The following is a 66,585-nucleotide window of genomic DNA, read 5'->3' on the forward strand; positions in this document are numbered from 1 at the left end:
GGTTCAGGGAGTGTGTCAGTGTTTACGGCGGGGGTGTTTCAGGGAGTGTGTCAGTCTTTACAGGGGGGGGTCAGGGAGTGTGTCAGTGTTTACAGGGTGGGGTGAGAGAGTGTGTCAGTGTTTACAGGGGGGTTCAGGGAGTGTGTCAGTGTTTACAGGGGGGGGTGTTTCAGGGAGTGTGTCAGTCTTTACAGGGGGGGGTCAGGGAGTGTGTCAGTGTTTACGGGGGGTTTCAGCAAGTTTATCAGTGTTTACAGGGGGGGGGGTTCAGGGAGTGTGTCAGTGTTTACAGGGGGTTTCAGGGAGTGTGTCAGTGTTTACATGGGGGGGGTGTTTCAGGGAGCGTGTCAGTCTTTACAGGGGGGGGACAGGGAGTGTGTCAGTGTTTACGGGGGGGGGGGGTTCAGGGAGTGTGCCAGTGTTTACAGGGGGGGTTCAGGGAGTGTGCCAGTGTTTACAGGGGGGGTTAGGGAGTGTGTCAGTGTTTACAGAGGGGATTTCAGGGAGTGAGTCAGTGTTTCCAGGGGGCTTCAGGGAGTGTGTCAGTGTTTACAGGGGGGGTTAGGGAGAGTGTCAGTGTTTACAGGGGGGTTCAGAGAGTGTGTCAGTGTTTACAGGGGGGGTTAGGGAGTGTGTCAGTGTTTACAGGGGGGGGGGTTCACGGAGTGTGTCAGTGTTTACAGGGTTGGTTTCAGGGAGTGTGCCAGTGTTTACAGGGGGGGTTAGGGAGTGTGTCAGTGTTTACAGGGGGGGTTAGGGAGTGTGTCAGTGTTTACAGAGGGGATTTCAGGGAGTGAGTCAGTGTTTACAGGAGGGGTTCAGGGAGTGTGTCAGTGTTTAAATGGGGGGTCAGGGAGAGTGTCAGTGTTTACAAGGGGGTTTCAGGGAGTGTGTCAGTGTTTACAGGGGGGGTTAGGGAGTGTGTCAGTGTTCACAGGGGGGGGGTTCAGGGAGTGTGTCAGTGTTTACAGGGGTGTTTTCACGGAGTGTGCCAGTGTTTACAGGGGGGGTTCAGGGAGTGTGTCAGTGTTTACAGGGGTGGTCTCAGGGAGTGTGCCAGTGTTTACAGGGGGGGTTAGGGACTGTGTCAGTGTTTACAGGGAGGGTTCAGGGAGTGTGTCAGTGTTTACAGGGGTGGTTTCAGGGAGTGAGTCAGTGTTTACAGGGGGGGTTCAGGGAGAGTGTCAGTGTTAACAGGGGGGGGTTTCAGGGAGTGTGTCAGTGTTTACAGGGGGAGGTTTCAGGGAGTGTGTCAGTGTTTACAGGGGTGGTTTCAGGGAATGTGCCAGTGTTTGCAGGGGGGGGGGGTTAGGGAGTGTGTCAGTGTTTACAGGGGGGTTCAGAGAGTGTGTCCGTGTTTACAGGGTGGGTTAGGGAGTGTGTCAGTGTTTACAGGGGGGGTTTAGGGAGTGTGTCAGTGTTTACAGGGGGGGGTTCAGGGAGTGTGTCAGTGTTTACAGGGGTGGTTTCAGGGAGTGAGTCAGTGTTTACAGGGGGGGTTCAGGGAGAGTGTCAGTGTTAACAGGGGGGTTTCAGGGAGTGTGTCAGTGTTTACAGGGGTGGTCAGGGAGTGTGTCAGTGTTTACAGGGGTGGTTTCAGGGAGTGTGTCAGTGTTTACAGGGGGGTTTCAGGGAGTATGTCAGTGTTTACAGGGGGTTTCAGGGAGAGTGTCAGTGTTAACAGGGGGGGTTTCAGGGAGTGTGTCAGTGTTTACAGGGGGGGTTCAGGGAGTGTGTCAGTGTTTACAGGGGGGTTTCAGGGAGTGTGTCAGTGTTTACAGGGGGTTTCAGGGAGGGTGTCAGTGTTAACAGGGGGGGTTCCAGGGAGTGTGTCAGTGTTTACAGGGGGTTTCAGGGAGTGTGTCAGTGTTTTCAGGGGGGTTTCAGGGAGAGTGTCAGTGTTAACAGGGGGTTTCAGGTTGTGTGTCAGTGTTTACAGGGGGGGTTTCAGGGAGTGTGTCAGTGTTTACAGGGGGTTCAGGGAGTGTGTCAGTGTTTACAGGGGGTTCAGGGAGTGTGTCAGTGTTTACAGGGGGGGTTAGGGAGTGTGTCTGTGTTTACAGGGGGGTTTCAGGGAGTGTGTCAGTGTTTACAGGGGGGGTTAGCGAGTGTGTCTGTGTTTAAAGGGGAGGTTAGGGAGTGTGTCTGTGTTTACAGGGGGGGTTGAGGGAGAGTGTCAGTGTTTACAGGGGGGGTTAGGGAGTGTATCTGTGTTTACACGGGGGTTTCAGGGAGTGTGTCAGTGTTTACAGGGGGGGGTTGAGTGAGTGTGTCAGTGTTTACAGGGGGGTTAGAGAGTGTGTCTGTGTTTACAGGGGGGTTTCAGGGAGTGTGTCAGTGTTTACAGGGGGGGTTTCAGGCAGTGTGTCAGTGATTATAGGGTGGTTTCAGGGAGTGTGTCAGTGTTTACAGGGGGGGTTGAGGGAGAGTGTCACTGTTTACAGGGGGGGTTAGGGAGTGTGTCTGTGTTTACAGGGGGGGTTGAGGGAGAGTGTCAGTGTTTACAGGGAGGGTTAGGGAGTTTGTCTGTTTTTACAGGGGGGGTTGAGGGCGAGTGTCAGTGTTTACAGGATGGTTAGGGAGTGTGTCTGTGTTTACAGGGGGGGTTGAGGGAGAGTGTCAGTGTTTACAGGGGGGTTAGGGAGTGAGTCTGTGTTTACACGGGGGTTTCAGGGAGTGTGTCAGTGTTTACAGGGGGGTTCAGTGAGTGTGTCAGTGTTTACAGGGGGGTTAGAGAGTGTGTCTGTGTTTACAGGGGGGTTTCAGGGAGTGTGTCAGTGTTTACAGGGGGGGTTTCAGGCAGTGTGTCAGTGATTATAGGGTGGTTTCAGGGAGTGTGTCAGTGTTTACAGGGGGGTTCAGGGTGTGTGTCAGTGTTTACGGGGGGGTTCAGGGAGTGTGTCAGTGTTTACAGGGGGGGTTTCAGGCAGGGTGTCAGTGATTACAGGGTGGTTTCAGGGAGTGTGTCAGTGTTTACAGGGGGGTTCAGGGAGTGTGTCAGTGTTTACGGGGGGGGTTCAGGGTGTGTGTCGCTGTTTACAGGGGGGGTTTCAGGGAGTGTGTCAGTGTTTACAGGGGGTTTCAGGTAGTGTGTCAGTGATTACGGGGGGGTTCAGGGAGTGTGTCAGTGTTTACAGGGTGGTTCAGGGAGTGTGTCAGTGTATACGGGGGGGTTCAGGGAATGTGTCAGTGTTTACAGGGGGGGTCAGAGAGTGTGTCAGTGTTTACAGGGGGGTTCAGGGAGTGTGTCAGTGTTTACGGGGGGGGGGGTTTCAGGGAGTGTGTCAGTCTTCAAGGGGGGGGGTTCAGGGAGTGTGTCAGTGTTTAGAGGGGGTGTTCAGGGAGTGTGTCAGTGTTTACAGGGGGGTTCAGGGAGTTTGTCAGTGTTTACAGGGGGTGTTTCAGGGAGTGTGCCAGTGTTTACAGGGGGGGGTTAGGGAGTGTGTCACTGTTTACAGGGTGTTCAGGGAGTGTGTCAGTGTTTACAGGGGGGTTTCAGGGAGAGTGCCAGTGTTTACAGTGAGGGATTCAGGGAGTGTGTCAGTGTTTACAGGGGGGTTCAGGGAGAGTGCCAGTGTTTACAGGGGGGGGGGGGGTCAGGGAGTGTGTCAGTGTTTACAGGGGGTGGGGGTCAGAGAGTGTGTCAGTGTTTACAGGGGGGTTCAGGGTGTGTGTCAGTGTTTATAGGGGGGGTGTCAGGGAGTGTGTCAGTGTTTACGGTGGTCTGTCAGGGAGTGTGTCAGTGTTTACAGGGGGGGTCAGGGTGTGTGTCAGTGTTTACAGGGGGGTTCAGGGAGTGTGTCAGTGTTTACAGGGGGGATTCAGTGAGTGTGTCAGTGTTTACAGGGGGGGTTCAGGGAGTGTGTCAGTGTTTACAGGGGTGGTTTCAGGGAGTGAGTCAGTGTTTACAGGGGGGGTTCAGGGAGAGTGTCAGTGTTAACAGGGGGGGGTTTCAGGGAGTGTGTCAGTGTTTACAGGGGGGGGTTTCAGGGAGTGTGTCAGTGTTTACAGGGGTGGTTTCAGGGAATGTGCCAGTGTTTGCAGGGGGGGGGGTTAGGGAGTGTGTCAGTGTTTACAGGGGGGTTCAGAGAGTGTGTCCGTGTTTACAGGGTGGGTTAGGGAGTGTGTCAGTGTTAACAGGGGGGGGTTTCAAGGAGTGTGTCAGTGTTTACAGGGGGGGGGGTTTCAGGGAGTGTGTCAGTGTTTACAGGGGTGGTTTCAGGGAATGTGCCAGTGTTTGCAGGGGGGGGGGGTTAGGGAGTGTGTCAGTGTTTACAGGGGGGTTCAGAGAGTGTGCCAGTGTTTACAGGGGGGGTTCAGGGAGTGTGTCAGTGTTTACAGGGGTGGTCTCAGGGAGTGTGCCAGTGTTTACAGGGGGGGTTAGGGACTGTGTCAGTGTTTACAGGGGGGGTTCAGGGAGTGTGTCAGTGTTTACAGGGGTGGTTTCAGGGAGTGAGTCAGTGTTTACAGGGGGGGTTCAGGGAGAGTGTCAGTGTTAACAGGGGGGGTTTCAGGGAGTGTGTCAGTGTTTACAGGGGGGGGTTTCAGGGAGTGTGTCAGTGTTTACAGGGGTGGTTTCAGGGAATGTGCCAGTGTTTGCAGGGGGGGGGGTTAGGGAGTGTGTCAGTGTTTACAGGGGGGTTCAGAGAGTGTGTCCGTGTTTACAGGGTGGGTTAGGGAGTGTGTCAGTGTTTACAGGGGGGGTTTAGGGAGTGTGTCAGTGTTTACAGGGGGGGGTTCAGGGAGTGTGTCAGTGTTTACAGGGGTGGTTTCAGGGAGTGAGTCAGTGTTTACAGGGGGGGTTCAGGGAGAGTGTCAGTGTTAACAGGGGGGTTTCAGGGAGTGTGTCAGTGTTTACAGGGGTGGTCAGGGAGTGTGTCAGTGTTTACAGGGGTGGTTTCAGGGAGTGTGTCAGTGTTTACAGGGGGGTTTCAGGGAGTATGTCAGTGTTTACAGGGGGTTTCAGGGAGAGTGTCAGTGTTAACAGGGGGGGTTTCAGGGAGTGTGTCAGTGTTTACAGGGGGGGTTCAGGGAGTGTGTCAGTGTTTACAGGGGGGTTTCAGGGAGTGTGTCAGTGTTTACAGGGGGTTTCAGGGAGGGTGTCAGTGTTAACAGGGGGGGTTCCAGGGAGTGTGTCAGTGTTTACAGGGGGTTTCAGGGAGTGTGTCAGTGTTTTCAGGGGGGTTTCAGGGAGAGTGTCAGTGTTAACAGGGGGTTTCAGTTTGTGTGTCAGTGTTTACAGGGGGGGTTTCAGGGAGTGTGTCAGTGTTTCCAGGGGGTGGGTTTCAGGGAGTGTGTCAGTGTTTATGTGGGTTTCAGGGAGTGTGTCAGTGTTTACAGGGGGTTTCAGGGAGTGTGTCAGTGTTTATAGGCGGGGGGGGGGGGGGGTTTCAGGGAGTGTGTCAGTGTTTACAGGGTGGGCTGTTTCAGGGAGTGTGTCAGTGTTTACAGGGGGGGTTAGGAGTGTGCCAGTGTTTACAGGGGGGGTCAGGGAGTGTTCCAGTGTTTACAGGGGGGGTTAAGGAGTGTGTCAGTGTTTACAGGGGTGGTTAGGGAGTGTGTCAGTGTTTACAGGGGGGGGGTCAGGTAGTGTGTCAGTGTTTACAGGGGGGGGGGGGTTCAGGCAGTGTGTCAGTGTTTACAGGGGGGGTTCAGGGAGAGTGCCAGTGTTTACAGGGGGGTGGTCAGGGAGTGTGTCAGTGTTTACAGGGGGTTTCAGGTAAAGTGCCAGTGTTTACAGGGGGGGGTCAGGGAGTGTGTCAGTGTTTACAGGGGGGGGGGGGTCAGTGAGTGTGTCAGTGTTTACAGGGGGGTTCAGGGAGTGTGTCAGTGTTTACAGGGGGGGGGCTGTTTCAGGGAGTGTGTCAGTCTTTACAGGGGGGGGGTCAGCGAGTGTGTCAGTGTTTACGGGGGGTTCAGGGAGTGTGCCAGTGTTTACAGGGGGGGTTCAGGATGTGTGTCAGTGTTTACAGGGGGGGTTCAGGGAGTGTGTCAGTGTTTACAGGGGGGTTCAGGGAGTGTGTCAGTGTTTACGGGGGGATGTTTCAGGGAGTGTGTCAGTCTTTACAGGGGGCATCAGGGAGGGTGTCAGTGTTTAAAGGGGGGGCCAGGGAGAGTGTCAGTGTTTACAGGGGGGTTCAGGGAGTGTGTCATTGTTTACGGCAGGGGTGTTTCAGGGAGTGTGTCAGTCCTTACAGGGGGGGTCAGGGAGTGTGTCAGTGTTTACAGGGGGGGGGGGTCAGTGAGTGTGTCAGTGTTTACAGGGGGTTTCAGGGAGTGTGTCAGTGTTTACAGGGGCGGGGTGTTTCAGGGAGTGTGTCAGTCTTTACAGGGGGGGGTCAGCGAGTGTGTCAGTGTTTACGGGGGGGGTTCAGGGAGTGTGTCAGTGTTTACAGGGGGGGTTCAGGATGTGTGTCAGTGTTTACAGGGGGGGTTCAGGGAGTGTGTCAGTGTTTACAGGGGGTTTCAGGGAGTGTGTCAGTGTTTACATGGGAGGTTCAGGGAGTGTGTCAGTGTTTATAGGGGGGTTCAGGGAGTGTGTCAGTGTTTAAAGGGGTGGTCAGGGAGAGTGTCAGTGTTTACAGGGGGGTTCAGGGAGTGTGTCAGTGTTTACGGCGGGGGTGTTTCAGGGAGTGTGTCAGTCTTTACAGGGGGGGGTCAGGGAGTGTGTCAGTGTTTACAGGGTGGGGTCAGAGAGTGTGTCAGTGTTTACAGGGGGGTTCAGGGAGTGTGTCAGTGTTTACAGGGGGGGGTGTTTCAGGGAGTGTGTCAGTCTTTACAGGGGGTGGTCAGGGAGTGTGTCAGTGTTTACAGGGGGGGGTGTCAGAGTGTGTGTCAGTGTTTACGGGGGGTTTCAGCAAGTTTATCAGTGTTTACAGGGGGGGGGGGGTTCAGGGAGTGTGTCAGTGTTTACAGGGGGTTTCAGGGAGTGTGTCAGTGTTTACATGGGGGGGGTTCAGGGAGAGTGTCAGTGTTAACAGGGGGGGGTTTCAGGGAGTGTGTCAGTGTTTACAGGGGGGGGTTTCAGGGAGTGTGTCAGTGTTTACAGGGGTGGTTTCAGGGAATGTGCCAGTGTTTGCAGGGGGGGGGGTTAGGGAGTGTGTCAGTGTTTACAGGGGGGTTCAGAGAGTGTGTCCGTGTTTACAGGGTGGGTTAGGGAGTGTGTCAGTGTTAACAGGGGGGGGTTTCAAGGAGTGTGTCAGTGTTTACAGGGGGGGGGGTTTCAGGGAGTGTGTCAGTGTTTACAGGGGTGGTTTCAGGGAATGTGCCAGTGTTTGCAGGGGGGGGGGGTTAGGGAGTGTGTCAGTGTTTACAGGGGGGTTCAGAGAGTGTGCCAGTGTTTACAGGGGGGGTTCAGGGAGTGTGTCAGTGTTTACAGGGGTGGTCTCAGGGAGTGTGCCAGTGTTTACAGGGGGGGTTAGGGACTGTGTCAGTGTTTACAGGGGGGGTTCAGGGAGTGTGTCAGTGTTTACAGGGGTGGTTTCAGGGAGTGAGTCAGTGTTTACAGGGGGGGTTCAGGGAGAGTGTCAGTGTTAACAGGGGGGGTTTCAGGGAGTGTGTCAGTGTTTACAGGGGGGGGTTTCAGGGAGTGTGTCAGTGTTTACAGGGGTGGTTTCAGGGAATGTGCCAGTGTTTGCAGGGGGGGGGGTTAGGGAGTGTGTCAGTGTTTACAGGGGGGTTCAGAGAGTGTGTCCGTGTTTACAGGGTGGGTTAGGGAGTGTGTCAGTGTTTACAGGGGGGGTTTAGGGAGTGTGTCAGTGTTTACAGGGGGGGGTTCAGGGAGTGTGTCAGTGTTTACAGGGGTGGTTTCAGGGAGTGAGTCAGTGTTTACAGGGGGGGTTCAGGGAGAGTGTCAGTGTTAACAGGGGGGTTTCAGGGAGTGTGTCAGTGTTTACAGGGGTGGTCAGGGAGTGTGTCAGTGTTTACAGGGGTGGTTTCAGGGAGTGTGTCAGTGTTTACAGGGGGGTTTCAGGGAGTATGTCAGTGTTTACAGGGGGTTTCAGGGAGAGTGTCAGTGTTAACAGGGGGGGTTTCAGGGAGTGTGTCAGTGTTTACAGGGGGGGTTCAGGGAGTGTGTCAGTGTTTACAGGGGGGTTTCAGGGAGTGTGTCAGTGTTTACAGGGGGTTTCAGGGAGGGTGTCAGTGTTAACAGGGGGGGTTCCAGGGAGTGTGTCAGTGTTTACAGGGGGTTTCAGGGAGTGTGTCAGTGTTTTCAGGGGGGTTTCAGGGAGAGTGTCAGTGTTAACAGGGGGTTTCAGTTTGTGTGTCAGTGTTTACAGGGGGGGTTTCAGGGAGTGTGTCAGTGTTTCCAGGGGGTGGGTTTCAGGGAGTGTGTCAGTGTTTATGTGGGTTTCAGGGAGTGTGTCAGTGTTTACAGGGGGTTTCAGGGAGTGTGTCAGTGTTTATAGGCGGGGGGGGGGGGGGGGTTTCAGGGAGTGTGTCAGTGTTTACAGGGTGGGCTGTTTCAGGGAGTGTGTCAGTGTTTACAGGGGGGGTTAGGAGTGTGCCAGTGTTTACAGGGGGGGTCAGGGAGTGTTCCAGTGTTTACAGGGGGGGTTAAGGAGTGTGTCAGTGTTTACAGGGGTGGTTAGGGAGTGTGTCAGTGTTTACAGGGGGGGGGTCAGGTAGTGTGTCAGTGTTTACAGGGGGGGGGGGTTCAGGCAGTGTGTCAGTGTTTACAGGGGGGGTTCAGGGAGAGTGCCAGTGTTTACAGGGGGGTGGTCAGGGAGTGTGTCAGTGTTTACAGGGGGTTTCAGGTAAAGTGCCAGTGTTTACAGGGGGGGGTCAGGGAGTGTGTCAGTGTTTACAGGGGGGGGGGGTCAGTGAGTGTGTCAGTGTTTACAGGGGGGTTCAGGGAGTGTGTCAGTGTTTACAGGGGGGGGGCTGTTTCAGGGAGTGTGTCAGTCTTTACAGGGGGGGGGTCAGCGAGTGTGTCAGTGTTTACGGGGGGTTCAGGGAGTGTGCCAGTGTTTACAGGGGGGGTTCAGGATGTGTGTCAGTGTTTACAGGGGGGGTTCAGGGAGTGTGTCAGTGTTTACAGGGGGGTTCAGGGAGTGTGTCAGTGTTTACGGGGGGATGTTTCAGGGAGTGTGTCAGTCTTTACAGGGGGCATCAGGGAGGGTGTCAGTGTTTAAAGGGGGGGCCAGGGAGAGTGTCAGTGTTTACAGGGGGGTTCAGGGAGTGTGTCATTGTTTACGGCAGGGGTGTTTCAGGGAGTGTGTCAGTCCTTACAGGGGGGGTCAGGGAGTGTGTCAGTGTTTACAGGGGGGGGGGTCAGTGAGTGTGTCAGTGTTTACAGGGGGTTTCAGGGAGTGTGTCAGTGTTTACAGGGGCGGGGTGTTTCAGGGAGTGTGTCAGTCTTTACAGGGGGGGGTCAGCGAGTGTGTCAGTGTTTACGGGGGGGGTTCAGGGAGTGTGTCAGTGTTTACAGGGGGGGTTCAGGATGTGTGTCAGTGTTTACAGGGGGGGTTCAGGGAGTGTGTCAGTGTTTACAGGGGGTTTCAGGGAGTGTGTCAGTGTTTACATGGGAGGTTCAGGGAGTGTGTCAGTGTTTATAGGGGGGTTCAGGGAGTGTGTCAGTGTTTAAAGGGGTGGTCAGGGAGAGTGTCAGTGTTTACAGGGGGGTTCAGGGAGTGTGTCAGTGTTTACGGCGGGGGTGTTTCAGGGAGTGTGTCAGTCTTTACAGGGGGGGGTCAGGGAGTGTGTCAGTGTTTACAGGGTGGGGTCAGAGAGTGTGTCAGTGTTTACAGGGGGGTTCAGGGAGTGTGTCAGTGTTTACAGGGGGGGGTGTTTCAGGGAGTGTGTCAGTCTTTACAGGGGGTGGTCAGGGAGTGTGTCAGTGTTTACAGGGGGGGGTGTCAGAGAGTGTGTCAGTGTTTACGGGGGGTTTCAGCAAGTTTATCAGTGTTTACAGGGGGGGGGGGTTCAGGGAGTGTGTCAGTGTTTACAGGGGGTTTCAGGGAGTGTGTCAGTGTTTACATGGGGGGGGTGTTTCAGGGAGCGTGTCAGTCTTTACAGGGGGGGGGACAGGTAGTGTGTCAGTGTTTACGGGGGGGGCTTCAGGGAGTGCGCCAGTGTTTACAGGGGGGGTTCAGGGAGTGTGCCAGTGTTTACAGGGGGGGTTAGATATTGTGTCAGTGTTTACAGGGGGGGTTAGGGAGTGTGTCAGTGTTTACAGAGGGGATTTCAGGGAGTGAGTCAGTGTTTCCAGGGGGCTTCAGGGAGTGTGTCAGTGTTTACAGGGGGGGTTAGGGAGAGTGTCAGTGTTTACAGGGGGGGGGGGGGGTTCACGGAGTGTGTCAGTGTTTACAGGGTTGGTTTCAGGGAGTGTGCCAGTGTTTACAGGGGGGGTTAGGGAGTGTGTCAGTGTTTACAGGGGGGGTTAGGGAGTGTGTCAGTGTTTACAGAGGGGATTTCAGGGAGTGAGTCAGTGTTTACAGGAGGGGTTCAGGGAGTGTGTCAGTGTTTAAATGGGGGGTCAGGGAGAGTGTCAGTGTTTACAAGGGGGTTTCAGGGAGTGTGTCAGTGTTTACAGGGGGGGTTAGGGAGTGTGTCAGTGTTCACAGGGGGGGGGTTCAGGGAGTGTGTCAGTGTTTACAGGGGTGGTTTCACGGAGTGTGCCAGTGTTTACAGGGGGGGTTCAGGGAGTGTGTCAGTGTTTACAGGGGTGGTCTCAGGGAGTGTGCCAGTGTTTACAGGGGGGGTTAGGGACTGTGTCAGTGTTTACAGGGGGGGTTCAGGGAGTGTGTCAGTGTTTACAGGGGTGGTTTCAGGGAGTGTGTCAGTGTTTACAGGGGTGGTTTCAGGGAATGTGCCAGTGTTTGCAGGGGGGGGGGGTTAGGGAGTGTGTCAGTGTTTACAGGGGGGTTCAGAGAGTGTGTCCGTGTTTACAGGGTGGGTTAGGGAGTGTGTCAGTGTTAACAGGGGGGGTTTCAGGGAGTGTGTCAGTGTTTACAGGGGGGGTTCAGGGAGTGTGTCAGTGTTTACAGGGGGGTTTCAGGGAGTGTGTCAGTGTTTACAGGGGGTTTCAGGGAGGGTGTCAGTGTTAACAGGGGGGGTTCCAGGGAGTGTGTCAGTGTTTTCAGGGGGTTTCAGGGAGTGTGTCAGTGTTTTCAGGGGGGTTTCAGGGAGAGTGTCAGTGTTTACAGGGGGTTCAGGGAGTGTGTCAGTGTTTACAGGGGGTTCAGGGAGTGTGTCAGTGTTTACAGGGGGGGTTAGGGAGTGTGTCTGTGTTTACAGGGGGGTTTCAGGATGTGTGTCAGTGTTTACAGGGGGGGTTAGCGAGTGTGTCTGTGTTTAAAGGGGAGGTTAGGGAGTGTGTCTGTGTTTACAGGGGGGGTTGAGGGAGAGTGTCAGTGTTTACAGGGGGGGTTAGGGAGTGTATCTGTGTTTACAAGGGGGTTTCAGGGAGTGTGTCAGTGTTTACAGGGGGGGGGTTCAGGGAGTGTGTCAGTGTTTCGAGGGGGTGTTCAGGGAGTGTGTCAGTGTTTACAGGGGGGTTCAGGGAGTTTGTCAGTGTTTACAGGGGGTGTTTCAGGGAGTGTGCCAGTGTTTACAGGGGGGGGGGGTTAGGGAGTGTGTCAGTGTTTACAGGGTGTTCAGGGAGTGTGTCAGTGTTTACAGGGGGGTTTCAGGGAGAGTGCCAGTGTTTACAGGGGGGGGGTCAGGGAGTGTGTCAGTGTTTACAGGGGGTGGGGGTCAGAGAGTGTGTCAGTGTTTACAGGGGGGTTCAGGGTGTGTGTCAGTGTTTATAGGGGGGGGGGGTCAGGGAGTGTGTCAGTGTTTACGGTGGTCTGTCAGGGAGTGTGTCAGTGTTTACAGGGGGGGTCAGGGAGTGTGTCAGTGTTTACAGGCGGGATTCAGTGAGTGTGTCAGTGTTTACAGGGGGGGTTCAGGGAGTGTGTCAGTGTTTACAGGGGTGGTTTCAGGGAGTGAGTCAGTGTTTACAGGGGGGGTTCAGGGAGAGTGTCAGTGTTAACAGGGGGGGGTTTCAGGGAGTGTGTCAGTGTTTACAGGGGGGTGTTTCAAGGAGTGTGTCAGTGTTTACAGGGGTGGTTTCAGGGAATGTGCCAGTGTTTGCAGGGGGGGGGTTAGGGAGAGTGTCAGTGTTTACAGGGGGGTTCAGAGAGTGTGTCCGTGTTTACAGGGTGGGTTAGGGAGTGTGTCAGTGTTTACAGGGGGGGTTTAGGGAGTGTGTCAGTGTTTACAGGGGGGGGTTCAGGGAGTGTGTCAGTGTTTACAGGGGTGGTTTCAGGGAGTGAGTCAGTGTTAACAGGGGGGTTTCAGGGAGTGTGTCAGTGTTTACAGGGGTGGTCAGGGAGTGTGTCAGTGTTTACAGGGGTGGTTTCAGGGAGTGTGTCAGTGTTTACAAGGGGGTTTCAGGGAGTATGTCAGTGTTTACAGGGGGTTTCAGGGAGAGTGTCAGTGTTAACAGGGGGGTTTCAGGGAGTGTGTCAGTGTTTACAGGGGTGGTCAGGGAGTGTGTCAGTGTTTACAGGGGTGGTTTCAGGGAGTGTGTCAGTGTTTACAAGGGGGTTTCAGGGAGTATGTCAGTGTTTACAGGGGGTTTCAGGGAGAGTGTCAGTGTTAACAGGGGGGGTTTCAGGGAGTGTGTCAGTGTTTACAGGGGGGGTTCAGGGAGTGTGTCAGTGTTTACAGGGGGGTTTCAGGGAGTGTGTCAGTGTTTACAGGGGGTTTCAGGGAGGGTGTCAGTGTTAACAGGGGGGGTTCCAGGGAGTGTGTCAGTGTTTACAGGGGGTTTCAGGGAGTGTGTCAGTGTTTTCAGGGGGGTTTCAGGGAGAGTGTCAGTGTTAACAGGGGGTTTCAGGTTGTGTGTCAGTGTTTACAGGGGGGGTTTCAGGGAGTGTGTCAGTGTTTACAGGGGGTTCAGGGAGTGTGTCAGTGTTTACAGGGGGTTCAGGGAGTGTGTCAGTGTTTACAGGGGGTGTTAGGGAGTGTCTCTGTGTTAACAGGGGGGTTTCAGGGAGTGTGTCAGTGTTTACAGGGGGGGTTAGCGAGTGTGTCTGTGTTTAAAGGGGAGGTTAGGGAGTGTGTCTGTGTTTACAGGGGGGGTTGAGGGAGAGTGTCAGTGTTTACAGGGGGGGTTAGGGAGTGTATCTGTGTTTACAAGGGGGTTTCAGGGAGTGTGTCAGTGTTTACAGGGGGGGTTGAGTGAGTGTGTCAGTGTTTACAGGGGGGTTAGAGAGTGTGTCTGTGTTTACAGGGGGGTTTCAGGGAGTGTGTCAGTGTTTACAGGGGGGGTTTCAGGCAGTGTGTCAGTGATTATAGGGTGGTTTCAGGGAGTGTGTCAGTGTTTACAGGGGGGGATGAGGGAGAGTGTCACTGTTTACAGGGGGGGTTAGGGAGTGTGTCTGTGTTTACAGGGGGGGTTGAGGGAGAGTGTCAGTGTTTACAGGGAGGGTTAGGGAGTTTGTCTGTTTTTACAGGGGGGGTTGAGGGAGAGTGTCAGTGTTTACAGGGGGGGTTAGGGAGTGTGTCTGTGTTTACAGGGGGGGTTGAGGGAGAGTGTCAGTGTTTACAGGGGGGTTAGGGAGTGAGTCTGTGTTTACACGGGGGTTTCAGGGAGTGTGTCAGTGTTTACAGGGGGGGTTCAGTGAGTGTGTCAGTGTTTACAGGGGGGTTAGAGAGTGTGTCTGTGTTTACAGGGGGGTTTCAGGGAGTGTGTCAGTGGTTACAGGGGGGGTTTCAGGCAGTGTGTCAGTGATTATAGGGTGGTTTCAGGGAGTGTGTCAGTGTTTACAGGGGGGGATGAGGGAGAGTGTCACTGTTTACAGGGGGGGTTAGGGAGTGTGTCTGTGTTTACAGGGGGGGTTGAGGGAGAGTGTCAGTGTTTACAGGGAGGGTCAGGGAGTTTGTCTGTTTTTACAGGGGGGGTTGAGGGAGAGTGTCAGTGTTTACAGGGGGGGTTAGGGAGTGTGTCTGTGTTTACAGGGGGGGTTGAGGGAGAGTGTCAGTGTTTACAGGGGGGTTAGGGAGTGAGTCTGTGTTTACACGGGGGTTTCAGGGAGTGTGTCAGTGTTTACAGGGGGGTTTCAGGGAGTGTGTCAGTGTTTACAGGGGGGGTTTCAGGCAGTGTGTCAGTGATTATAGGGTGGTTTCAGGGAGTGTGTCAGTGTTTACAGGGGGGTTCAGGGTGTGTGTCAGTGTTTACGGGGGGGTTCAGGGAGTGTGTCAGTGTTTACAGGGGGGGTTTCAGGCAGGGTGTCAGTGATTACAGGGTGGTTTCAGGGAGTGTGTCAGTGTTTACAGGGGGGTTCAGGGAGTGTGTCAGTGTTTACGGGGGGGGTTCAGGGTGTGTGTCGCTGTTTACAGGGGGGGTTTCAGGGAGTGTGTCAGTGTTTACAGGGGGTTTCAGGTAGTGTGTCAGTGATTACGGGGGGGTTCAGGGAGTGTGTCAGTGTTTACAGGGTGGTTCAGGGAGTGTGTCAGTGTATACGGGGGGTTCAGGGAATGTGTCAGTGTTTACAGGGGGGGTCAGAGAGTGTGTCAGTGTTTACAGGGGGGTTCAGGGAGTGTGTCAGTGTTTACAGGGGGGGGGTTACAGGGAGTGTGTCAGTCTTCAGGGGGGGGGTTCAGGGAGTGTGTCAGTGTTTACGGGGGGGTTCAGGGAGTGTGTCAGTGTTTACAGGGGGGGTTTCAGGCAGGGTGTCAGTGATTACAGGGTGGTTTCAGGGAGTGTGTCAGTGTTTACAGGGGGGTTCAGGGAGTGTGTCAATGTTTACGGGGGGGGGGGGGGTTCAGGGTGTGTGTCGCTGTTTACAGGGGGGGTTTCAGGGAGTGTGTCAGTGTTTACAGGGTGTTTCAGGTAGTGTGTCAGTGATTACGGGGGGGTTCAGGGAGTGTGTCAGTGTTTACAGGGGGGGTCAGGGAGTTTGTCAGTGTTTACAGGGGGTGTTTCAGGGAGTGTGCCAGTGTTTACAGGGGGGGGGTTAGGGAGTGTGTCAGTGTTTACAGGGTGTTCAGGGAGTGTGTCAGTGTTTACAGGGGGGTTTCAGGGAGAGTGCCAGTGTTTACAGTGAGGGATTCAGGGAGTCTGTCAGTGTTTACAGGGGGGTTCAGGGAGAGTGCCAGTGTTTACAGGGGGGGGGGGGGTCAGGGAGTGTGTCAGTGTTTACAGGGGGTGGGGGTCAGAGAGTGTGTCAGTGTTTACAGGGGGGTTCAGGGTGTGTGTCAGTGTTTACAGGGGGTTTCAGGGAGTGTGTCAGTGTTTTCAGGGGGGTTTCAGGGAGAGTGTCAGTGTTTACAGGGGGTTCAGGGAGTGTGTCAGTGTTTACAGGGGGTTCAGGGAGTGTGTCAGTGTTTACAGGGGGGGTTAGGGAGTGTGTCTGTGTTTACAGGGGGGTTTCAGGATGTGTGTCAGTGTTTACAGGGGGGGTTAGCGAGTGTGTCTGTGTTTAAAGGGGAGGTTAGGGAGTGTGTCTGTGTTTACAGGGGGGGTTGAGGGAGAGTGTCAGTGTTTACAGGGGGGGTTAGGGAGTGTATCTGTGTTTACAAGGGGGTTTCAGGGAGTGTGTCAGTGTTTACAGGGGGGGGTTCAGGGAGTGTGTCAGTGTTTCGAGGGGGTGTTCAGGGAGTGTGTCAGTGTTTACAGGGGGGTTCAGGGAGTTTGTCAGTGTTTACAGGGGGTGTTTCAGGGAGTGTGCCAGTGTTTACAGGGGGGGGGGGGTTAGGGAGTGTGTCAGTGTTTACAGGTTGTTCAGGGAGTGTGTCAGTGTTTACAGGGGGGTTTCAGGGAGAGTGCCAGTGTTTACAGGGGGGGGGGGTCAGGGAGTGTGTCAGTGTTTACAGGGGGTGGGGGTCAGAGAGTGTGTCAGTGTTTACAGGGGGGTTCAGGGTGTGTGTCAGTGTTTATAGGGGGGGGGGTCAGGGAGTGTGTCAGTGTTTACGGTGGTCTGTCAGGGAGTGTGTCAGTGTTTACAGGGGGGGTCAGGGAGTGTGTCAGTGTTTACAGGGGGGATTCAGTGAGTGTGTCAGTGTTTACAGGGGGGGTTCAGGGAGTGTGTCAGTGTTTACAGGGGTGGTTTCAGGGAGTGAGTCAGTGTTTACAGGGGGGGTTCAGGGAGAGTGTCAGTGTTAACAGGGGGGGGTTTCAGGGAGTGTGTCAGTGTTTACAGGGGGGGGTTTCAAGGAGTGTGTCAGTGTTTACAGGGGTGGTTTCAGGGAATGTGCCAGTGTTTGCAGGGGGGGGGTTAGGGAGAGTGTCAGTGTTTACAGGGGGGTTCAGAGAGTGTGTCCGTGTTTACAGGGTGGGTTAGGGAGTGTGTCAGTGTTTACAGGGGGGGTTTAGGGAGTGTGTCAGTGTTTACAGGGGGGGGTTCAGGGAGTGTGTCAGTGTTTACAGGGGTGGTTTCAGGGAGTGAGTCAGTGTTTACAGGGGGGGTTCAGGGAGAGTGTCAGTGTTAACAGGGGGGTTTCAGGGAGTGTGTCAGTGTTTACAGGGGTGGTCAGGGAGTGTGTCAGTGTTTACAGGGGTGGTTTCAGGGAGTGTGTCAGTGTTTACAAGGGGGTTTCAGGGAGTATGTCAGTGTTTACAGGGGGTTTCAGGGAGAGTGTCAGTGTTAACAGGGGGGGTTTCAGGGAGTGTGTCAGTGTTTACAGGGGGGGTTCAGGGAGTGTGTCAGTGTTTACAGGGGGGTTTCAGGGAGTGTGTCAGTGTTTACAGGGGGTTTCAGGGAGGGTGTCAGTGTTAACAGGGGGGGTTCCAGGGAGTGTGTCAGTGTTTACAGGGGGTTTCAGGGAGTGTGTCAGTGTTTTCAGGGGGGTTTCAGGGAGAGTGTCAGTGTTAACAGGGGGTTTCAGGTTGTGTGTCAGTGTTTACAGGGGGGGTTTCAGGGAGTGTGTCAGTGTTTACAGGGGGTTCAGGGAGTGTGTCAGTGTTTACAGGGGGTTCAGGGAGTGTGTCAGTGTTTACAGGGGGGGTTAGGGAGTGTGTCTGTGTTAACAGGGGGGTTTCAGGGAGTGTGTCAGTGTTTACAGGGGGGGTTAGCGAGTGTGTCTGTGTTTAAAGGGGAGGTTAGGGAGTGTGTCTGTGTTTACAGGGGGGGTTGAGGGAGAGTGTCAGTGTTTACAGGGGGGGTTAGGGAGTGTATCTGTGTTTACAAGGGGGTTTCAGGGAGTGTGTCAGTGTTTACAGGGGGGGTTGAGTGAGTGTGTCAGTGTTTACAGGGGGGTTAGAGAGTGTGTCTGTGTTTACAGGGGGGTTTCAGGGAGTGTGTCAGTGTTTACAGGGGGGGTTTCAGGCAGTGTGTCAGTGATTATAGGGTGGTTTCAGGGAGTGTGTCAGTGTTTACAGGGGGGGATGAGGGAGAGTGTCACTGTTTACAGGGGGGGTTAGGGAGTGTGTCTGTGTTTACAGGGGGGGTTGAGGGAGAGTGTCAGTGTTTACAGGGAGGGTTAGGGAGTTTGTCTGTTTTTACAGGGGGGGTTGAGGGAGAGTGTCAGTGTTTACAGGGGGGGTTAGGGAGTGTGTCTGTGTTTACAGGGGGGGTTGAGGGAGAGTGTCAGTGTTTACAGGGGGGTTAGGGAGTGAGTCTGTGTTTACACGGGGGTTTCAGGGAGTGTGTCAGTGTTTACAGGGGGGGTTCAGTGAGTGTGTCAGTGTTTACAGGGGGGTTAGAGAGTGTGTCTGTGTTTACAGGGGGGTTTCAGGGAGTGTGTCAGTGTTTACAGGGGGGGTTTCAGGCAGTGTGTCAGTGATTATAGGGTGGTTTCAGGGAGTGTGTCAGTGTTTACAGGGGGGTTCAGGGTGTGTGTCAGTGTTTACGGGGGGGTTCAGGGAGTGTGTCAGTGTTTACAGGGGGGGTTTCAGGCAGGGTGTCAGTGATTACAGGGTGGTTTCAGGGAGTGTGTCAGTGTTTACAGGGGGGTTCAGGGAGTGTGTCAATGTTTACGGGGGGGGGGTTCAGGGTGTGTGTCGCTGTTTACAGGGGGGGTTTCAGGGAGTGTGTCAGTGTTTACAGGGGGTTTCAGGTAGTGTGTCAGTGATTACGGGGGGGTTCAGGGAGTGTGTCAGTGTTTACAGGGTGGTTCAGGGAGTGTGTCAGTGTATACGGGGGGTTCAGGGAATGTGTCAGTGTTTACAGGGGGGGTCAGAGAGTGTGTCAGTGTTTACAGGGGGGTTCAGGGAGTGTGTCAGTGTTTACAGGGGGGGGGTTACAGGGAGTGTGTCAGTCTTCAAGGGGGGGGGGGGTTCAGGGAGTGTGTCAGTGTTTACGGGGGAGTTCAGGGAGTGTGTCAGTGTTTACAGGGGGGGTTTCAGGCAGGGTGTCAGTGATTACAGGGTGGTTTCAGGGAGTGTGTCAGTGTTTACAGGGGGGTTCAGGGAGTGTGTCAATGTTTACGGGGGGGGGGGTTCAGGGTGTGTGTCGCTGTTTACAGGGGGGGTTTCAGGGAGTGTGTCAGTGTTTACAGGGGGTTTCAGGTAGTGTGTCAGTGATTACGGGGGGGTTCAGGGAGTGTGTCAGTGTTTACAGGGGGGGTCAGGGAGTTTGTCAGTGTTTACAGGGGGTGTTTCAGGGAGTGTGCCAGTGTTTACAGGGGGGGGGTTAGGGAGTGTGTCAGTGTTTACAGGGTGTTCAGGGAGTGTGTCAGTGTTTACAGGGGGGTTTCAGGGAGAGTGCCAGTGTTTACAGTGAGGGATTCAGGGAGTCTGTCAGTGTTTACAGGGGGGTTCAGGGAGAGTGCCAGTGTTTACAGGGGGGGGGGGGGGGTCAGGGAGTGTGTCAGTGTTTACAGGGGGTGGGGGTCAGAGAGTGTGTCAGTGTTTACAGGGGGGTTCAGGGTGTGTGTCAGTGTTTATAGGGGGGGGGGGTCAGGGAGTGTGTCAGTGTTTACGGTGGTCTGTCAGGGAGTGTGTCAGTGTTTACAGGGGGGGTCAGGGAGTGTGTCAGTGTTTACAGGGGGGTTCAGGGAGTGTGTCAGTGTTTACAGGGGGGATTCAGTGAGTGTGTCAGTGTTTACAGGGGGGGTTCAGGGAGAGTGCCAGTGTTTACAGGGGGGGGTCAGTGAGTGTGTCAGTGTTTACAGGGGGGGTTCAGGGAGAGTGCCAGTGTTTACTGGGGGGGGGTCAGGGAGTGTGTCAGTGTTTACAGGGGGGTGGGTCAGAGAGTGTGTCAGTGTTTACAGGAGGGTTCAGGGAGTGTGTCAGTGTTTACAGGGGGGGGGTGTTTCAGGGAGTGTGTCAGTCTTTACAGGGAAGGGGGGGTCAGGGAGTGTGTCAGTGTTTACAGGGGGGGTTCATGGAGTGTATCAGTGTTTACAGGGGGGGTTCAGGGAGTGTGTCAGTGTTTACAGGGGGGGTCAGAGAGTGTGTCAGTGTTTACAGGGGGGTTCAGGGAGTGTGTCAGTGTTTACAGGGGGGGTTTCAGGGAGTGTGTCAGTCTTCACGGGGGGGGGGTTCAGGGAGTGTGTCAGTGTTTAGAGGAGGTGTTCAGGGAGTGTGTCAGTGTTTACAGGGGGGTTCAGGGAGTTTGTCAGTGTTTACAGGGGGTGTTTCAGGGAGTGTGCCAGTGTTTACAGGGGGGGGTTAGGGAGTGTGTCAGTGTTTACAGGGTGTTCAGGGAGTGTGTCAGTGTTTACAGGGGGGTTTCAGGGAGAGTGCCAGTGTTTACAGTGAGGGATTCAGGGAGTGTGTCAGTGTTTACAGGGGGGTTCAGGGAGAGTGCCAGTGTTTACAGGGGGGGGGTCAGGGAGTGTGTCAGTGTTTACAGGGGGTGGGGGTCAGAGAGTGTGTCAGTGTTTACAGGGGGGTTCAGGGTGTGTGTCAGTGTTTATAGGGGGGCGGGTCAGGGAGTGTGTCAGTGTTTACGGTGGTCTGTCAGGGAGTGTGTCAGTGTTTACAGGGGGGTCAGGGAGTGTGTCAGTGTTTACAGGGGGGTTCAGGGAGTGTGTCAGTGTTTACAGGGGGGATTCAGTGAGTGTGTCAGTGTTTACAGGGGGGGTTCAGGGAGAGTGCCAGTGTTTACAGGGGGGGGTCAGTGAGTGTGTCAGTGTTTACAGGGGGGGTTCAGGGAGAGTGCCAGTGTTTACTGGGGGGGGGGTCAGGGAGTGTGTCAGTGTTTACAGGGGGGTGGGTCAGAAAGTGTGTCAGTGTTTACAGGGGGGTTCAGGGAGTGTGTCAGTGTTTACAGGGGGGGGTGTTTCAGGGAGTGTGTCAGTCTTTACAGGGAAGGGGGGGTCAGGGAGTGTGTCAGTGTTTACAGGGGGGGTTCATGGAGTGTATCAGTGTTTACAGGGGGGGTTCAGGGTGTGTGTCAGTGTTTACAGGGGGGGTTCAGGGAGTGTGTCAGTGTTTACAGGGTGTGTTTCAGTGAGTGTGCCAGTGTTTACAGGGGGGTTAAGGAGTGTGTCAGTGTTTACAGGGGGTTCAGGGAGTGTGTCAGTGTTTACAGGGTGGTTTCAGGGAGAGTGCCACTGTTTACAGTGGGGGATTCAGGGAGTGTGTCAGTGTTTACAGGGGGGTTTCAGGGAGAGTGCCAGTGTTTACAGGGGGGGTCAGGGAGTGTGTCAGTGTTTACGGGGGGGGGTTCAGGGAGAGTGCCAGTGTTTACAGGGGGGGTCAGGGAGTGTGTCAGTGTTTACAGGGGGGTTCAGGGAGTGTGTCAGTGTTTACAGGGGGGTTCAGGGAGTGTGTCAGTGTTTGCAGGGGGGGTCAGGGAGTGTGTCAGTGTTTACAGGGAGGGTTTCAGCGAGTGTGTCAGTGTTTACAGGGGGGGTCACGGAGTGTTTCAGAGTTTTCAGGGGGGGTGTTCAGTGGGTGTGTCAGTGTTTATGGGGGGATTCAAGGAGTGTGTCAGTGTTTACAGGGGGGGTTTCAGGGAGTGTGTCAGTGTTTACATGGGGGCTTCAGGGAGTGTGTCAGTGTTTAAAAGGGGGTTTCAGGGAGTGTGTCAGTGTTTACATGGGGGGTTCAGGGAGTGGGTCAGTGTTTAAAAGGGGGTTTCAGGGAGTGTGTCAGTGTTTACGGGGGGGTTCAGGGAGTGTGTCAGTGTTTATAGAGGGGGTTTCAGGCCGTGTGTCAGTTTTTAGAGGAGTGGTTTCAGGAGTGTGTCAGTGTTTACAGGGGGTTCAGGGAGTGTGTCAGTGTTTACATGGGGGGGGGGTTCAGGGAGTGTGTCGGTGTTTACAGGGGAAGTTCAGGGAGTGTGTCAGTGTTTACAGGGGGGGGGTTAACTGAGTGTGTCTGTGTTTACAGGGGGGTCTCAGGAAGTGTGTCAGTGTTTACAGGTGGTGTTTCAGGGAGTGTGTCAGTGTTTACAGGGGGGCTCAGGGAGTGTGTCAGTGTTTACAAGGGGGGGTTTCAGGGAGTGGGTCAGTGTTTACAGGGGGGGTTCATGGAGTTTGTCAGTGTTTACAGGGTTGGTTTCAGGGAGTGTGTCAGTGTTTACAGGGGGGGCTTTACGGAGTGTGTCAGTGTTTGCAGGGGGGGTTTCAGGCAGTGTGTCAGTGTTTATGGGTGTTTCAGTGTGTGTGTCAGTGTTTACAGGGGGTGGGTTTCAGGGAGTGTGTCAGTGTTTATGTGGGTTTCAGGGAGTGTGTCAGTGTTTACAGGGGGTTTCAGGGAGTGTGTCAGTGTTTATAGGGGGGGGGGTTTCAGGGAGTGTGTCAGTGTTTACAGGGTGGGCTGTTTCAGGGAGTGTGTCAGTGTTTACAGGGGGGGTTAGGGAGTGTGCCAGTGTTTACAGGGGGGGTCAGGGAGTGTTCCAGTGTTTACAGGGGGGGTTAGGGAGTGTGTCAGTGTTTACAGGGGGGGTTAGGGAGTGTGTCAGTGTTTACAGGGGGGGGTCAGGGAGTGTGTCAGTGTTTACAGGGGAGGGGGGTTCAGGGAGTGTGTCAGTGTCTACAAGGGGGGTTCAGGGAGAGTGCCAGTGTTTACAGGGGGGGGGTCAGGGAGTGTGTCAGTGTTTACAGGGGGTTTCAGGGAAAGTGCCAGTGTTGACAGGGGAGGGTCAGGGAGTGTGTCAGTGTTTACAAGGGGGGGTCAGTGAGTGTGTCAGTGTTTACAGGGGGGTTCAGGGAGTGTGTCAGTGTTTACAGGGGGGGGGTGTTTCAGGGAGTGTGTCAGTCTTTACAGAGGGGGGGTCAGCGAGTGTGTCAGTGTTTACGGGGGGGGGTTCAGCGAGTGTGTCAGTGTTTACAGGGGGGGTTCAGGATGTGTGTCAGTGTTTACAGGGGGGTTCAGGGAGTGTGTCAGTGTTTACAGGGGGTTTCAGGGAGTGTGTCAGTCTTTACATGGGAGGTTCAGGGAGTGTGTCAGTGTTTACAGGGGGGTTCAGGGAGTGTGTCAGTGTTTACGGGGGGGACGTTTCAGGGAGTGTGTCAGTCTTTACAGGGGGCGTCAGGGAGGAAGTCAGTGTTTAAAGGGGGGGTCAGGGAGAGTGTCAGTGTTTACAGGGGGGTTCAGGGAGTGTGTCAGTGTTTACGGCGGGGGTGTTTCAGGGAGTGTGTCAGTCTTTACAGGGGGTGTCAGCGAGTGTGTCAGTGTTTACGGGGGGGGGTTTAGGGAGTGTGTCAGTGTTTACAGGGGGGGTTCAGGATGTGTGTCAGTGTTTACAGGGGGGGTTCAGGGAGTGTGTCAGTGTTTACAGGGGGTTTCAGGGAGTGTGTCAGTGTTTACATGGGAGGTTCAGGGAGTGTGTCAGTGTTTACGGGGGTGGGTGTTTCAGGGAGTGTGTCAGTCTTTACAGGGGGGTTCAGGGAGTGTGTCAGTGTTTACGGCGGGGGTGTTTCAGGGAGTGTGTCAGTCTTTACAGGGGGCTCAGGGAGTGTGTCAGTGTTTACAGCGTGGGGTCAGAGAGTGTGTCAGTGTTTACAGGGGTGTTCAGGGAGTGTGTCAGTGTTTACAGGGGGGGTGTTTCAGGGAGTGTGTCAGTCTTTACAGGGGGGGTTCAGGGAGTGTGTCAGTGTTTACAGGGGGGTTCAGGGAGTGTGTCAGTGTTTACAGGGAGGTTCAGGGAGTGTGTCAGTGTTTGCAGGGGGGGTCAGGGAGTGTGTCAGTGTTGACAGGGAGGGTTTCAGCGAGTGTGTCAGTGTTTACAGGGGGGGTCACGGAGTGTTTCAGAGTTTTCAGGGGGGTGTTCAGTGGGTGTGTCAGTGTTTATGGGGGGATTCAGGGAGTGTGTCAGTGTTTACAGGGGGGGTTTCAGGGAGTGTGTCAGTGTTTACATGGGGAGTTCAGGGAGTGTGTCAGTGTTTAAAAGGGGGTTTCAGGGAGTGTGTCAGTGTTTACATGGGGGGTTCAGGGAGTGGGTCAGTGTTTAAAAGGGGGTTTCAGGGAGTGTGTCAGTGTTTACGGGGGGGTTCAGGGAGTGTGTCAGTGTTTATAGAGGGGGTTTCAGGCCGTGTGTCAGTTTTTACAGGAGTGGTTTCAGGAGTGTGTCAGTGTTTACAGGGGGTTCAGGGAGTGTGTCAGTGTTTACATGGGGGGGGTTCAGGGAGTGTGTCGGTGTTTACAGGGGAAGTTCAGGGAGTGTGTCAGTGTTTACAGGGGGGGGTTCACCGAGTGTGTCTGTGTTTACAGGGGGGTCTCAGGGAGTGTGTCAGTGTTTACAGGTGGTGTTTCAGGGAGTGTGTCAGTGTTTACAGGGGGGCTCAGGGAGTGTGTCAGTGTTTACAAGGAGGGGTTTCAGGGAGTGGGTCAGTGTTTACAGGGGGGTTCATGGAGTTTGTCAGTGTTTACAGGGTTGGTTTCAGGGAGTGTGTCAGTGTTTACAGGGGGGGCTTCACGGAGTGTGTCAGTGTTTACAGGGGGGGTTTCAGGCAGTGTGTCAGTGTTTATGGGTGTTTCAGTGAGTGTGTCAGTGTTTACAGGGGGTGGGTTTCAGGGAGTGTGTCAGTGTTTATGTGGGTTTCAGGGAGTGTGTCAGTGTTTACAGGGGGTTTCAGGGAGTGTGTCAGTGTTTATAGGGGGGGGGGTTTCAGGGAGTGTGTCAGTGTTTACAGGGTGGGCTGTTTCAGGGAGTGTGTCAGTGTTTACAGGGGGCGTTAGGGAGTGTGCCAGTGTTTACAGGGGGGGTCAGGGAGTGTTCCAGTGTTTACAGGGGGGGTTAGGGAGTGTGTCAGTGTTTACAGGGGGGGTTAGGGAGTGTGTCAGTGTTTACAGGGGGGGGTCAGTGAGTGTGTCAGTGTTTACAGGGGGTGGGGTTCAGGGAGTGTGTTAGTGTTTACAAGGGGGGTTCAGTGAGAGTGCCAGTGTTTACAGGGGGGGGGGGTCAGGGAGTGTGTCAGTGTTTACAGGGGGTTTCAGGGAAAGTGCCATTGTTTACAGGGGGGGTCAGGGAGTCTGTCAGTGTTTACAAGGGGGGGGTCAGTGAGTGTGTCAGTGTTTACAGGGGGGTTCAGGGAGTGTGTCAGTGTTTACAGGGGGGGGTGTTTCAGGGAGTGTGTCAGTCTTTACAGAGGGGGGTCAGCGAGTGTGTCAGTGTTTACGGGGGGGGGTTCAGCGAGTGTGTCAGTGTTTACAGGGGGGGTTCAGGATGTGTGTCAGTGTTTACAGGGGGGGTTCAGGGAGTGTGTCAGTGTTTACAGGGGGTTTCAGGGAGTGTGTCAGTGTTTACATGGGAGGTTCAGGGAGTGTGTCAGTGTTTACAGGGGGGTTCAGGGAGTGTGTCAGTGTTTACGGCGGGGGTGTTTCAGGGAGTGTGTCAGTCTTTACAGGGGGCGTCAGGGAGGGTGTCAGTGTTTAAAGGGGGGGTCAGGGAGAGTGTCAGTGTTTACAGGGGGGTTCAGGGAGTGTGTCAGTGTTTACTGCGGGGGTGTTTCAGGGAGTGTGTCAGTCTTTACAGGGGGGGTCAGCGAGTGTGTCAGTGTTTACGGGGGGGGTTTAGGGAGTGTGTCAGTGTTTACAGGGGGGGTTCAGGATGTGTGTCAGTGTTTACAGGGGGGGTTCAGGGAGTGTGTCAGTGTTTACAGGGGGTTTCAGGGAGTGTGTCAGTGTTTACATGGGAGGTTCAGGGAGTGTGTTAGTGTTTACGGGGGGGGTGTTTCAGGGAGTGTGTCAGTCTTTACGGGGGGCGTCACGGAGGGTGTCAGTGTTTAAAAGGGGGTTTCAGGGAGTGTGTCAGTGTTTACATGGGGGGTTCAGGGAGTGTGTCAGTGTTTAAAAGGGGGTTTCAGGGAGTGTGTCAGTGTTTACGGGGGGGTTCAGGGAGTGTGTCAGTGTTTATAGAGGGGGTTTCAGGCCGTGTGTCAGTTTTTACAGGAGTGGTTTCAGGAGTGTGTCAGTGTTTACAGGGGGTTCAGGGAGTGTGTCAGTGTTTACATGGGGGGGGTTCAGGGAGTGTGTCGGTGTTTACAGGGGAAGTTCAGGGAGTGTGTCAGTGTTTACAGGGGGGGGGTTAACCGACTGTGTCTGTGTTTACAGGGGGGTCTCAGGAAGTGTGTCAGTATTTACAGGTGGTGTTTCAGGGAGTATTTCAGTGTTTACAGGGGGGCTCAGCGAGTATCTCAGTGTTTACAAGGGGGGGTTTCAGGGAGTGGGTCAGTGTTTACAGGGGGGTTCATGGAGTTTGTCAGTGTTTACAGGGTTGGTTTCAGGGAGTGTGTCAGTGTTTACAGGGGGGGCTTCACGGAGTGTGTCAGTGTTTACAGGGGGGGTTTCAGGCAGTGTGTCAGTGTTTATGGGTGTTTCAGTGAGTGTGTCAGTGTTTACAGGGGGTGGGTTTCAGGGAGTGTGTCAGTGTTTATGTGGGTTTCAGGGAGTGTGTCAGTGTTTACAGGGGGTTTCAGGGAGTGTGTCAGTGTTTATAGGGGGGCGGGTTTCAGGGAGTGTGTCAGTGTTTACAGGGTGGGCTGTTTCAGGGAGTGTGTCAGTGTTTACAGGGGGGGTTAGGGAGTGTGCCAGTGTTTACAGGGGGGGTCAGGGAGTGTTCCAGTGTTTACAGGGGGGGTTAGGGAGTGTGTCAGTGTTTACAGGGGGGGTTAGGGAGTGTGTCAGTGTTTACAGGGGGGGGTCAGGGAGTGTGTCAGTGTTTACAGGGGGGGTTTCAGGGAGTGTGTCAGTGTCTACAAGGGGGGTTCAGGGAGAGTGCCAGTGTTTACAGGGGGGGGGGGTCAGGGAGTGTGTCAGTGTTTACAGGGGGTTTCAGGGAAAGTGCGAGTGTTTACAGGGGGGGTCAGGGAGTCTGTCAGTGTTTACAAGGGGGGGTCAGTGAGTGTGTCAGTGTTTACAGGGGGGTTCAGGGAGTGTGTCAGTGTTTACAGGGGGGGGGGTGTTTCAGGGAGTGTGTCAGTCTTTACAGAGGGGGGGTCAGCGAGTGTGTCAGTGTTTACGGGGGGGGGTCAGCGAGTGTGTCAGTGTTTACAGGGGGGGTTCAGTATGTGTGTCAGTGTTTACAGGGGGGGTTCAGGGAGTGTGTCAGTGTTTACAGGGGGTTTCAGGGAGTGTGTCAGTGTTTACATGGGAGGTTCAGGGAGTGTGTCAGTGTTTACAGGGGGGTTCAGGGAGTGTGTCAATTTTTACGGGGGGGATGTTTCAGGGAGTGTGTCAGTCTTTACAGGGGGCGTCAGGGAGGGTGTCAGTGTTTAAAGGGGGGGTCAGGGAGAGTGTCAGTATTTACAGGGGGGTTCAGGGAGTGTGTCAGTGTTTACGGCGGGGGTGTTTCAGGGAGTGTGTCAGTCTTTACAGGGGGGGTCAGCGAGTGTGTCTGTGTTTACGGGGGGGGTTTAGGGAGTGTGTCAGTGTTTACAGGGGGGGTTCAGAATGTGTGTCAGTGTTTATGGGGGGATTCAGGGAGTGTGTCAGTGTTTACGGGGGGGGTTTCAGGGAGTGTGTCAGTGTTTACATGGGGGGTTCAGGGAGTGTGTCAGTGTTTAAAAGGGGGTTTCAGGGAGTGTGTCAGTGTTTACATGGGGGGTTCAGGGAGTGTGTCAGTGTTTAAAAGGGGGTTTCAGGGAGTGTGTCAGTGTTTACGGGGGGGTTCAGGGAGTGTGTCAGTGTTTATAGAGGGGGTTTCAGGCCGTGTGTCAGTTTTTACAGGAGTGGTTTCAGGAGTGTGTCAGTGTTTACAGGGGGTTCAGGGAGTGTGTCAGTGTTTACATGGGGGGGTTCAGGGAGTGTGTCGGTGTTTACAAGGAAGTTCAGGGAGTGTGTCAGTGTTTACAGGGGGGGGGGGGTTCACCGAGTGTGTGTGTGTTTACAGGGGGGTCTCAGGGAGTGTGTCAGTGTTTACAGGTGGTGTTTCAGGGAGTGTGTCAGTGTTTACAGGGGGGCTCAGGGAGTGTGTCAGTGTTTACAAGGGGGGGTTTCAGGGAGAGGGTCAGTGTTTACAGGGGGGTTCATGGAGTTTGTCAGTGTTTACAGGGTTGGTTTCAAGGAGTGTGTCAGTGTTTACAGGGGGGGCTTCACGGAGTGTGTCAGTGTTTACAGGGGGGGTTTCAGGCAGTGTGTCAGTGTTTATGGGTGTTTCAGTGAGTGTGTCAGTGTTTACAGGGGGTGGGTTTCAGGGAGTGTGTCAGTGTTTATGTGGGTTTCAGGGAGTGTGTCAGTGTTTACAGGGGGTTTCAGGGAGTGTGTCAGTGTTTATAGGGGGGGGGTTTCAGGGAGTGTGTCAGTGTTTACAGGGTGGGCTGTTTCAGGGAGTGTGTCAGTGTTTACAGGGGGGGTTAGGGAGTGTGCCAGTGTTTACAGGGGGGGTCAGGGAGTGTTCCAGTGTTTACAGGGGGGGTTAGGGAGTGTGTCAGTGTTTACAGGGGGGGTTAGGGAGTGTGTCAGTGTTTACAGGGGGGGGTCAGGGAGTGTGTCAGTGTTTACAGGGGGGGGGGTTCAGGGAGTGTGTCAGTGTTTACAAGGGGGGTTCAGTGAGAGTGCCAGTGTTTACAGGGGGGGGGGTCAGGGAGTGTGTCAGTGTTTACAGGGGGTTTCAGGGAAAGTGCCATTGTTTACAGGGGGGGGTCAGGGAGTCTGTCAGTGTTTACAAGGGGGGGGTCAGTGAGTGTGTCAGTGTTTACAGGGGGGTTCAGGGAGTGTGTCAGTGTTTACAGGGGGGGGGTGTTTCAGGGAGTGTGTCAGTCTTTACAGAGGGGGGGTCAGCGAGTGTGTCAGTGTTTACGGGGGGGGGGGTTCAGCGAGTGTGTCAGTGTTTACAGGGGGGGTTCAGGATGTGTGTCAGTGTTTACAGGGGGGGTTCAGTGAGTGTGTCAGTGTTTACAGGGGGTTTCAGGGAGTGTGTCAGTGTTTACAGGGGGGTTCAGGGAGTGTGTCAGTGTTTACGGCGGGGGTGTTTCAGGGAGTGTGTCAGTCTTTAAAGGGGGGGTCAGCGAGTGTGTCAGTGTTTACGGGGGGGGTTTTAGGGAGTGTGTCAGTGTTTACAGGGGGGGTTCAGGATGTGTGTCAGTGTTTACAGGGGGGGTTCAGGGAGTGTGTCAGTGTTTACAGGGGGTTTCAGCGAGTGTGTCAGTGTTTACATGGGAGGTTCAGGGAGTGTGTCAGTGTTTACGGGGGGGGTGTTTCAGGGAGTGTGTCAGTCTTTACAGGGGGCGTCAGGGAGGGTGTCAGTGTTTAAAGGGGTGGTCAGGGAGAGTGTGAGTTTTACAGGGGGGTTCAGGGAGTGTGTCAGTGTTTACGGCGGGGGTGTTTCAGGGAGTGTGTCAGTCTTTACAGGGGGGGGTCAGGGAGTGTGTCAGTGTTTACAGGGTGGGGTCAGAGAGTGTGTCAGTGTTTACAGGGGTGTTCAGGGAGTGTGTCAGTGTTTACAGGGGGGGTGTTTCAGGGAGTGTGTCAGTCTTTACAGGGGGGGTTCAGGGAGTGTGTCAGTGTTTACAGGGGGGTTCAGGGAGTGTGTCAGTGTTTACAGGGGGGTTCAGGGAGTGTGTCAGTGTTTGCAGGGGGGGTCAGGGAGTGTGTCAGTGTTTACAGAGAGGGTTTCAGCGAGTGTGTCAGTGTTTACAGGGGGGGTCACGGAGTGTTTCAGAGTTTTCAGGGGGGTGTTCAGTGGGTGTGTCAGTGTTTATGGGGGGATTCAGGGAGTGTGTCAGTGTTTACGGGGGGGGTTTCAGGGAGTGTGTCAGTGTTTACATGGGGGGTTCAGGGAGTGTGTCAGTGTTTAAAAGGGGGTTTCAGGGAGTGTGTCAGTGTTTACATGGGGGGTTCAGGGAGTGTGTCAGTGTTTAAAAGGGGGTTTCAGGGAGTGTGTCAGTGTTTACGGGGGGGTTCAGGGAGTGTGTCAGTGTTTATAGAGGGGGTTTCAGGCCGTGTGTCAGTTTTTACAGGAGTGGTTTCAGGAGTGTGTCAGTGTTTACAGGGGGTTCAGGGAGTGTGTCAGTGTTTACATGGGGGGGGTTCAGGGAGTGTGTCGGTGTTTACAGGGGAAGTTCAGGGAGTGTGTCAGTGTTTACAGGGGGGGGGGTTCACCGAGTGTGTCTGTGTTTACAGGGGGGTCTCAGGGAATGTGTCAGTGTTTACAGGTGGTGTTTCAGGGAGTGTGCCAGTGTTTACAGGGGGGCTCAGGGAGTGTCAGTGTTTACAAGGGGGGGTTTCAGGGAGAGGGTCAGTGTTTACAGGGGGGTTCATGGAGTTTGTCAGTGTTTACAGGGTTGGTTTCAGGGAGTGTGTCAGTGTTTACAGGGGGGGCTTCACGGAGTGTGTCAGTGTTTACAGGGGGGGTTTCAGGCAGTGTGTCAGTGTTTATGGGTGTTTCAGTGAGTGTGTCAGTGTTTACAGGGGGTGGATTTCAGGGAGTGTGTCAGTGTTTATGTGGGTTCCAGGGAGTGTGTCAGTGTTTACAGGGGGTTTCAGGGAGTGTGTCAGTGTTTATAGGGGGGGGGGTTTCAGGGAGTGTGTCAGTGTTTACAGGGTGGGCTGTTTCAGGGAGTGTGTCAGTGTTTACAGGGGGGGTTAGGGAGTGTGCCAGTGTTTACAGGGGGGGTCAGGGAGTGTTCCAGTGTTTACAGGGGGGGTCAGGGAGTGTGTCAGTGTTTACAGGGGGGGTTAGGGAGTGTGTCAGTGTTTACAGGGGGGGGTCAGGGAGTGTGTCAGTGTTTACAGGGGGGAGGGTTCAGGGAGTGTGTCAGTGTTTACAAGGGGGGTTCAGTGAGAGTGCCAGTGTTTACAGGGGGGGGGTCAGGGAGTGTGTCAGTGTTTACAGGGGGTTTCAGGGAAAGTGCCATTGTTTACAGGGGGGGTCAGGGAGTCTGTCAGTGTTTACAAGGGGGTGTCAGTGAGTGTGTCACTGTTTACAGGGGGGTTCAGGGAGTGTGTCAGTGTTTACAGGGGGGGGGTGTTTCAGGGAGTGTGTCAGTCTTTACAGAGGGGGGGTCAGCGAGTGTGTCAGTGTTTACGGGGAGGGGGGTTCAGCGAGTGTGCCAGTGTTTACAGGGGGGGTTCAGGATGTGTGTCAGTGTTTACAGGGGGGGTTCAGTGAGTGTGTCAGTGTTTACAGGGGGTTTCAGGGAGTGTGTCAGTGTTTACATGGGAGGTTCAGGGAGAGTGTCAGTGTTTACAGGGGGGTTCAGGGAGTGTGTCAGTGTTTACGGCGGGGGTGTTTCAGGGAGTGTGTCAGTCTTTACAGGGGGGGTCAGCGAGTGTGTCAGTGTTTACGGGGGGGGGGGTTTAGGGAGTGTGTCAGTGTTTACAGGGGGGGTTCAGGATGTGTGTCAGTGTTTACAGGGGGGGTTCAGGGAGTGTGTCAGTGTTTACAGGGGGTTTCAGGGAGTGTGTCAGTGTTTACATGGGAGGTTCAGGGGGTGTGTCAGTGTTTACGGGGGGGGTGTTTCAGGGAGTGTGTCAGTCTTTACAGGGGGCGTCAGGGAGGGTGTCAGTGTTTAAAGGGGTGGTCAGGGAGAGTGTCAGTGTTTACAGGGGGGTTCAGGGAGTGTGTCAGTGTTTACGGCGGGGGTGTTTCAGGGAGTGTGTCAGTCTTTACAGGGGGGGTCAGGGAGTGTGTCAATGTTTACAGGGTGGGGTCAGAGAGTGTGTCAGTGTTTACAGGGGTGTTCAGGGAGTGTGTCAGTGTTTACAGGGGGGGTGTTTCAGGGAGTGTGTCAGTCTTTACAGGGGGGGGTCAGGGAGTGTGTCAGTGTTTACGGGGGGGGGGGTTCAGGGAGTGTGTCAGTGTTTACAGGGGGGGTTCAGGATGTGTGTCAGTGTTTACAGGGGGGGTTCAGGGAGTGTGTCAGTGTTTATAGGGTGTTTCAGGGTGTGTGTCAGTGTTTACATGGTAGGTTCAGGGAGTGTGTCAGTGTTTACAGGGGGGTTCAGGGAGTGTGTCAGTGTTTACAGGGGGGGTGTTTCAGGGAGTGTGTCAGTCTTTACAGGGGGGGTTCAGGGAGTGTGTCAGTGTTTACAGGGGGGTTCAGGGAGTGTGTCAGTGTTTACAGGGGGGTTCAGGGAGTGTGTCAGTGTTTGCAGGGGGGGTCAGGGAGTGTGTCAGTGTTTACAGGGAGGGTTTCAGCGAGTGTGTCAGTGTTTACAGGGGGGGTCACGGAGTGTTTCAGAGTTTTCAGGGGGGTTGTTCAGTGGGTGTGTCAGTGTTTATGGGGGGATTCAGTGAGTGTGTCAGTGTTTAAAAGGGGGTTTCAGGGAGTGTGTCAGTGTTTACATGGGGGGTTCAGGGAGTGTGTCAGTGTTTAAAAGGGGGTTTCAGGGAGTGTGTCAGTGTTTACGGGGGGGTTCAGGGAGTGTGTCAGTGTTTATAGAGGGGGTTTCAGGCCGTGTGTCAGTTTTTACAGGAGTGGTTTCAGAAGTGTGTCAGTGTTTACAGGGGGTTCAGGGAGTGTGTCAGTGTTTACAAGGGGGGGTTTCAGGGAGTGGGTCAGTGTTTACAGGGGGGTTCATGGAGTTTGTCAGTGTTTACAGGGTTGGTTTCAGGGAGTGTGTCAGTGTTTACAGGGGGGGCTTCACGGAGTGTGTCAGTGTTTACAGGGGGGGTTTCAGGCAGTGTGTCAGTGTTTATGGGTGTTTCAGTGAGTGTGTCAGTGTTTACAGGGGGTGGGTTTCAGGGAGTGTGTCAGTGTTTATGTGGGTTTCAGGGAGTGTGTCAGTGTTTACAGGGGGTTTCAGGGAGTGTGTCAGTGTTTATAGGGGGGGGGTTTCAGGGAGTGTGTCAGTGTTTACAGGGTGGGCTGTTTCAGGGAGTGTGTCAGTGTTTACAGGGGGGGTTAGGGAGTGTGCCAGTGTTTACAGGGGGGGTCAGGGAGTGTTCCAGTGTTTACAGGGGGGGTTAGGGAGTGTGTCAGTGTTTACAGGGGGGGTTAGGGAGTGTGTCAGTGTTTACAGGGGGGGGTCAGGGAGTGTGTCAGTGTTTACAGGGGGGGGGGTTCAGGGAGTGTGTCAGTGTTTACAAGGGGGGTTCAGGGAGAGTGCCAGTGTTTACAGGGGGGGGGTCAGGGAATGTGTCAGTGTTTACAGGGGGTTTCAGGGAAAGTGCCAGTGTTTACAGGGGGGGGTCAGGGAGTCTGTCAGTGTTTACAAGGGGGGGGTCAGTGAGTGTGTCAGTGTTTACAGGGGGGTTCAGGGAGTGTGTCAGTGTTTACGGGGGGGATGTTTCAGGGAGTGTGTTAGTCTTTACAGGGGGCGTCAGGGAGCGTGTCAGTGTTTAAAGGGGGGGTCAGGGAGAGTGTCAGTGTTTACAGGGGGGTTCAGGGAGTGTGTCAGTGTTTACGGCGGGGGTGTTTCAGGGAGTGTGTCAGTCTTTACAGGGGGGGTCAGCGAGTGTGTCAGTGTTTACGGGGGGGGTTTAGGGGGTGTGTCAGTGTTTACAGGGGGGGTTCAGGATGTGTGTCAGTGTTTACAGGGGGGGTTCAGGGAGTGTGTCAGTGTTTACAGGGGGTTTCAGGGAGTGTGTCAGTGTTTACATGGGAGGTTCAGGGAGTGTGTCAGTGTTTACGGGGGGGGTGTTTCAGGGAGTGTGTCAGTCTTTACAGGGGGCGTCAGGGAGGGTGTCAGTGTTTAAAGGGGTGGTCAGGGAGAGTGTCAGTGTTTACAGGGGGGTTCAGGGAGTGTGTCAGTGTTTACGGCGGGGGTGTTTCAGGGAGTGTGTCAGTCTTTACAGGGGGGGGTCAGGGAGTGTGTCAGTGTTTACAGGGTGGGGTCAGAGTGTGTGTCAGTGTTTACAGGGGTGTTCAGGGAGTGTGTCAGTGTTTACAGGGGGGGTGTTTCAGGGAGTGTGTCAGTCTTCACAGGGGGGGGTCAGGGAGTGTGTCAGTGTTTACGGGGGGGGGGGGTTCAGGGAGTGTGTCAGTGTTTACAGGGGGGGTTCAGGATGTGTGTCAGTGTTTACAGGGGGGTTCAGGGAGTGTGTCATTGTTTACGGGGGGTTCAGGGAGTGTGTCAGTGTTTACAGGGTGTTTCAGGGAGTGTGTCAGTGTTTACATGGGAGGTTCAGGGAGTGTGTCAGTGTTTACAGGGGGGTTCAGGGAGTGTGTCAATGTTTATGGGGGGGGTGTTTCAGGGAGTGTGTCAGTCTTTACAGGGGGGTCAGGGAGTGTGTCAGTGTTTACAGGTGGGGGGGTCAGAGAGTGTGTCAGTGTTTACAGGGGGGTTCAGGGAGTGTGAAAGTGTTTACAGGGGGGGTGTTTCAGGGAGTGTGTCAGTCTTTACAGGGGGGGTCAGGGAGTGTGTCAGTGTTTACAGGGGGGGTTCAGGGAGTGTGTCAGTGTTTACAGGGGGGATTCAGGGAGTGTGTCAGTGTTTACAGGAGGGGTTCAGGAAGAGTGCCAGTGTTTACAGGGGGGGGGTCAGGGAGTGTGTCAGTGTTTACAGGGGGGGTTCAGGGAGAGTGCCAGTGTATACAGGGGGGTTCAGGGAGTGTGTCAGTGTTTACAGGGGGGGTCAGCGAGTGTGTCAGTGTTTGCAGGGGGTGTCAGGGAGTGTGTCAGTGTTTACAGGGAGGGTTTCAGCGAGTGTGTCAGTGTTTACAGGGGGGGTCACGGAGTGTTTCAGAGTTTTCAGGGGGGGTGTTCAGTGGGTGTGTCAGTGTTTATGGGGGGATTCAGGGAGTGTGTCAGTGTTTACAGGGGGGGTTTCAGGGAGTGTTTCAGTGTTTACATGGGGGGTTCAGGGAGTGTGTCAGTGTTTAAAAGGGGGTTTCAGGGAGTGTGTCAGTGTTTACATGGGGGGTTCAGGGAGTGTGTCAGTGTTTAAAAGGGGGTTTCAGGGAGTGTGTCAGTGTTTACGGGGGGGTTCAGGGAGTGTGTCAGTGTTTATAGAGGGGGTTTCAGGCCGTGTGTCAGTTTTTACAGGAGTGGTTTCAGGAGTGTGTCAGTGTTTACAGGGGGTTCAGGGAGTGTGTCAGTGTTTACATGGGGGGGGGTTCAGGGAGTGTGTCGGTGTTTACAGGGGAAGTTCAGGGAGTGTGTCAGTGTTTACAGGGGGGGGGTTCACCGACTGTGTCTGTGTTTACAGGGGGGTCTCAGGGAGTGTGTCAGTGTTTACAGGTGGTGTTTCAGGGAGTGTGTCAGTGTTTACAGGGGGGCTCAGGGAGTGTGTCAGTGTTTACAAGGGGCGGTTTCAGGGAGTGGGTCAGTGTTTACAGGGGGGTTCATGGAGTTTGTCAGTGTTTACAGGGTTGGTTTCAGGGAGTGTGTCAGTGTTTACAGGGGGGGCTTCACGGAGTGTGTCAGTGTTTACAGGGGGGGTTTCAGGCAGTGTGTCAGTGTTTATGGGTGTTTCAGTGAGTGTGTCAGTGTTTACAGGGGGTGGGTTTCAGGGAGTGTGTCGGTGTTTATGTGGGTTTCAGTGAGTGTGTCAGTGTTTACAGGGGGTTTCAGGGAGTGTATTAGTGTTTATAGGGGGGGGGGGTTTCAGGGAGTGTGTCAGTGTTTACAGGGTGGGCTGTTTCAGGGAGTGTGTCAGTGTTTACAGGGGGGGTTAGGGAGTGTGCCAGTGTTTACAGGGGGGTCAGGGAGTGTTCCAGTGTTTACAGGGGGGGTTAGGGAGTGTGTCAGTGTTTACAGGGGGGGTTAGGGAGTGTGTCAGTGTTTACAGGTGGGGGTCAGGGAGTGTGTCAGTGTTTACAGGGGGGGGTTCAGGGAGTGTGTCAGTGTTTACAAGGGGGGTTCAGGGAGAGTGCCAGTGTTTACAGGGGGGGGGGGGTCAGGGAGTGTGTCAGTGTTTACAGGGGGTTTCAGGGAAAGTGCCAGTGTTTACAGGGGGGGGTCAGGGAGTGTGTCAGTGTTTACGGGGGGGGGGGTTCAGGGAGTGTGTCAGTGTTTACAGGGGGGGTTCAGGATGTGTGTCAGTGTTTACAGGGGGGGTTCAGGGAGTGTGTCAGTGTTTACAGGGTGTTTCAGGGAGTGTGTCAGTGTTTACATGGGAGGTTCAGGGAGTGTGACAGTGTTTACAGGGGGGTTCAGGGAGTGTGTCAATGTTTATGGGGGGGGTGTTTCAGGGAGTGTGTCAGTCTTTACAGGGGGGGTCAGGGAGGGTGTCAGTGTTTAAAGGGGTGGTCAGGGAGAGTGTCAGTGTTTACAGGGGGGTTCAGGGAGTGTGTCAGTGTTTACAGGGGGGGGGTGTTTCAGGGAGTGTGTCAGTCTTTACAGGGGGTTGGGTTCAGGGAGTGTGTCAGTGTTTAGAGGGGGTGTTCAGGGAGTGTGTCAGTGTTTACAGGGGGGGTTCAGGGAGTGTGTCAGTGTTTACAGGGGGTGTTTCAGGGAGTGTGCCAGTGTTTACAGGGGGGGGTTAGGGAATGTGTCAGTGTTTACAGGGGGTTCAGGGAGTGTGTCAGTGTTTACTGGGGGGTTTCAGGGAGAGTGCCAGTGTTTACAGTGAGGGATTCAGGGAGTGTGTCAGTGTTTACAGGGGGGGTTAAGGAGTGTGTCAGTGTTTACAGGGGGTTCAGGGAGTGTGTCAGTGTTTACTGGGGGGTTCAGGGAGAGTGTGTCAATGTTTACAGGGGGTTCAGGGAGTGTGTCAGTGTTTACAGGTGGGGGGGTCAGAGAGTGTGTCAGTGTTTACAGGGGGGTTCAGGGAGTGTGAAAGTGTTTACAGGGGGGGGGTGTTTCAGGGAGTGTGTCAGTCTTTACAGGGGGGGTCAGGGAGTGTGTCAGTGTTTACAGGGGGGGTTCAGGGAGTGTGTCAGTGTTTACAGGGGGGATTCAGGGAGTGTGTCAGTGTTTACAGGAGGGGTTCAGGAAGAGTGCCAGTGTTTACAGGGGGGGGGGGGGTCAGGGAGTGTGTCAGTGTTTACAGGGGGGTTTAGGGAGTGTGTCAGTGTTTGCAGGGGGGGTCAGGGAGTGTGTCAGTGTTTACAGGGAGGGTTTCAGCGAGTGTGTCAGTGTTTACAGGGGGGGTCACGGAGTGTTTCAGAGTTTTCAGGGGGGTGTTCAGTGGGTGTGTCAGTGTTTATGGGGGGATTCAGGGAGTGTGTCAGTGTTTACAGGGGGGGGTTTCAGGGAGTGTGTCAGTGTTTACATGGGGGGTTCAGGGAGTGTGTCAGTGTTTAAAAGGCGGTTTCAGGGAGTGTGTCAGTGTTTACATGGGGGGTTCAGGGAGTGTGTCAGTGTTTAAAAGGGGGTTTCAGGGAGTGTGTCAGTGTTTCCGGGGGGGTTCAGGGAGTGTGTCAGTGTTTATAGAGGGGGTTTCAGGCCGTGTGTCAGTTTTTACAGGAGTGGTTTCAGGAGTGTGTCAGTGTTTACAGGGGGTTCAGGGAGTGTGTCAGTGTTTACATGGGGGGAGTTCAGGGAGTGTGTCGGTGTTTACAGGGGAAGTTCAGGGAGTGTGTCAGTGTTTACAGGGGGGGGGGGTTCACCGACTGTGTCTGTGTTTACAGGGGGGTCTCAGGGAGTGTGTCAGTGTTTACAGGTGGTGTTTCAGGGAGTGTGTCAGTGTTTACAGGGGGGCTCAGGGAGTGTGTCAGTGTTTACAAGGGGGGGTTTCAGGGAGTGGGTCAGTGTTTACAGGGGGGTTCATGGAGTTTGTCAGTGTTTACAGGGGGGTTTCAGGGAGTGTGCCAGTGTTTACAGGGGGGGCTTCACGGAGTGTGTCAGTGTTTACAGGGGGGGTTTCAGGCTGTGTGTCAGTGTTTATGGGTGTTTCAGTGAGTGTGTCAGTGTTTACAGGGGGTGGGTTTCAGGGAGTGTGTCAGTGTTTATGTGGGTTTCAGGGAGTGTGTCAGTGTTTACAGGGGGTTTCAGGGAGTGTGTCAGTGTTTATAGGGGGGGGGGGTTTCAGGGAGTGTGTCAGTGTTTACAGGGTGGGCTGTTTCAGGGAGTGTGTCAGTGTTTACAGGGGGGGTTAGGGAGTGTGCCAGTGTTTACAGGGGGGGTCAGGGAGTGTTCCAGTGTTTACAGGGGGGGTTAGGGAGTGTGTCAGTGTTTACAGGGGGGGTTAGGGAGTGTGTCAGTGTTTACAGGGGGGGGGTCAGGAGTGTGTCAGTGTTTTCAGGGGGGGGGTTCAGGGAGTGTGTCAGTGTTTACAAGGGGGGTTCAGGGAGAGTGCCAGTGTTTACAGGGGGGGGGTCAGGGAGTGTGTCAGTGTTTACAGGGGGTTTCAGGGAGTGTGTCAGTGTTTACGGGGGGGTTCAGGGAGTGTGTCAGTGTTTATAGAGGGGGTTTCAGGCCGTGTGTCAGTTTTTACAGGAGTGGTTTCAGGAGTGTGTCAGTGTTTACAGGGGGTTCAGGGAGTGTGTCAGTGTTTACATGGGGAAGTTCAGAGAGTGTGTCAGTGTTTACAGGGGGGGGGGTTCACCGACTGTGTCTGTGTTTACAGGGGTCTCAGGGAGTGTGTCAATGTTTACAGGTGGTGTTTCAGGGAGTGTGACAGTGTTTACAGGGGGGCTCAGGGAGTGTGTCAGTGTTTACAAGGGGGGGTTTCAGGGAGTGGGTCAGTGTTTACAGGGGGGTTCATGGAGTTTGTCAGTGTTCACAGGGTTGGTTTCAGGGAGTGTGTCAGTGTTTACAGGGGGGGCTTCACGGACTGTGTCAGTGTTTACAGGGGGGGTTTCAGGCAGTGTGTCAGTGTTTATGGGTGTTTCAGTGAGTGTGTCAGTGTTTACAGGGGGTGGGTTTCAGGGAGTGTGTCAGTGTTTATGTGGGTTTCAGGGAGTGTGTCAGTGTTTACAGGGGGTTTCAGGGAGTGTGTCAGTGTTTATAGGGGGGGGGGTTTCAGGGAGTGTATCAGTGTTTACAGGGGGGGTTAGGGAGTGTGCCAGTGTTTACAGGGGGGGTCAGGGAGTGTTCCAGTCTTTACAGGGGGGGTTAGGGAGTGTGTTAGTGTTTACAGGGAGGATTAGGGAGTGTGTCAGTGTTTACAGGGGGGGGTCAGGGAGTGTGTCAGTGTTTACAGGGGGGGGGGTTCAGGGAGTGTGTCAGTGTTTACAAGGGGGGTTCAGGGAGAGTGCCAGTGTTTACAGGGGGGGGTCAGGGAGTGTGTCAGTGTTTACAGGGGGTTTCAGGGAAAGTGTCAGTGTTTACAGGGGGGGGTCAGGGAGTGTGTCAGTGTTTACGGGGGGGGTTCAGGGAGTGTGTCAGTGTTTACAGGGGGGGTTCAGGATGTGTGTCAGTGTTTACAGGGGGGGTTCAGGGAATGTGTCAGTGTTTACAGGGTGTTTCAGGGAGTGTGTCAGTGTTTACATGGGAGGTTCAGGGAGTGTGTCAGTGTTTACAGGGGGGGGTGTTTCAGGGAGTGTGTCAGTCTTTACAGAGGGGGGGTCAGCGAGTGTGTCAGTGTTTACGGGGGGGGGGCTTCAGCGAGTGTGTCAGTGTTTACAGGGGGGGTTCAGGATGTGTGTCAGTGTTTACAGGGGGGGTTCACGGAGTGTGTCAGTGTTTACAGGGGGTTTCAGGGAGTGTGTCAGTGTTTACATGGGAGGTTCAGGGAGTGTGTCAGTGTTTACAGGGGGGTTCAGGGAGTGTGTCAGTGTTTACGGGGGGGATGTTTCAGGGAGTGTGTCAGTCTTTACAGGGGGCGTCAGGGAGGGTGTCAGTGTTTAAAGGGGGGGTCAGGGAGAGTGTCAGTGTTTACAGGGGGGTTCAGGGAGTGTGTCAGTGTTTACGGCGGGGGTGTTTCAGGGAGTGTGTCAGTCTTTACAGGGGGGGTCAGCGAGTGTGTCAGTGTTTACGGGGGGGGGGTTTAGGGAGTGTGTCAGTGTTTACAGGGGGGGTTCAGGATGTGTGTCAGTGTTTACAGGGGGAGTTCAGGGAGTGTGTCAGTGTTTACAGGGGGTTTCAGGGAGTGTGTCAGTGTTTACATGGGAGGTTCAGGGAGTGTGTCAGTGTTTACGGGGGGGGTGTTTCAGGGAGTGTGTCAGTCTTTACAGGGGGCGTCAGGGAGGGTGTCAGTGTTTAAAGGGGTGGTCAGGGAGAGTGTCAGTGTTTACAGGGGGGTTCAGGGAGTGTGTCAGTGTTTACGGCGGGGGTGTTTCAGGGAGTGTGTCAGTCTTTACAGGGAGGGGGTCAGGGAGTGTGTCAGTGTTTACAGGGTGGGGTCAGAGAGTGTGTCAGTGTTTACAGGGGTATTCAGGGAGTGTGTCAGTGTTTACAGGGGGGGTGTTTCAGGGAGTGTGTCAGTCTTTACAGGGGGGGGTCAGGGAGTGTGTCAGTGTTTACGGGGCGGGGGTTCAGGGAGTGTGTCAGTGTTTACAGGGGGGGTTCAGGATGTGTGTCAGTCTTTACAGGGGGGGTCAGGGAGGGTGTCAGTGTTTAAAGGGGTGGTCAGGGAGAGTGTCAGTGTTTACAGGGGGGTTCAGGGAGTGTGTCAGTGTTTACAGGGGGGGGGTGTTTCAGGGAGTGTGTCAGTCTTTACAGGGGGTTGGGTTCAGGGAGTGTGTCAGTGTTTAGAGGGGGTGTTCAGGGAGTGTGTCAGTGTTTACAGGGGGGGTTCAGGGAGTGTGTCAGTGTTTACAGGGGGTGTTTCAGGGAGTGTGCCAGTGTTTACAGGGGGGGGTAAGGGAATGTGTCAGTGTTTACAGGGGGTTCAGGGAGTGTGTCAGTGTTTACTGGGGGGTTTCAGGGAGAGTGCCAGTGTTTACAGTGAGGGATTCAGGGAGTGTGTCAGTGTTTACAGGGGGGGTTAAGGAGTGTGTCAGTGTTTACAGGGGGTTCAGGGAGTGTGTCAGTGTTTACTGGGGGGTTCAGGGAGAGTGTGTCAATGTTTACAGGGGGTTCAGGGAGTGTGTCAGTGTTTACAGGTGGGGGGGTCAGAGAGTGTGTCAGTGTTTACAGGGGGGTTCAGGGAGTGTGAAAGTGTTTACAGGGGGGCGGTGTTTCAGGGAGTGTGTCAGTCTTTACAGGGGGGGTCAGGGAGTGTGTCAGTGTTTACAGGGGGGGTTCAGGGAGTGTGTCAGTGTTTACAGGGGGGATTCAGGGAGTGTGTCAGTGTTTACAGGAGGGGTTCAGGAAGAGTGCCAGTGTTTACAGGGGGGGGGTCAGGGAGTGTGTCAGTGTTTACAGGGGGGGTTCAGGGAGAGTGCCAGTGTTTACAGGGGGGGTCAGGGAGTGTGTCAATGTTTACAGGGGGAGGGTCAGAGAGTGTGTCAGTGTTTGCAGGGGGGTTCAGGGAGTGTGTCAGTGTTTACAGGGGGGGTGTTTCAGGGAGTGTGTCAGTGTTTACAGGGGGAGGGTCAGGGTGTGTGTCAGTGTTTACAGGGGGGGTTCAGGGAGTGTGTCAGTGTTTACAGGGGGGGTTCAGGGAGTGTGTCAGTGTTTACAGGGTGTGTTTCAGGGAGTGTGCCAGTGTTTACAGGGTGGGTTAAGGAGTGCGTCAGTGTTTACAGGGGGTTCATAGAGTGTGTCAGTGTTTACAGGGTGGATTCAGGGAGAGTGCCAGTGTTTACAGTGAGGGATTCAGGGAGTGTGCCAGTGTTTACAGGGGGGGGTAAAGGAGTGTGTCAGTGTTTACAGGGGGCTCAGGGAGTGTGTCAGTATTTACAGGGGGGATCAGAGAGTGTGTCAGTGTTTACAGGGGGGTTCAGGGAGTGTGTCAGTGTTTACAGGGGGGAGGTTCAGGGAGTGTGTCAGTGTTTACAGGGAGGGTTTCAGCGAGGGTGTCAGTGTTTACAGGGGGGGTCAGGGAGTGTGTCAGAGTTTACAGGGGGGGTTTCAGGGAGTGTGTCAGTGTTTACATGGGGGATTCAGGCAGTGTGTCAGTGTTTAAAAGGGGGTTTCAGGGAGTGTGTCAGTGTTTACGGGGGGGTTCAGGGAGTGTGTCAGTGTTTACAGGGGGGGTTTCAGCCCGTGTGTCAGTTTTTACAGGGCGGGTTTCGGGAGTGTGTCAGTGTTTACAGGGGGTTCAGGGAGTGTGTCGGTGTTTACAGGGGTGGGGGTTCACCGAGTGTGTCTGTGTTTCCAGGGGGTTTTCAGGGAGTGTGTCAGTGTTTACAGGGGGGCTCAGGGAGTGTGTCAGTGTTTACAGGGGGGGGGTTTCAGGGAGTGGGTCAGTGTTTACAGGGGGGTTCAAGGAGTTTGTCAGTGTTTACAGGGGCGGTTTCAGGGAGTGTGTCAGTGTTTACAGGGGGGGTTTCACGGAGTGTGTCAGTGTTTACGGGGGGGCGTTTCAGGGAGTGTGTCACTGTATATGGGGGTTTCAGGGAGTGTGTCAGTGTTTACGGGGGGTTTCAGGGAGTGTGTCAGTGTTTACAGGGGGTTTCAGGGAGTGTGTCAGTGTTTATAGGGGGGGGTTTCAGGGAGTGTGTCAGTGTTTACAGGGGGGGGGTTTCAGGGAGTGTGTCAGTGTTTACAGGGGGGGTTTCAGGGAGTGTGTCAGTGTTTACAGGGGGGGTTTCAGGGAGTGTGTCAGTGTTTACAGCGGGGGGTGTTTCAGGGAGTTTGTCAATCTTTACAGGGGGGGTCAGGGAGTGTGTCAGTGTTTACAGCGGGGGGTTCAGGGAGTGTGTCAGTGTTTACAGGGGGGGTTCAGGATGTGTGTCAGTGTTTACAGGGGGGGTTCAGGGAGTGTGTCAGTGTTTACAGGGTGTGTTTCAGGGAGTGTGCCAGTGTTTACAGGGGGGGTTAAGGAGTGTGTCAGTGTTTACAGGGGGTTCAGGGAGAGTGGCAGTGTTTACAGTGAGGGATTCAGGGAGTGTGTCAGTGTTTACAGAGAAGATTTCAGGGAGTGAGTCAGTGTTCAAAGGGGGGGTCAGGGAGAGTGTCAGTGTTTACAGGGGGGGATTCAGGGAGTGTGTCAGGTTTTACAGGGGGGTTAGGGACTGTGCCAGAGTTTACGGGGGGGGGGGTCAGGGAGTGTGTCAGTGTTTACAGGGTGGGGGGTCAGAGAGTGTGTCAGTGTTTACAGGGGGGTTCAGGGAGTGTGAAAGTGTTTACAGGGGGGGGTGTTTCAGGGAGTGTGTCAGTCTTTACAGGGGGGGTCAGGGAGTGTGTCAGTGTTTACAGGGGGGGTTCAGGGAGTGTGTCAGTGTTTACAGGGTGGATTCAGGGAGTGTGTCAGTGTTTACAGGAGGGGTTCAGGGAGAGTGCCAGTGTTTACAGGAGGGGGGTCAGGGAGTGTGTCAGTGTTTACAGGGGGGGTTCAGGTAGAGTGCCAGTGTTTACAGGGGGGGGTCAGGGAGTGTGTCAATGTTTACAGGGGGAGGGTCAGAGAGTGTGTCAGTGTTTGCAGGGGGTTCAGGGAGTGTGTCAGTGTTTACAGGGGGGGGTGTTTCAGGGAGTGTGTCAGTGTTTACAGGGGGAGGGTCAGGGTGTGTGTCAGTGTTTACAGGGGGGGTTCAGGGAGTGTGTCAGTGTTTACAGGGGGGGTTCAGGGAGTGTGTCAGTGTTTACAGGGTGTGTTTCAGGGAGTGTGCCAGTGTTTACAGGGGGGGGTTAAGGAGTGTGCCAGTGTTTACAGGGGGTTCATAGAGTGTGTCAGTGTTTACAGGGTGGATTCAGGGAGAGTGCCAGTGTTTACAGTGAGGGATTCAGGGAGTGTGCCAGTGTTTACAGGGGGGGGGGGGTAAAGGAGTGTGTCAGTGTTTACAGGGGGCTCAGGGAGTGTGTCAGTATTTACAGGGGGGAGGTTCAGGGAGTGTGTCAGTGTTTACAGGGATGGTTTCAGCGAGGGTGTCAGTGTTTACAGGGGGGGTCAGGGAGTGTGTGAGAGTTTACAGGGGAGGGTTCAGGGAGTGTGTCAGTGTTTACGGGGGGTTTCAGGGAGTGTGTCAGTGTTTACAGGGGGGTTTCAGGGAGTGTGTCAGTGTTAACAGGGGGTTTCAGGGAGTGTGTCAGTGTTTCCAGGGGGGTTTCAGTGAGTTTGTCAGTGTTTACAGGGGGGGTTTCAGGGAGTGTGTCAGTGTTTACATGGGGGATTCAGGCAGTGTGTCAGTGTTTAAAAGGGGGTTTCAGGCAGTGTGTCAGTGTTTACGGGGAGGTTCAGGGAGTGTGTCAGTGTTTACAGGGGGGGTTTCAGCCCGTGTGTCAGTTTTTACAGGACGGGTTTCGGGAGTGTGTCAGTGTTTACAGGGGGTTCAGGGAGTGTATCAGTGTTTACAGGGGGGTTTTAGGGAGTGTGTCAGTGTTTACATGGGGGGGGGGGTTTCAGGGAGTGTGTCGGTGTTTACAGGGGTGGGCGTTCACCGAGTGTGTCTGTGTTTACCGGGGGTTTTCAGGGAGTGTGTCAGTGTTTACAGGGGGGCTCAGGGAGTGTGTCAGTGTTTCCAGGGGGGGGGGGCGGTTTCAGGGAGTGGGTCAGTGTTTACAGAGGGGTTCAGGGAGTTTGTCAGTGTTTACAGGGGCGGTTTCAGGGAGTGTGTCAGTGTTTACGGGGGGGCGTTTCAGGGAGTGTGTCAGTGTATATGGGGGTTTCAGGGAGTGTGTCAGTGTTTACAGCGGGGGGGGTGTTTCAGGGAGTTTGTCAATCTTTACAGGGGGGGTTTCAGGGAGTGTGTCAGTGTTTACAGGGGGGGGTGTTTCAGGGAGTGTGTCAGTGTTTACAGGGGGGGTTTCAGGGAGTGTGTCAGTGTTTACAGGGGGGGTTTCAGGGAGTCTGTCAGTGTTTACAGCGGGGGGGGTGTTTCAGGGAGTTTGTCAATCTTTACAGGGGGGGTCAGGGAGTGTGTCAGTGTTTACAGGGGGGGGTTCAGGGAGTGTGTCAGTGTTTACAGGGGGGGTTCAGGATGTGTGTCAGTGTTTACAGGGGGGGTTCAGGGAGTGTGTCAGTGTTTACAGGGTGTGTTTCAGTGAGTGTGCCAGTGTTTACAGGGGGGGTTAAGGAGTGTGTCAGTGTTTACAGGGGGTTCAGGGAGAGTGGCAGTGTTTACAGTGAGGGATTCAGGTAGTGTGTCAGTGTTTACAGAGGGGATTTCAGGGAGTGAGTCAGTGTTCAAAGGGGGGGTCAGGGAGAGTGTCAGTGTTTACAGGGGGGGATTCAGGGAGTGTGTCAGGTTTTACAGGGGGGTTAGGGAGTGTGCCAGCGTTTACAGGGGGGGTTAGGGAGAGTGCCAGTGTTTACAGGGGGGGGGGGTCAGGGAGTGTGTCAGTGTTTACAGTGGGGGGGGGGTCAGAGAGTGTGTCAGTGTTTACAGGGGGGTTCAGGGAGTGTGAAAGTGTTTACAGGGGGGGTGTTTCAGGGAGTGTGTCAGTCTTTACAGGGGGGGTCAGGGAGTGTGTCAGTATTTACAGTGGGGGTTTAGGGACTGTGTCAGTGTTTACAGGGGGGATTCAGGGAGTGTGTGAGTGTTTACAGGAGGGGTTCAGGGAGAGTGCCAGTGTTTACAGGGGGGGGGTCAGGGAGTGTGTTAGTGTTTAGAGGGGGGGTTCAGGGAGAGTGCCAGTGTTTACAGGGGGGGGTCAGGGAGTGTGTCAGTGTTTACAGGGGGGGTTCAGGGAGTGTGTCAGTGTTTACAGGGTGTGTTTCAGGGAGTGTGCCAGTGTTTACAGGGGGGGTTAAGGAGTGCGTCAGTGTTTACAGGGGGTTCATAGAGTGTGTCAGTGTTTACAGGGTGGATTCAGGGAGAGTGCCAGTGTTTACAGTGAGGGATTCAGGGAGTGTGCCAGTGTTTACAGGGGGGGGGTTAAGGAGTGTGTCAGTGTTTACAGGGGGTTCAGGGAGTGTGTCAGTATTTACAGGGGGGGGTTCAGGGAGTGTGTCAGTGTTTACAGGGGGGGTTCAGGATGTGTGTCAGTGTTTACAGGGGGGGTTCAGGGAGAGTGCCAGTGTTTACAGGGGGGGGTCAGGGAGTGTTTTAGTGTTTTCAGGGCGGGGGGGGGGTCAGAGAGTGTGTCAGTGTTTTCAGGGGGGTTCAGGGAGTGTGTCAGTGTTTCCAGGGGGGGGGGCGGTTTCAGGGAGTGGGTCAGTGTTTACAGAGGGGTTCAGGGAGTTTGTCAGTGTTTACAGGGGCGGTTTCAGGGAGTGTGTCAGTGTTTACAGGGGGGGTTTCACGGAGTGTGTCAGTGTTTACGGGGGGGCGTTTCAGGGAGTGTGTCAGTGTATATGGGGGTTTCAGGGAGTGTGTCAGTGTTTACGGGGGGTTTCAGGGAGTGTGTCAGTGTTTACAGGGGGTTTCAGGGAGTGTGTCAGTGTTTATAGGGGGGGGGGTTCAGGGAGTGTGTCAGTGTTTACAGGGGGGGGTGTTTCAGGGAGTGTGTCAGTGTTTACAGGGGGGGTTTCAGGGAGTGTGTCAGTGTTTACAGGGGGGGTTTCAGGGAGTCTGTCAGTGTTTACAGCGGGGGGGGTGTTTCAGGGAGTTTGTCAATCTTTACAGGGGGGGTCAGGGAGTGTGTCAGTGTTTACAGGGGGGGGTTCAGGGAGTGTGTCAGTGTTTACAGGGGGGGGTTCAGGATGTGTGTCAGTGTTTACAGGGGGGGTTCAGGGAGTGTGTCAGTGTTTACAGGGTGTGTTTCAGTGAGTGTGCCAGTGTTTACAGGGGGGGTTAAGGAGTGTGTCAGTGTTTACAGGGGGTTCAGGGAGAGTGGCAGTGTTTACAGTGAGGGATTCAGGTAGTGTGTCAGTGTTTACAGAGGGGATTTCAGGGAGTGAGTCAGTGTTCAAAGGGGGGGTCAGGGAGAGTGTCAGTGTTTACAGGGGGGGATTCAGGGAGTGTGTCAGGTTTTACAGGGGGGTTAGGGAGTGTGCCAGCGTTTACAGGGGGGGTTAGGGAGAGTGCCAGTGTTTACAGGGGGGGGGGTCAGGGAGTGTGTCAGTGTTTACAGTGGGGGGGGGGTCAGAGAGTGTGTCAGTGTTTACAGGGGGGTTCAGGGAGTGTGAAAGTGTTTACAGGGGGGGTGTTTCAGGGAGTGTGTCAGTCTTTACAGGGGGGGTCAGGGAGTGTGTCAGTATTTACAGTGGGGGTTTAGGGACTGTGTCAGTGTTTACAGGGGGGATTCAGGGAGTGTGTGAGTGTTTACAGGAGGGGTTCAGGGAGAGTGCCAGTGTTTACAGGGGGGGGGTCAGGGAGTGTGTTAGTGTTTAGAGGGGGGGTTCAGGGAGAGTGCCAGTGTTTACAGGGGGGGGTCAGGGAGTGTGTCAGTGTTTACAGGGGGGGTTCAGGGAGTGTGTCAGTGTTTACAGGGTGTGTTTCAGGGAGTGTGCCAGTGTTTACAGGGGGGGTTAAGGAGTGCGTCAGTGTTTACAGGGGGTTCATAGAGTGTGTCAGTGTTTACAGGGTGGATTCAGGGAGAGTGCCAGTGTTTACAGTGAGGGATTCAGGGAGTGTGCCAGTGTTTACAGGGGGGGGGTTAAGGAGTGTGTCAGTGTTTACAGGGGGTTCAGGGAGTGTGTCAGTATTTACAGGGGGGGGTTCAGGGAGTGTGTCAGTGTTTACAGGGGGGGTTCAGGATGTGTGTCAGTGTTTACAGGGGGGGTTCAGGGAGAGTGCCAGTGTTTACAGGGGGGGGTCAGGGAGTGTTTTAGTGTTTACAGGGCGGGGGGGGGGGGTCAGAGAGTGTGTCAGTGTTTTCAGGGGGGTTCAGGGAGTGTGTCAGTGTTTACAGGGGGGGGGGGTGTTTCAGGGAGTGTGTCAGCCTTTACAGGGGGGGGGGGGTTAAGGAGTGTGTCAGTGTTTACAGGGGGGTTCAGGGAGTGTGTCAGTGTTTACAGTGAGGGATTCAGGGAGTGTGTCAGTGTTTACAGGGGGGATTCAGGGAGTGTGTCAGTATTTACAGTGGGGGGTCAGGGAGTGTGTCAGTGTTTACAGGGGGGTTCAGGGAGAGTGCCAGTGTTTACAGGGGGGGCGGTCAGGGAGCGTGTCAGTGTTTACAGGGGGGGGGGGGTCAGAGAGTGTGTCAGTGTTTACAGGGGGGGTTTCAGGGAGTGTGTCAGTGTTTACAGGGGGGGGGGTTTCAGGGAGTGTGTCAGTCTTTACAGCGGGGGGGGGTGTCAGGGAGTGTGTCAGTGTTTACAGGGGGGGTTCAGGGAGTTTGTCAGTGTTTACAGGGGGGGTTCAGGATGTGTGTCAGTGTTTACAGGGGGGGTTCAGGGAGTGTGTCAGTGTTTACAGGGTGTGTTTCAGGGAGTGTGTCAGTGTTTACAGGGGGGGGTCAGGGAGTGTGTCAGTGTTTACAGGGGGTGTCAGGGAGTGTGTCAGTGTTTACAGGGGGAGGGGGTCAGGGAGTGTGTCAGTGTTTACAGGAGGGGTTCAGGGACAGTGCCAGTGTTTACAGGGGGGGGGTCAGGAAGTGTGTCAGTGTTTACAGGGGGAGGGGGTCAGAGAGTGTGTCAGTGTTTTCAGGGGATTCAGGGAGTGTGTCAGTGTTTACAGGGGGAGGGGGGGTTTCAGGGAGTGTGTCAGCCTTTACAGGGGGGGTTAAGGAGTGTGTCAGTGTTTACAGGGGGTTCAGGGAGAGTAGCAGTGTTTACAGTGAGGGATTCAGGGAGTGTGTCAGTGTTTACAGGGGGGATTCAGGGAGTGTGTCAGTATTTACAGTGGGGGGTCAGGGAGTGTGTCAGTGTTTACAGGGGGGTTCAGGGAGAGTGCCAGTGTTTACAGGGGGGGCGGTCAGGGAGCGTGTCAGTGTTTACAGGGGGGGGGGGGTCAGAGAGTGTGTCAGTGTTTACAGGGGGGGTTTCAGGGAGTGTGTCAGTGTTTACAGGGGGGGGGGTTTCAGGGAGTGTGTCAGTCTTTACAGCGGGGGGGGGTGTCAGGGAGTGTGTCAGTGTTTACAGGGGGGGTTCAGGGAGTTTGTCAGTGTTTACAGGGGGGGTTCAGGATGTGTGTCAGTGTTTACAGGGGGGGTTCAGGGAGTGTGTCAGTGTTTACAGGGTGTGTTTCAGGGAGTGTGTCAGTGTTTACAGGGGGGGGTCAGGGAGTGTGTCAGTGTTTACAGGGGGTGTCAGGGAGTGTGTCAGTGTTTACAGGGGGAGGGGGTCAGGGAGTGTGTCAGTGTTTACAGGAGGGGTTCAGGGACAGTGCCAGTGTTTACAGGGGGGGGGTCAGGAAGTGTGTCAGTGTTTACAGGGGGAGGGGGTCAGAGAGTGTGTCAGTGTTTTCAGGGGATTCAGGGAGTGTGTCAGTGTTTACAGGGGGAGGGGGGGTTTCAGGGAGTGTGTCAGCCTTTACAGGGGGGGTTAAGGAGTGTGTCAGTGTTTACAGGGGGTTCAGGGAGAGTAGCAGTGTTTACAGTGAGGGATTCAGGGAGTGTGTCAGTGTTTACAGGGGGGGTTCAGGGAGAGTGCCAGTGTTTACAGGGGGGGGGGTCAGGGAGTGTGTCAGTGTTTACAGGGGGGGTTCAGGGAGAGTGCCAGTGTTTACAGGGGGGGGGGTCAGGGAGCGTGTCAGTGTTTACAGGGTGGGGGGTCAGAGAGTGTGTCAGTGTTTACAGGGGGGTTCAGGGAGTGTGTCAGTGTTTACAGGGGGGGGGGTGTTTCAGGGAGTGTGTCAGTCTTTACAGGGGGGGTTCAGGGAGTGTGTCAGTGTTTATAGGGGGGGTTCAGGATGTGTGTCAGTGTTTACAGGGGGGGATCAGGGAGTGTGTCAGTGTTTACAGGGTGTGTTTCAGGGAGTGTGCCAGTGTTTACAGGGGGGGTTAAGGAGTGTGTCAGTGTTTACATGGGGGGGTTCAGGGAGTGTGTCAGTGTTTACAGGGGGGGTTCAGGATGTGTGTCAGTGTTTACAGGGGGGGTTCAGGGAGAGTGCCAGTGTTTACAGGGGGGGGGTCAGGGAGTGTTTTAGTGTTTACAGGGCGGGGGGAGGGGTCAGAGAGTGTGTCAGTATTTTCAGGGGGGTTCAGGGAGTGTGTCAGTGTTTACAGGGGGGGGGGGGTGTTTCAGGGAGTGTGTCAGCCTTTACAGGGGGGAGGGGGTTACGGAGTGTGTCAGTGTTTACAGGGGGTTCAGGGAGAGTGGCAGTGTTTACAGTGAGGGATTCAGGGAGTGTGTCAGTGTTTACAGGGGGGATTCAGGGAGTGTGTCAGTGTTTACAGTGAGGGATTCAGGGAGTGTGTCAGTATTTACAGTGGGGGGTCAGGGAGTGTGTCAGTGTTTACAGGGGGGTTCAGGGAGAGTGCCAGTGTTTACAGGGGGGGGCGGTCAGGGAGCGTGTCAGTGTTTACAGGGGGGGGGGTCAGAGAGTGTGTCAGTGTTTACAGGGGGGGTTTCAGGGAGTGTGTCAGTGTTTACAGGGGGGGGGGGGTTTCAGGGAGTGTGTCAGTCTTTACAGGGGGGGGGTCAGGGAGTGTGTCAGTGTTTACAGGGGGGTTCAGGGACTGTGTCAGTGTTTACAGTGAGGGATTCAGGGAGTGTGTCAGTGTTTACAGGGGGGATTCAAGGAGTGTGTCAGTGTTTACAGGAGGGGTTCAGGCACAGTGCCAGTGTTTACAGGGGGGGGTCAGGGAGTGTGTCAGTGTTTACAGGGGGGGTTCAGGGAGAGTGCCAGTGTTTACAGGGGGGGGGTCGGGGAGTGTGTCAGTGTTTACAGGGGGGGGGGTCAGAGAGTGTGTTAGTGTTTTCAGTGGGGTTCAGGGAGTGTGTCAGTGTTTACAGGGGGGGGGTGTTTCAGGGAGTGTGTCAGCCTTTACAGGGGGGGGGGTTAAGGAGTGTGTCAGTGTTTACAGGGGGTTCAGGGTGAGTGGCAGTGTTTACAGTGAGGGATTCAGGGAGTGTGTCAGTGTTGACAGGGGGGATTCAGGGAGTGTGTCAGTGTTTACAGTGAGGGATTCAGGGAGTGTGTCAGTGTTTACAGGGGGGGGTCAGGGAGTGTGTCAGTGTTTACAGGGGGGGTTCAGGGTGAGTGCCAGTGTTTACAGGGGGGGGTCAGGGAGCGTGTCAGTGTTTACAGCGGGGGGGTCAGAGAGTGTGTCAGTGTTTACAGGGGGGGGTTCAGGGAGTGTGTCAGTGTTTACAGGGGGGGTTCAGGATGTGTGTCAGTGTTTACAGGGGGGGTTCAGGGAGAGTGCCAGTGTTTACAGGGGGGGGTCAGGGAGTGTTTTAGTGTTTACAGGGCGGGGGGGGGGGGTCAGAGAGTGTGTCAGTGTTTTCAGGGGGGTTCAGGGAGTGTGTCAGTGTTTACAGGGGGGGGGTGTTTCAGGGAGTGTGTCAGCCTTTACAGGGGGGAGGGGGTTAAGGAGTGTGTCAGTGTTTACAGGGGGTTCAGGGAGAGTGGCAGTGTTTACAGTGAGGGATTCAGGGAGTGTGTCAGTGTTTACAGGGGGGATTCAGGGAGTGTGTCAGTGTTTGCAGTGAGGGATTAAGGGAGTGTGTCAGTATTTACAGTGGGGGGTCAGGGAGTGTGTCAGTGTTTACAGGGGGGTTCAGGGAGAGTGCCAGTGTTTACAGGGGGGGGCGGTCAGGGAGCGTGTCAGTGTTTACAGGGGGGGGGGTCAGAGAGTGTGTCAGTGTTTACAGGGGGGGTTTCAGGGAGTGTGTCAGTGTTTACAGGGGGGGGGGGTTTCAGGGAGTGTGTCAGTCTTTACAGCGGGGGGGGTCAGGGAGTGTGTCAGTGTTTACAGGGGGGGTTCAGGGAGTTTGTCAGTGTTTACAGGGGGGGTTCAGGATGTGTGTCAGTGTTTACAGGGGGGGTTCAGGGAGTGTGTCAGTGTTTACAGGGTGTGTTTCAGGGAGTGTGTCAGTGTTTACAGGGGGGTTCAGGGAGTGTGTCAGTGTTTACAGGGGGGGTCAGGGAGTGTGTCAGTGTTTACAGGGGGTGTCAGGGAGTGTGTCAGTGTTTACAGGGGGAGGGGGTCAGGGAGTGTGTCAGTGTTTACAGGAGGGGTTCAGGGACAGTGCCAGTGTTTACAGGGGGGGGGTCAGGGAGTGTGTCAGTGTTTACAGGGGGGGGGTCAGAGAGTGTGTCAGTGTTTTCAGGGGATTCAGGGAGTGTGTCAGTGTTTACAGGGGGAGGGGGGGGTTTCAGGGAGTGTGTCAGCCTTTACAGGGGGGGTTAAGGAGTGTGTCAGTGTTTACAGGGGGTTCAGGGAGAGTAGCAGTGTTTACAGTGAGGGATTCAGGGAGTGTTTCAGTGTTTACAGGGGGGGTTCAGGGAGAGTGCCAGTGTTTACAGGGGGGGGGGTCAGGGAGTGTGTCAGTGTTTACAGGGGGGGTTCAGGGAGAGTGCCAGTGTTTACAGGGGGGGGGGTCAGGGAGCGTGTCAGTGTTTACAGGGTGGGGGTCAGAGAGTGTGTCAGTGTTTACAGGGGGGTTCAGGGAGTGTGTCAGTGTTTACAGGGGGGGGGTGTTTCAGGGAGTGTGTCAGTCTTTACAGGGGGGGTTCAGGGAGTGTGTCAGTGTTTATAGGGGGGGTTCAGGATGTGTGTCAGTGTTTACAGGGGGGGTTCAGGGAGTGTGTCAGTGTTTACAGGGTGTGTTTCAGGGAGTGTGCCAGTGTTTACAGGGGGGGTTAAGGAGTGTGTCAGTGTTTACATGGGGGGGTTTTAGGGAGTCTGTCGGTGTTTACAGGGGAAGTTCAGGGAGTGTGTCTGTGTTTACGAGGGGGGGGGGTGAAGGAGTGTGTCAGTGTTTACAGGGGGGTTTCTGGGAGTGTGTCATTGTTTACGGGGGTTCACCGAGTGTGTCTGTGTTTACAGGGGGGTTTCAGGGAGTGTGTCATTGTTTACATGGGAGGTTCAGGGAGTGTGTCAGTGTTTAAAGGGGGGGTCAGGGAGAGTGTCAGTGTTTACAGGGGGGTTCAGGGAGTGTGTCAGTGTTTACGGGGGGGGGGGTGTTTCAGGGAGTGTGTCAGTGTTTACAGGGGGGAGGGTCAGGGAGGGTGTCAGTGTTTACAGGGGGGGTTCAGGGAGTGTGTCAGTGTTTACAGGGGGTGTTTCAGGGAGTGTGCCAGTGTTTACAGGGGGGGTTAGGGAGTGTGTCAGTGTTTACAGGGGGTTCAGGGAGTGTGTCAGTGTTTACAAGGGGGTTTCAGGGAGAGTGCCAGTATTTACAGGGGGGAAGTCAGGGAGTGTGTCAGTGTTTACAGGGTGGGGTCAGAGAGTGTGTCAGTGTTTACTGGGTAGTTAAGGGAGTGTGTCAGTGTTTAGAGGGGGTGTTCAGTGAGTGTGTCAGTGTTTAAAGGGGGGGTCAGGGAGTGTGTCAGAATTTACAGGGGGTGTTTCAGGGAGTGTGTCAGTCTTTACAGGGGGGTTCAGGGAGTGTGTCAGTGTTTATAGGGGGGGTTCAGGATGTGTGTCAGTGTTTACAGGGGGGGTTCAGGGAGTGTGTCAATGTTTACAGGGTGTGTTTCAGGGAGTGTGCCATTGTTTACAGGGGGGGTTAACGAGTGTGTCAGTGTTTACAGGGGGTTCAGGGAGAGTGGCAGTGTTTACAGTGAGTGATTCAGGGAGTGTGTCAGTGTTTACAGGGGGATTCAGGGAGTGCGTCAGTGTTTACAGGGGGGTTCAGGCAGTGTGTCAATGTTTACGGGGGGGGGTCAGGGAGTGTGTCAGTGTTTACAGGGGGTGTCAGGGAGTGTGTCAGTGTTTACAGGGGGAGGGGGTCAGCGAGTGTGTCAGTGTTTACAGGGGTGATCAGGGAGTGTGTCAGTGTTTACAGGGGGGTTTCAGGGAGAGTGCCAGTGTTTACAGTGAGGGATTCAGGGAGTGTGTCAGTGTTTACAGGGGGGATTCAGGGAGTGTGTCAGTGTTTACAGGAGGGGTTCAGGGAGAGTGCCAGTGTTTACAGGGGGGGGGCGGTCAGGGAGTGTGTCAGTGTTTACAGGGGGGGTTCAGGGAGAGTGCCAGTGTTTACAGGGGGGTGGTGTTTCAGGGAGTGTGTCAGCCTTTACAGGGGGGGGGTCAGAGAGTGTGTCAGTGTTTACAGGGGTGTTCAGGAAGTGTGTCAGTTTACAGGGGGGGGTGTTTCAGGGAGTGTGTCAGTCTTTACAGGGGGGGTTCAGGGAGTGTGTCAGTGTTGAGAGGGGGGGTTCAGGATGTGTGTCAGTGTTTACAGGGGGGGGGGGTTCAGGGAGTGTGTCAGTGTTTACAGGGTGTGTTTCAGGGAGTATGCCAGTGTTTATAGGGGGGGGTTAAGGAGTGTGTCAGTGTTTACAGGGGGTTCAGGGAGTGTGTCAGTGTTTACAGGTGGTTTCAGGGAGAGTGCCAGTGTTTACAGTGAGGGATTCAGGGAGTGTGCCAGTGTTTACAGGGGGGGGGGTTAAATGTGTGTCAGTGTTTACAGGGGGTTCAGGGAGTGTGTCAGTGTTTACAGGGGGGGGGTCAGAGAGTGTGTCAGTGTTTACAGGGGGTTCAGGGAGTGTGTCAGTGATTACAGGGTGGAGGTTCAGGGAGTGTGTCAGTGTTTACAGGGGGGGTCAGGGAGTGTGTCAGTGTTTACAGGGGGGTTCAGGGAGTGTGTCAGTGTTTACAGGGGGGTTCAGGGAGTGTGTCAGTGTTTACAGGGGGGGGTAAGGGAGTGTGTCAGTGTTTACAGGGAGGGTTTCAGCGAGTGTGTCAGTGTTTACAGGGGGGGTCAGGGAGTGTGTCAGAGTTTACAGGGGGGGGGTTCAGGGAGTGTGTCAGTGTTTACAGGGGGTTTCAGGGAGTGTGTCAGTGTTTCCAGGGGGGTTTCAGTGAGTGTGTCAGTGTTTACAGGGGGGGTTTCAGGGAGTGTGTCAGTGTTTACATGGGGGGTTCAGGGAGTGTGTCAGTGTTTAAAAGGGGGTTTCAGGGAGTGTGTCAGTGTTTACGGGCGTTTCAGGGAGTGTGTCAGTGTTTACAGGGGGGGTTTCAGGCCGTGTGTCAGTTTTTACAGGAGGGGTTTCGGGAGTGTGTCAGTGTTTACAGGGGGTTCAGGGAGTGTGTCAGTGTTTACAGGGGGGGTTCAGGGAGTGTGTCAGTGTTTACAGGGGGGGGTAAGGGAGTGTGTCAGTGTTTACAGGGAGTGTTTCAGCGAGTGTGTCAGTGTTTACAGGGGGGGTCAGGGAGTGTGTCAGAGTTCACAGGGGGGGGGGTTCAGGGAGTGTGTCAGTGTTTACGGGGGGTTTCAGGGAGAGTGTCAGTGTTTACAGGGGGGGGTTTCAGGGAGTGTGTCAGTGTTTACAGGGGGTTTCAGGGAGTGTGTCAGTGTTTCCAGGGGGGTTTCAGTGAGTGTGTCAGTGTTTACAGGGGGGGTTTCAGGGAGTGTGTCAGTGTTTACATGGGGGGTTCAGGGAGTGTGTCAGTGTTTAAAAGGGGGTTTCAGGGAGTGTGTCAGTGTTTACGGGGGGTTCAGGGAGTGTGTCAGTGTTTACAGGGGGGGTTTCAGGCCGTGAGTCAGTTTTTACAGGAAGGGTTTCGGGAGTGTGTCAGTGTTTACAGGGGGTTCAGCGAGTGTGTCAGTGTTTACAGGGGGTTCAGGGAGAGTAGCAGTGTTTACAGTGAGGGATTCAGGGAGTGTTTCAGTGTTTACAGGGGGGGTTCAGGGAGAGTGCCAGTGTTTACAGGGGGGGGGTCAGGGAGTGTGTCAGTGTTTACAGGGGGGGTTCAGGGAGAGTGCCAGTGTTTACAGGGGGGGGGGGGTCAGGGAGCGTGTCAGTGTTTACAGGGTGGGGGGTCAGAGAGTGTGTCAGTGTTTACAGGGGGGTTCAGGGAGTGTGTCAGTGTTTACAGGGGGGGGGTGTTTCAGGGAGTGTGTCAGTCTTTACAGGGGGGGTTCAGGGAGTGTGTCAGTGTTTATAGGGGGGGTTCAGGATGTGTGTCAGTGTTTACAGGGGGGGTTCAGGGAGTGTGTCAGTGTTTACAGGGTGTGTTTCAGGGAGTGTGCCAGTGTTTACAGGGGGGGTTAAGGAGTGTGTCAGTGTTTACATGGGGGGGTTTTAGGGAGTCTGTCGGTGTTTACAGGGGAAGTTCAGGGAGTGTGTCTGTGTTTACGAGGGGGGGGGGGTGAAGGAGTGTGTCAGTGTTTACAGGGGGGTTTCTGGGAGTGTGTCATTGTTTACGGGGGTTCACCGAGTGTGTCTGTGTTTACAGGGGGGTTTCAGGGAGTGTGTCATTGTTTACATGGGAGGTTCAGGGAGTGTGTCAGTGTTTAAAGGGGGGGTCAGGGAGAGTGTCAGTGTTTACAGGGGGGTTCAGGGAGTGTGTCAGTGTTTACGGGGGGGGGGGTGTTTCAGGGAGTGTGTCAGTGTTTACAGGGGGGAGGGTCAGGGAGGGTGTCAGTGTTTACAGGGGGGGTTCAGGGAGTGTGTCAGTGTTTACAGGGGGTGTTTCAGGGAGTGTGCCAGTGTTTACAGGGGGGGTTAGGGAGTGTGTCAGTGTTTACAGGGGGTTCAGGGAGTGTGTCAGTGTTTACAAGGGGGTTTCAGGGAGAGTGCCAGTATTTACAGGGGGGAAGTCAGGGAGTGTGTCAGTGTTTACAGGGTGGGGTCAGAGAGTGTGTCAGTGTTTACTGGGTAGTTAAGGGAGTGTGTCAGTGTTTAGAGGGGGTGTTCAGTGAGTGTGTCAGTGTTTAAAGGGGGGGTCAGGGAGTGTGTCAGAATTTACAGGGGGTGTTTCAGGGAGTGTGTCAGTCTTTACAGGGGGGTTCAGGGAGTGTGTCAGTGTTTATAGGGGGGGTTCAGGATGTGTGTCAGTGTTTACAGGGGGGGTTCAGGGAGTGTGTCAATGTTTACAGGGTGTGTTTCAGGGAGTGTGCCATTGTTTACAGGGGGGGTTAACGAGTGTGTCAGTGTTTACAGGGGGTTCAGGGAGAGTGGCAGTGTTTACAGTGAGTGATTCAGGGAGTGTGTCAGTGTTTACAGGGGGATTCAGGGAGTGCGTCAGTGTTTACAGGGGGGTTCAGGCAGTGTGTCAATGTTTACGGGGGGGGGTCAGGGAGTGTGTCAGTGTTTACAGGGGGTGTCAGGGAGTGTGTCAGTGTTTACAGGGGGAGGGGGTCAGCGAGTGTGTCAGTGTTTACAGGGGTGATCAGGGAGTGTGTCAGTGTTTACAGGGGGGTTTCAGGGAGAGTGCCAGTGTTTACAGTGAGGGATTCAGGGAGTGTGTCAGTGTTTACAGGGGGGATTCAGGGAGTGTGTCAGTGTTTACAGGAGGGGTTCAGGGAGAGTGCCAGTGTTTACAGGGGGGGGGCGGTCAGGGAGTGTGTCAGTGTTTACAGGGGGGGTTCAGGGAGAGTGCCAGTGTTTACAGGGGGGTGGTGTTTCAGGGAGTGTGTCAGCCTTTACAGGGGGGGGGTCAGAGAGTGTGTCAGTGTTTACAGGGGTGTTCAGGAAGTGTGTCAGTTTACAGGGGGGGGTGTTTCAGGGAGTGTGTCAGTCTTTACAGGGGGGGTTCAGGGAGTGTGTCAGTGTTGAGAGGGGGGGTTCAGGATGTGTGTCAGTGTTTACAGGGGGGGGGGTTCAGGGAGTGTGTCAGTGTTTACAGGGTGTGTTTCAGGGAGTATGCCAGTGTTTATAGGGGGGGGTTAAGGAGTGTGTCAGTGTTTACAGGGGGTTCAGGGAGTGTGTCAGTGTTTACAGGTGGTTTCAGGGAGAGTGCCAGTGTTTACAGTGAGGGATTCAGGGAGTGTGCCAGTGTTTACAGGGGGGGGGGTTAAATGTGTGTCAGTGTTTACAGGGGGTTCAGGGAGTGTGTCAGTGTTTACAGGGGGGGGGGGTCAGAGAGTGTGTCAGTGTTTACAGGGGGTTCAGGGAGTGTGTCAGTGATTACAGGGTGGAGGTTCAGGGAGTGTGTCAGTGTTTACAGGGGGGGTCAGGGAGTGTGTCAGTGTTTACAGGGGGGTTCAGGGAGTGTGTCAGTGTTTACAGGGGGGTTCAGGGAGTGTGTCAGTGTTTACAGGGGGGGGTAAGGGAGTGTGTCAGTGTTTACAGGGAGGGTTTCAGCGAGTGTGTCAGTGTTTACAGGGGGGGTCAGGGAGTGTGTCAGAGTTTACAGGGGGGGGGTTCAGGGAGTGTGTCAGTGTTTACGGGGGGTTTCAGGGAGTGTGTCAGTGTTTACAGGGGAGGGTTTCAGGGAGTGTGTCAGTGTTTACAGGGGGGTGGTTAGGGAGTGTGTCAGTGTTTACAGGGGGTTTCAGGGAGTGTGTCAGTGTTTCCAGGGGGGTTTCAGTGAGTGTGTCAGTGTTTACAGGGGGGGTTTCAGGGAGTGTGTCAGTGTTTACATGGGGGGTTCAGGGAGTGTGTCAGTGTTTAAAAGGGGGTTTCAGGGAGTGTGTCAGTGTTTACGGGCGTTTCAGGGAGTGTGTCAGTGTTTACAGGGGGGGTTTCAGGCCGTGTGTCAGTTTTTACAGGAGGGGTTTCGGGAGTGTGTCAGTGTTTACAGGGGGTTCAGGGAGTGTGTCAGTGTTTACAGGGGGGGTTCAGGGAGTGTGTCAGTGTTTACAGGGGGGGGTAAGGGAGTGTGTCAGTGTTTACAGGGAGTGTTTCAGCGAGTGTGTCAGTGTTTACAGGGGGGGTCAGGGAGTGTGTCAGAGTTCACAGGGGGGGGGGTTCAGGGAGTGTGTCAGTGTTTACGGGGGGTTTCAGGGAGAGTGTCAGTGTTTACAGGGGGGGGTTTCAGGGAGTGTGTCAGTGTTTACAGGGGGTTTCAGGGAGTGTGTCAGTGTTTCCAGGGGGGTTTCAGTGAGTGTGTCAGTGTTTACAGGGGGGGTTTCAGGGAGTGTGTCAGTGTTTACATGGGGGGTTCAGGGAGTGTGTCAGTGTTTAAAAGGGGGTTTCAGGGAGTGTGTCAGTGTTTACGGGGGGTTCAGGGAGTGTGTCAGTGTTTACAGGGGGGGTTTCAGGCCGTGAGTCAGTTTTTACAGGAAGGGTTTCGGGAGTGTGTCAGTGTTTACAGGGGGTTCAGCGAGTGTGTCAGTGTTTACAGGGGGGGGTCAGGGACTGTGTCAGTGTTTACATGGGGGGGTTTAGGGAGTGTGTCGGTGTTTACAGGGGAAGTTCAGGGAGTGTGTCAGTGTTTACAGGGGGGGGGTTCACCGACTGTGTCTGTGTTTACAGGGGGGTTTCAGGGAGTGTGTCAGTGTTTACAGGGGGTGTTTCAGGGAGTGTGTCAGTGTTTACAGGAGGGCTCAGGGAGTGTGTCAGTGTTTACAGGGGGGTTCAGGGAGTTTGTCAGTGTTTACAGGGGCGGTTTCAGGGAGTGTGTCAGTGTTTACAGGGGGGGTTTCACGGAGTGTGTCAGTCTTTATAGGCGAGGTTTCAGGGAGTGTGTCAGTGTTTATGGGGGTTTCAGGGAGTGTGTCAGTGTTTCAGTGAGGGATTCAGGGAGTGTTTCAGTGTTTACAGGGGGGATTCAGGGAGTGTGTCAGTGTTTACAGGGGGTTCAGGGAGTGTGTCAGTGTTTACAGTGGGGGGTCAGCGAGTGTGTCAGTGATTACAGGGGGTGTCAGGGAGTGTGTCAGTGTTTCCGGGGGGGGGGGTCAGGGAGTGTGTCAGTGTTTACAGGGGGGTTCAGGGAGTGTGTCAGTGTTTACAGGGTGGTTCACGGAGTGTGTTAGTGTTTACAGGGGGGTTTCAGGGAGAGTGCCAGTGTTTACAGTGAGGGATTCAGGGAGTGTGTCAGTGTTTACAGGGGGGATTCAGGGAGTGTGTCAGTGTTTACAGGAGGGGTCAGGGAGAGTGCCAGTGTTTACAGGGGGTTCAGGGAGTGTGTCAGTGTTTACAGGGGGGGTTCAGGGAGTGTGTCAGTGTTTACAGGGGGGATTCAGGGAGTGTGTCAGTGTTTACAGGAGGGGTTCAGGGAGAGTGCCAGTGTTTACAGGGGGGGGGGGGCAGGGAGTGTGTCAGTGTTTTCAGGGGGGGTTCAGGGAGAGTGCCAGTGTTTACAGGGGGGTGGTGTTTCAGGGAGTGTGTCAGTCTTTACAGGGGGGGGGTTCAGGGAGTGTGTCAGTGTTTATAGGGGGGGTTCAGGATGTGTGTCAGTGTTTACAGGGGGGGGGTTCAGGGAGTGTGTCAGTGTTTACAGGGTGTGTTTCAGGGAGTATGCCAGTGTTTATAGCGGGGGTTAAGGAGTGTGTCAGTGTTTACAGGGGGTTCAGGGAGTGTGTCAGTGTTTACAGGTGGTTTCAGGGAGAGTGCCAGTGTTTACAGTGAGGGATTCAGGGAGTGTGCCAGTGTTTACAGGGGGGGTTAAGGAGTGTGTCAGTGTTTACAGGGGGTTCAGGGAGTGTGTCAGTGATTACAGGGGGGGGTCAGAGAGTGTGTCAGTGTTTACAGGGGGTTCAGGGAGTGTGTCAGTGATTACAGGGTGGAGGTTCAGGGAGTGTGTCAGTGTTTACAGGGGGGGTCTGGGAGTGTGTCAGTGTTTACAGGGGGGTTCAGGGAGTGTGTCAGTGTTTACAGGGGGGTTCAGGGAGTGTGTCAGTGTTTACAGGGGGGGTAAGGGAGTGTGTCAGTGTTTACGGGGGGTTTCAGGGAGTGTGTCAGTGTTTACAGGGGGGGGTTTCAGGGAGTATGTCAGTGTTTACAGGGGGGGGTTAGGGAGTGTGTCAGTGTTTACAGGGGGTTTCAGGGAGTATGTCAGTGTTTCCAGGGGGGTTTCAGTGAGTGTGTCAGTGTTTACAGGGGGGGTTTCAGGGAGTGTGTCAGTGTTTACATGGGGGGTTCAGGGAGTGTGTCAGTGTTTAAAAGGGGGTTTCAGGGAGTGTGTCAGTGTTTACGGGGGTTTCAGGGAGTGTGTCAGTGTTTAAAAGGGGGTTTCAGGGAGTGTGTCAGTGTTTACGGGGGTTTCAGGGAGTGTGTCAGTGTTTACAGGGGGGGTTTCAGGCCGTGTGTCAGTTTTTACAGGAGGGGTTTCGGGAGTGTGTCAGTGTTTACAGGGGGTTCAGGGAGTGTGTCAGTGTTTACAGGGGGGTTCAGGGACTGTGTCAGTGTTTACATGGGGGGGTAAGGGAGTGTGTCAGTGTTTACAGGGAGTGTTTCAGCGAGTGTGTCAGTGTTTACAGGGGGGGTCAGGGAGTGTGTCAGAGTTTAAAGGGGGGGGGTTCAGGGAGTGTGTCAGTGTTTACGGGGGGTTTCAGGGAGAGTGTCAGTGTTTACAGGGGGGGGTTTCAGGGAGTGTGTCAGTGTTTACAGGGGGTTTCAGGGAGTGTGTCAATGTTTCCAGGGGGGTTTCAGTGAGTGTTTCAGTGTTTACAGGGGGGGTTTCAGGGAGTGTGTCAGTGTTTACATGGGGGGTTCAGGGAGTGTGTCAGTGTTTAAAAGGGGGTTGCAGGGAGTGTGTCAGTGTTTACGGGGGGTTCAGGGAGTGTGTCAGTGTTTACAGGGGGGGTTTCAGGCCGTGTGTCAGTTTTTACAGGAGGGGTTTCGGGAGTGTGTCAGTGTTTACAGGGGGTTCAGCGAGTGTGTCAGTGTTTACAGGGGGGGGGTCAGGGAGTGTGTCAGTGTTTACATGGGGGGGGTTTAGGGAGTGTGTCGGTGTTTACAGGGGGGTTTCAGGGAGTGTGTCAGTGTTTACAGGGGGTGTTTCAGTGAGTGTGTCAGTGTTTACAGGAGGGCTCAGGGAGTGTGTCAGTGTTTACAGGGAGGGTTTCAGGGAGTGGGTCAGTATTAACAGGGGCGTTCAGGGAGTTTGTCAGTGTTTACAGGGGCGGTTTCAGGGAGTGTGTCAGTGTTTACAGGGGGGGTTTCACGGAGTGTGTCAGTGTTTATAGGCGGGGTTTCAGGGAGTGTGTCAGTGTTTATGGGGGTTTCAGGGAGTGTGTCAGTGTTTTCAGTGAGGGATTCAGGGAGTGTTTCAGTGTTTACAGGGGGGATTCAGGGAGTGTGTCAGTGTTTACAGGGGGTTCAGGGAGTGTGTCAGTGTTTACAGTGGGGGTCAGGGAGTGTGTCAGTGATTACGGGGGTGTCAGGGAGTGTGTCAGTGTTTACAGGGGGGTGGTCAGGGAGTGTGTCAGTGTTTACAGGGGGGTTCAGGGAGTGTGTCAGTGTTTACAGGGTGGTTCACGGAGTGTGTTAGTGTTTACAGGGGGGTTTCAGGGAGAGTGCCAGTGTTTACAGTGAGGGATTCAGGGAGTGTGTCAGTGTTTACAGGGGGGATTCAGGGAGTGTGTCAGTGTTTACAGGAGGGGTCAGGGAGAGTGCCAGTGTTTACAGGGGGGGGGGGTCAGGGAGTGTGTCAGTGTTTACAGGGGGGGTTCAGGGATAGTGCCAGTGTTTACAGGGGGGGGTCAGGGAGTGTGTCAGTGTTTACAGGGGGGGGGGGTCAGAGAGTGTGTCAGTGTTTACAGGGGGGTTCAGGGAGTGTGTCAGTGTTTACAGGGGGGTGGTGTTTCAGGGAGTGTGTCAGCCTTTACAGGGGGGGGGTCAGGGAGTGTGTCAATGTTTAGAGGGGGGTTCAGGGAGTGTGTCAGTGTTTACAGGGGGGGGTGTTTCAGGGAGTGTGTCAGTCTTTACAGGGGGGGTTCAGGGAGTGTGTCAGTCTTTATAGGGGGGGGTTCAGGATGTGTGTCAGTGTTTACAATGGGGGTTCAGGATGTGTGTCAGTGTTTACAGGGGGGGTTCAGGGAGTGTGTCAGTGTTTACAGGGTGTGTTTCAGGGAGTGTGCCAGTGTTTACAGGTGATTTCAGGGAGAGTGCCAGTGTTTACAGTGAGGGATTCAGGGAGTGTGCCAATGTTTACAGGGGGAGTTAAGGAGTGTGTCAGTGTTTACAGGGGGTTCAGGGAGTGTGTCAGTGTTTACAGGGGGGGGGGTCAGAAAGTGTGTCAGTGTTTACAGGGTGTTCAGGGAGTGTGTCAGTGATTACAGGGGGGAGGTTCAGGGAGTGTGTCAGTATTTACAGGGGGGGTCAGGGCGTGTGTCAGTGTTTACAGGGAGGGTTTCAGCGAGTATGTCAGTGTTTACAGGGGGGGTCAGGGAGTGTGTCAGACTTTACAGGGGGGGGTTCAGGGAGTGTGTCAGTGTTTACGGGGGGTTTCAGGGAGTGTGTCAGTGTTTACAGGGGAGGGTTTCAGGGAGTGTGTCAGTGTTTACAGTGGGTTTCAGGGAGTGTGTCAGTGTTTTCAGGGGGGTTTCAGTGAGTGTGTCAGTGTTTACAGGGGGGGTTTCAGGGAGTGTGTCAGTGTTTACATGGGGGGTTCAGGGAGTGTGTCAGTGTTTAAAAGGGGGTTTCAGGGAGTGTGTCAGTGTTTACGGGGGGGTTCAGGGAGTGTGTCGGTGTTTATAGGGGGTGGTTTCAGGCCGTGTGTCAGTTTTTACAGGAGGGGTTTCGGGAGTGTGTCAGTGTTTACAGGGGGTTCAGGTAGTGTGTCTGTGTTCACAAGGGGGTTTCAGGGAGTGTGTCAGTGTTTACAGGGGGGGTTTCAGGGAGTGGGTCAGTGTTTACAGGGGGGTTCAGGGAGTTTGTCAGTGTTTACAGGGGCGGTTCCAGGGAGTGTGTCAGTGTTTACAGGGGGGGTTTCACGGAGTGTATCAGTGTTTTCAGGGGGCGTTTCAGGGAGTGTGTCAGTGTTTATGGGGGTTTCAGGGAGTGTGTCAGTGTTTACAGGAGGGATTTCAGGGAGTGTGTCAGTGTTTACAGGGGGGGTTTCAGGGAGTGTGTCAGCGTCTATGGGTGTTTCAGGGAGTGTGTCAGTGTTTACAGGGGGGGTTTCAGGGATGTGTCAGTGTTTATGTGGGTTTCAGGGAGTGTGTCAGGGTTTACAGGGGGTTTCAGGGTGTGTGTCAGTGTTTATAGGGGGGGGGTTTCAGGGAGTGTGTCAGTGTTTACAGGGGGGGGTGTTTCAGCGAGTGTGTCAGTGTTTACAGGGTGTGTTTCAGGGAGTGTGCCAGTGTTTACAGGGGGGGTTAAGCAGTGTGTCAGTGTTTACAGGGGGTTCAGGGAGAGTGGCAGTGTTTACAGTGAGGGATTCAGGGAGTGTGTCAGTGTTTACAGGGGGGTTCAGGGAGTGTGTCAGTGTTTACAGGGGGGGGTCAGGGAGTGTGTCAGTGTTTACAGGGGGTTTCAGGGAGTGTGTCAGTGTTTACAGGGGGTGTTACGGAGTGTGTCAGTGTTTACAGGGGGGGTTCAGGGAGTGTGTCAGTGTTTACAGGGGGGTTTCAGGGAGTGTGTCAGTGTTTACAGGTGGGTTTCAGGGAGTGTGTCAGTGTATACAGTGGGGTTCAGGGAGTGTGTCAGTGTTTACAGGGGGGTTCAGGAAGAGTGTCAGTGTTTACAGGGGGGTTCAGGGAGAGTGTCAGTGTTAACAGGGGGGGGTTTCTGGGAGTGTGTCAGTGTTTACAGGGAGTGTTCACGGAGTGTGTCAGTGTTTACAGGGGGGGTTTCAGGGAGTGTGTCAGTGTTTACAGGGGGGGTTGAGGGAGAGTGTCAGTGTTTACAGGGGGGGTTAGGGAGTGTGTCTGTGTTTACAGGGGGGTTTCAGGGAGTGTGTCAGTGTTTACAGGGGGTGTTTCAGGGAGTGTGCCAGTGTTTACAGGGGGGGGGTTAGGGAGTGTGTCAGTGTTTACAGGGGTTCAGGGAGTGGGTCAGTGTTTACAGGGGGGTTTCAGGGAGTGTGTCAGTGTTTACAGGGTGTGTTTCAGGGAGTGTGCCAGTGTTTACAGGGGGGTTATGGAGTGTGTCAGTGTTTACAGGGGGTTCAGGGAGAGTGGCAGTGTTTACAGTGAGGGATTCAGGGAGTGTGTCAGTGTTTACAGGGGGGATTCAGGGAGTGTGTCAGTGTTTACAGGACGGTTTCAGGGAGAGTGCCAGTGTTTACAGGGTGGGGTCAGGGAGTGTGTCAGTGTTTATAGGGGGGGTTCAGGGAGAGTGCCAGTGTTTACAGGGGGGGGGGGTCAGGGAGTGTGTCAGTGTTTACAGGGGGGAGGTCAGAGAGTGTGTCAGTGTTTGCAGGGGGGTTCAGGGAGTGTGTCAGTGTTTACGGGGGGGGGGGTTTCAGGGAGTGTGTCAGTCTTTACAGGGGGGGTTCAGGGAGGGTGTCAGTGTTTATAGGGGGGGGGGTTCAGGATGTGTGTCAGTGTTTACAGGGAGGGTTCAGAGAGTGTGTCAGTGTTTACAGAGTGTGTTTCAGGGAGTGTGCCACTGTTTACAGGGGGAGTTAAGGAGTGTGTCAGTGTTTACAGGGGGTTCAGGGAGTGTGTCAGTGTTTACAGGGTGGTTTCAGGGAGAGTGCCAGTGTTTACAGTGAGGGATTCAGGGAGTGTGCCAGTGTTTACAGGGGGGGTTAAGGAGTGTGTCAGAGTTTACAGGGGGTTCAGGGAGTGTGTCAGTGTTTACAGGGGTGGGTCAGAGAGTGTGTCAGTGTTTACAGGGGGGTTCAGTGAGTGTGTCAGTGATGACAGGGGGGAGGTTCAGGGAGTGTGTCAGTGTTTACAGGGGGGTTTCAGGGAGTGTGTCAGTGTTTACAGGGGGGGTCAGGGAGTGTGTCACTGTTTACAGGGGGCTTCAGGGAGTGTGTCAGTGTTTACAGGGGGGGGTAAGGGAGTGTGTCAGTGTTTACAGGGTGTGTTTCAAGGAGTGCGCCAGTGTTTACAGGGGGGGTTAAGGAGTGTGTCAGTGTTTACAGGGGGTTCAGGGAGTGTGTCAGTGTTTACAGGGGGTTCAGGGAGTGTGTCAGTGTTTACAGGGGGGTTTTCAGGGAGAGTGCCAGTGTTTACAGTGAGGGATTCAGGGAGTGTGCCAGTGTTTACAGGGGGGGTTAAGGAGTGTGTCAGTGTTTACAGGGGGTTCAGGGAGTGTGTCAGTGTTTACAGGGGTGGGTCAGAGAGTGTGTCAGTGTTTACAGGGGGGTTCAGTGAGTGTGTCGGTGATTACAGGGGGAGGTTCAGGGAGTGTGTCAGTGTTTACAGGGGGGGTCAGGGTGTGTGTCAGTGTTTACAGGGGGCTTCAGGGAGAGTGTCAGTGTTTACAGGGGGGTTCAGGGAGTGTGTCAATGTTTGCAGGGGGGGTTTCAGGGAGTGTGTCAGTGTTTATGGGGGTTTCAGGGAGTGTGTCAGTGTTTACAGGAGGGATTTCAGGGAGTGTGTCAGTGTTTACAGGGGGGGTTTCAGGGAGTGTGTCAGCGTTTATGGGTGTTTCAGAGAGTGTGTCAGTGTTTACAGGGCGGGGTTTCAGGGAGTGTGTCAGTGTTTATGTGGGTTTCAGGGAGTGTGTCAGGGTTTACAGGGGGTTTCAGGGTGTGTGTCAGTGTTTATAGGGGGGGGGGTTTCAGGGAGTGTGTCAGTGTTTACAGGGGGGGGGGGGTTTCAGCGAGTGTGTCAGTGTTTACAGGGTGTGTTTCAGGGAGTGTGCCAGTGTTTACAGGGGGGGTTAAGGAGTGTGTCAGTGTTTACAGGGGGGTTCAGGGAGTGTGTCAGTGTTTACAGGGGGGGTCAGGGAGTGTGTCAGTGTTTACAGGGGGTTTCAGGGAGTGTGTCAGTGTTTACAGGGGGTGTTACGGAGTGTGTCAGCGTTTACAGGGGGGGTTCAGGGAGTGTGTCAGTGTTTACAGTGGGGTTCAGGGAGTGTGTCAGTGTTTATAGGGGGTTTCAGGAAGAGTGTCAGTGTTTACAGGGGGGTTCAGGGAGAGTGTCAGTGTTAACAGGGGGGGTTTCAGGGAGTGTGTCAGTGTTTACAGGGAGTGTTCACGGAGTGTGTCAGTGTTTACAGGGGGGGTTTCAGGGAGTGTGTCAGTGTTTACAGGGGGGTTTGAGGGAGAGTGTCAGTGTTTACAGGGGGGTTTAGGGAGTGTGTCTGTGTTTACAGGGGGGTTTCAGGGAGTGTGTCAGTGTTTACAGGGGGTGTTTCAGGGAGTGTGCCAGTGTTTACAGGGGGTGGGGTTAGGGAGTGTGTCAGTGTTTACAGGGGTTCAGGGAGTGGGTCAGTGTTTACAGGGGGGTTTCAGGGAGTGTGTCAGTGTTTACAGGGTGTGTTTCAGGGAGTCTGCCAGTGTTTACAGTGGGGGTTATGGAGTGTGTCAGTGTTTACAGGGGGTTCAGGGAGAGTAGCAGTATTTACAGTGAGGGATTCAGGGAGTGTGTCAGTGTATACAGGGGGGATTCAGGGAGTGTGTCAGTGTTTACAGGACGGTTTCAGGGAGAGTGCCAGTGTTTACAGGGTGGGGTCAGGGAGTGTGTCAGTGTTTACAGGGGGGGTTCAGGGAGAGTGCCAGTGTTTACAGGGGGGTGGTCAGGGAGTGTGTCAGTGTTTACAGGGGGTGTTTCAGGGAGTGTGTCAGTCTTTACAGGGGGGGTTCAGGGAGGGTGTCAGTGTTTATAGGGGGGGGTTCAGGATGTGTGTCAGTGTTTACAGGGAGGGTTCAGAGAGTGTGCCAGTGTTTACAGGGTGTGTTTCAGGGAGTGTGCCACTGTTTACAGGGGGGGTTAAGGAGTGTGTCAGTGTTTACAGGGGGTTCAGGGAGTGTGTCAGTGTTTACAGGGTGGTTTCAGGGAGAGTGCCAGTGTTTACAGTGAGGGATTCAGGGAGTGTGCCAGTGTTTACAGGGGTGGGTCAGAGA

This window comes from Scyliorhinus torazame, chromosome 4 (assembly GCF_047496885.1).
Source record: "Scyliorhinus torazame isolate Kashiwa2021f chromosome 4, sScyTor2.1, whole genome shotgun sequence".
Lineage (NCBI taxonomy): Eukaryota > Metazoa > Chordata > Chondrichthyes > Carcharhiniformes > Scyliorhinidae > Scyliorhinus > Scyliorhinus torazame.